At 27.4% G+C, this 71,921-nt stretch overlaps 2 protein-coding genes across 2 annotated transcripts; both read left to right on the top strand.

Annotated features, from left to right (window-relative positions):
• The first annotated feature begins 11,379 nt into the window (after positions 1-11,379).
• LOC124805799 (octopamine receptor Oamb) lies at positions 11,380-21,593 on the top strand. The gene is made up of 6 exons (XM_065794692.1): positions 11,380-11,610; positions 12,785-13,000; positions 13,131-13,909; positions 14,027-14,206; positions 18,024-18,264; positions 20,310-21,593. The coding sequence occupies exons 2-6, from the start codon at positions 12,793-12,795 to the stop codon at positions 21,101-21,103; spliced, it is 2,202 nt and encodes a 733-aa protein (XP_065650764.1). The 5' UTR covers positions 11,380-11,610; positions 12,785-12,792; the 3' UTR covers positions 21,104-21,593.
• An 18,152-nt stretch (positions 21,594-39,745) lies between these two features.
• Positions 39,746-68,788, top strand: LOC100214855 (ATP synthase subunit O, mitochondrial). The gene is made up of 8 exons (XM_065794098.1): positions 39,746-39,910; positions 54,063-54,101; positions 57,203-57,313; positions 57,483-57,555; positions 60,087-60,146; positions 64,716-64,828; positions 68,407-68,493; positions 68,595-68,788. The coding sequence occupies exons 1-8, from the start codon at positions 39,863-39,865 to the stop codon at positions 68,706-68,708; spliced, it is 645 nt and encodes a 214-aa protein (XP_065650170.1). The 5' UTR covers positions 39,746-39,862; the 3' UTR covers positions 68,709-68,788.
• The last annotated feature ends 3,133 nt before the right edge of the window (positions 68,789-71,921 follow it).

Raw genomic sequence — 71,921 nt, 5'->3', positions numbered from 1 at the left:
TATTTAAAATGAATTTAAAAATTAAACGTTTCATAAGTTCAAAGAACTTTATTACACCCTTTTTTGCATCCTAGCAAAAACAAAACATAATAAAGAGCTATGAATTATTTTTCGCAAATCAAGTTTTTTTTTTTTTTTCACCAATCAAGTCCTATGATGGTATACCTAAAGTCAATATGCATAACCCATCATAATCTTAATAAGATTTTACTTGATAAAATTTGCACGTGTTTAAGCATCAGCGAATAGCTATTCGTACTACTTGTTAAACTTCGGTACCGAATAACAAAACTGTTTGTTAAACAAGTACTATTTGTTAAACATACAGTCTTATTTGTTAAGCGAATAGTATTATTAGTTAAACGAATGTTACCATTTTTTAAACGAATATTAGTATTCGTTGAACAAATTGTATTACTCCTTAAATAGTTCTATTCGTTAAACAAATAGTTCTATTCGTTAAACGAATTGACTATTTTTTTAAGTGAATAAATTAATTGGAACGTAAAAGTTTGCTAAAATATTCTTAGTTTGGCAAGCAATTTATGTATGTTGAAAGAGGCTCTTGTTTTGTGATTATGGGAATAATTAACAATAAAAAAGGCTTCAAGAAGCGTCTATAACCATTTTTAAGATCTCATACGGGTTTAACATCATGTAACTACTCTAGAACAACTTTAAACTAACTTCGAAAACGTAAAATAGGTTTCGCTGAAAAAAACTGCAATCCAATAAATTGTCGTAAAATAGCTATCAAAAGATATTGGAGTATTGTTAAAGGAACACTAAAATTTAATGCAAAAGAAACTAAAAACATCCAAGACTTCAAAAATAAGTGAATTAGAGCGAAAGTCCAGCCGAAGACATTTTGCGTGGAGACATTGCAGTGAACAGAGGCTTCTTAACTGCTCTTCAAATGAACTAAATGCTTCTTAAGTATTTTTAAATTATTTAAAAAAAAGATAAACTACATAAAATGTCTTTTACACTTCTAAAAGTTAAAAAAATGGAAGGAATGTAGAAAAGAAATGTTTTTGGAATATAGAAAAGAACCGTAAACCGGGGTAACTTTGGCCAGCGGGGTAACTTTGGCCATTTTTAAAAATTTTAACTAAACATCTGTAACTTTTTAACAGTTAAGTAACGTTTTACTATTTTTGTTTTATTTGTAAATGCAATCTTTCTTGCTTAAATTTTGATATGAAGTTTGTTGCAAATGCTATTTACTATAAGTGAAAAAGAATGAAAACTACATCTTGGTAAAACACAATCAAAAACTGTAAAACAGAATGTTGTCTGGGCGAAGATAAAAATGATAGCAAATAACTCAGTTTTACTTCTGTTTTAAAGACAAAAGTTCAGATAAAATTAAGTGAAAAGTTTTTGGCTCAAGTAACAACATTCTGTTTTTTTTACAGGGTGGTCAAAGTTACCCCGTAGGTTTATACTCTTTTGGGGTAACTTTGGCCATGTAAATAATATTCATTTTAAAGTAGTTTGATCGTTATTTATTCTAACTATAATATTTTTTTGAAAAACAGTTTTTAGCATGAATGTATTTTAGGATTATTAAAAAAGTATATTTTCTTGTTAAACTATTTGTTGTTGTTGTTGCTAAATCATAATTTTGTTAACTTTATAAAAAAATTAAAATTTAGAGACTCTTATTTTTAAATTCAATTGCATAATTATAAAATTATATTATAGTTTAATAAATTACTACATTGCAGTTTGCTTGTGTTGTTTATATTCACTTTTGTTTAAAGCATAATGCCTTGTAAATATAACAAGCATAGTGTTGGAAAACGTGCAGACAACACTTGTTCTAATACCATTCTTTTAAAAGAGTGTATGGGTGCAATTAATGAAGGTATGTCTATTCGTCAAGCCTTAATAAGGTTTAGTATACCAAGAAGCACTATACATAATAAAATGAAGTCAAAGCATAAAAAATGCATTGGTGCACCAACCATTTTTACTTATGATGAGGAGCAGTTATTTTCATCTAGAATCAAGGTCATGTGTGATTGGGGATTTCCATTAAATAAACTTGATGTTAAAATGTTAGTAGCTGGTTATTTAAAATCGCAAAATCGTACTGTAAAAATATTTAAAAACAATATTCCTGGTGATGATTGGGTCTTAAGTTTTATGAAACGTTCACAGTTAACCCATAGAATAGCATCAAATATTAAAAGAAAACGTGCAGCTATAAACAAAGAGCAATTAAAAATTTATTTTGACAATATTAGACTTGAGCTTGAAGGAGTTCCACCTTGTAACATTTGGAATTATGATGAAACAAATTTGCGTGATGACCCTGGAAATAAAAAAGTTGTTATGAAACGTGGAACTAAGTACCCTGAGAGAATAATGAATAGCAGTAAAGCTTGTTTCTCTGTAATGTTTTGTGGAAATGGTGTTGGAGTAATTCTTCCACCATACACAGTTTTTAAAAGCACACATTTATACGATTTATGGATATAACATGGTCCAAAAAATTCTCGCTTTAATAGAACCCAATCTGGCTGGTTTGATGAATGGTTTTTTCGAACATTATTGCCATGCATTAAAAAGCAAACTGGAAAAAAAGCATTAATAGGTGACAATCTCTCCTCCCATAAGTCATAAAGTTATTCATTCTTGTGAAAAATATAACATTAGATTCATATGCCTTCTGCCCAATTCAACCCATTTACTCTTGATGTTGCATTATTTGCACCATTAAAAAAAGCCTGGAGAAGTATACTTCTGGGTTGGAAACTTACTTCTCGTATTAAAAAATTTGCAACGTTACCAAAAGAAGATTTCTCTAAGTTGCTGAATGATTTAATGACATCCATTAATGAATGTTCGAGAAAAAATTTAATCAATAGATTTAGAGCTTGTGGTTTGGTGCCATTTAATCCTAATGTTGCATATATCAAATTACCAAGTGAAAACGCCTTAAGTCCTCGTAAAGCTTTAGACCAAAGCCTTTTAGACATATTAAATGAGAAAAAAAATGAAGGTGGTGATAAGAAAGATGTTACACAAAGTAAAAATAATAAAAAAAATACATCCAAAAAAAGGCTTAAAATTGAACCAGGAAAATCTATTTCTGTAGAATACAATAGTGAAACAGAAACAGCATCTGAAGGTAAATCAGACTCTATTGAATTTATAATAGATTACTGAAGAGATGCCTAAATTTTTCTTAAAAAAACAGAGTTTATGTTACAAATTGTTTGTTTATGTTACAAATTGTTTGTGTTACAAATTGTCGCAATTTGTGTTACAAGTTGTGTTATACAAGTTTTGTTATAAATTGAAATAAGTTATGTTACAAATTGTTTGTACTCTCTTATTTTTTGCTTTTTCTGACATTTAATAAAAAAATAATTGAAAAAAAAAAGAATTATTTTAGCTAATATGTTTCTTTAATACTGTTTATATTTATTTTTATTGTCCCTTTTTTAATTTCTTGACATATTTTAGGTATCCCTTTTTGAAATAAAAGCTAATGTAAGTTTAAATTACATTAAATGTGGTTAATAACACTTAATTTACATCCGGTGCTAAAAAAACAATTTACTATGACAAAGTTACCCCATTGCCGGGTAACATTGACCACCTCATTATTTCCATAAAATCTTGGATTTGGTAAATATAATGAAAACGCCATTTTACTAATTAAATGATATTAGTAATGCACAACTTTTAGCATCAAAATAGTTTTGGGAAAAAATTCCTTTTTTTCAAAAAAATATCTTCTTTATCAAAATTGGTACAAAGTTACCCCGGTTTACGGTATATGAAAATAATTTAGCGCAAATATAAAAATAATTAACCAGAGACAAAGAAGTAGAAAACTCTAAAGACAGCAAAATAAAGTAAAAGAAATCGAAGACATAAAGTTAAGTTTAAATTTTCGCGAGGAGATTTTGATAAAAAAACCCGGCAACTATCCACGAACAAAACAACTAGCGAGTAGAAACGGAAAACAAAACGCAAAATATAAATAAAAAGAAATAATTTAAGAATAGATGGATAACCAGACAGCGTCAAAGAAACATGGCATGAAACTGAGAACAAAGCGCTATACCCACTGCGTCATGAGCAATCATGGGACAGTGGTTAGAGCGCTTGTTTTGAAAGCAAGAGATACAGGGTTCGATGAGAGCTTTAGGCTTAGTTTGCGCCATCGGTAAGAAAGAAGGTGTGAACTTCCTTGTTTAATGCTTCCACGTTGCTCTGTGACAAGACTGTTAGATCTTCTTTGGGCATCTAAAAAATAAAATAAAAAAAAAACAAAATAAAAAACAAGTTGTAATGAAGTTATTAAGATCAAGCGCAGATCCAGGACATTATAACTGTGTCGTTAAATTTTAAACAAACTTATTTTACTTTCGGTTTTCCTGCGAAAAAAAGAGCTTTTTTTTGGAGAAGAATACATTCGAGAAGGTTATTATTTTTTTTTTCATTTTGTTTGTAAACTCTCTCTTAGCCCTAAAGAAGAACAAGCGTTGTACTTCTAAAGATGTAGGGTGTTCTAGAGATGTAAAGTGGTAAGTTGTTTTAACTTTAACTCAGCCGATCTTTATTCAGCCGTCTCAGTTTTAATTAGTGTCAACACTTAATAAGTAGAATCAGATTAGACTTCGTTAATGTCGCTTGAAATGTGTTTATGGACGGGTTTAATGACTCATTTAATTTTAACTAAAAAGATTTGCAAGACTTTGACAATTGCTTTTTAAAGATAGTTTAAACATTTTTAAAGTATATAAAAACGAAACAAAAAATATAATAATATAATATAATAAATAGAAGATAGAAAAGAATAAGATGTTTTTAAGCAGACGGAAAGGAATTAAAAATGTTTAATCTCAGGTTTAAGTTAGACTCAGGTTTAAGTTATTAAAATTTTTTAACACAAAGGTTATTGATATAGAAATAACAACATTATTAATACCATAACAACATATAAACCATGTCGGAAAAAAATCGCTCGCCTCAGACACTTTTAAGTCAGCATTGCCGAATGACGACCCTAAATCCGAGGGCTGTGCTTGCTTAACACTATTTAGCTTATGAAAAACACAATGATTGGAAACAATGCTAAACGAGTTAACCTAAATAATTTCTCTTATATGTTATTTTATTTACTTGTCAAAACCTTATTTTTAAAAAAACCCTTTAAAATAACACGATCATGGTTAGTTGTAAAAACGGTTTAATTAATAATTTAATGATAGAATTACTACAAATGTTGCTTAACTATTTAGTTGACAAGTTAGACATTCCATACTTATCTTAAGTATTGCATGTCTAATTTATTAATTAAAACTACTTAACTTACAAAGTGCACCATCAAGAAGTTAAGCCACCGAACTTTGCACTTCATTTGTAAACTGTAATGTTGCCAAAAGTTATCTGGATTCTTTCCTTTTCTTGTTAGGCAATACTAATAAAGTGTTAATAATTTTATATATGGTTAACTATCTGTTTGTAAGTTTTCTCTTTTCCTTGAAAGGCACAAACATCTTTACAAATATAGTTTTTTTAATCTATTTTTAATATACACACATATAAAACAAGATATTATACAACAATAAAGTAAATAACCTGTTAATGTGAAATAAACCGTTAATGTTCACTGAAAAAGTATATGTAAGACTCATTTATAAAAATATATACAAATACAAATAACTCTGCTAATATCAGGAACTATTTCTTGATTAAGACATGCCCATTTAAACTATTTTCTAACTTAATACTCCTAGTGTAAGTTTTTATTCTACCAAGAGTAGATATCGACCTTTAACAGTCACAAGTTGTAATTGGTATAGTAACAAGTATACAAAAAACCTTAAGCTTAAATATTAGGAAAGCTCATATCCAAGAACTTTAATGTGTCTGAAATAGAAAATAATAGTTCTGTCTTTTCTTTCCGAAATTCCTCCTATTCATTCAAATTTAGTTCAGCGTGTACTGATGAGAAATGAGGATGATCAGATTCGTAAAAATTCATAAAAAATCAAATGTTTTTTCTAATTCAAAAGCAATTTTATAACAAAAGCAATATTGTATCAGTTTTATATACAATTTTATACCAAAAGCATAACAAAAGCAATTTTATATACAACTTTATAGTTTATTATGGTATGGTAATTTGAAGGGAAATTCCATAAAAATAATCTATTAACTGTTTAGATAAAATTAAAGAAACTATAAAAATAACTTCATAAAAGAAGATGCTTTTAAAAATGTTTCTTTATTATGCTCTTTAGTTTAACTATTTTTTTCCATTTCTTTAAAAGCAGAAAAAACTGTTGAATAATTTATTTTATAGTTAATTATCATTCTTTTCAATTAATAATTATTATTTTATATATGTTGATTAATTTATTATATATATTTACTTTTTAAGTATGATTTAAAAAATTATTAAAAACTATTCAGTTGTATTTTTACAACACTCAATCAACTTGTTTTGAATAGTCTTTAAATTACATGTGGTATTTTTAGGGGCTGCCAGAGTACTATTCTTTAACAAAATCACCTGCATTAACTTAAAAATTTATATATACATACATATATATATATATATATATATATATATATATATATATATATATATATATATATATATATATACATATATATATATATATATATATATATATATATATATATATATATATATATATATATATATATATATATATATATATATAAATATATATATATTTACAACTTTAAAAAGTATTCTACACAATAGAGTGCTCAATGTTCTTAAAAGAACAGAGCAATTATATATTAGTAGAAAATCACTTAACAAAAATTTTTCCAAAAATGGAAAAAATTTTTGTTAAGTGATTTTCTACTAATATATATATATATATATATATATATATATCTATATATATATATATATATATATATATATATATATATATATATATATATATATATATATATATATATATATATATATATATATATATATATATATATATATATATATATATATATATATATATATATATATATGTATATATGTATATATATATATATATATATATATATATGTATATATATATATATATATATATATATATATGTATATATATATATATATGTATATATATATATATATATATATATATATATATATATATATATATATATGTATATATATATATATATTATATATATATATATATATATATATATATATATATATATATATATTAGTAGAAAATCACTTAACAAAAATTTTTTCCATTTTTGGAAAAAATATTTGTTAAGTGATTTTCTACTAATATATAATTGCTGTGTTCTTTTAAGAACATTGAGCACTCTATTGTGTAGAATACTTTTTAAAGTTGTAAATATATATATATATATATATATATATATATATATATATATATATATATATATATATATATATATATATATATATATATATATATATATATATATATATATATATATATATATATATATATATATATATATAAGGCTCCTATATTTATTAAGCCATCTCGAGTAACTCAAAAATTACAAATAATTCTATGAAATATAAGAATCAAACCGGAATAATTCAATCTGATATAAGTAATCACTTCCAATACTTCAACTCTCCCTACTTCTCCTACTTTACTATTTCATCAACAAAAAAGAGAACAAAACAACAATTATAACAAAAAGGCAATTAGATAAACAAAATATAACAAAGTTCCGAAGCTATTTATCAAAGGAAAACTGGGATCAGATTGTTAATTGCAAAAATATAATCACAGCTTACGATCTTTTTAAACACACTTTTACAAGTTCGTTCGAAAAAGCGTTTCCGAACCTTGAATACTAAACTCAAAAACTTACTAAGTCTTTAGACGACAAAAGTATTTAATAAATCTTTTTTAAAAAAAACTATTTGAAAAGTTTTTGTAAAAAAGACATAATAACGAAAAAATGTATAAACAACACAAAATTTATTTGCAGATGCGATTCTACGAAAAAAATGATAGGATTGGTGGAGTGAATTTTTAAAAAGTACCGAGTGATCTGACTTTTTTAATAAAAAAAAAAGGTCCTTAAAACTAAAATTCACCCGACATAATTATGTCAAATACCCGACTAGCCGACTATATTCCTCGCCTTTTTTGGGGGAAAGAGGGGGTAGGGCGCACCCTCGTAAAATTTTCTTCTGTCTATTTGAAAAATTAAAAAAACATTCGATAAAAAACTTTTATTGTAATTATTAGAAAATTGTTGCGGTAACCACAAAAATCATGGTGCGTAATAAAGAGGTAACGGGAAAAGAAAAAATGCCGCTAAAGTGCGGTAGTGGTGTAGTGGTAGAATAAGAGAGAATTTTAAAAAATAATTTTTTTTTTTTTTTGCAGACAGTAAATTGATTGTTGAAACAGTTCTCGTTTTAATTTCTTAACGTGGCTTGATAAAAAATTTTGATGCCTTATATTTTTATGTTATAAAAACATGGCAAAGCATATTTTAAATGACGAAATAGATGAATAAATAAAATAAAGTATATATAAAGACCAAACTTAGTGAAATATAAGAATATTAATATATGAGTCTCTCAATGCACACTTCCATCAACTCCACTTTTTGAAAAATCTTAAATTTAAGTGTCAGCGTATTTGGTAATAACTTTTTGCATTCTTTATAAATTTCCCAAATAATAAAATTAAATTTGAATAATAAATGTTGTTAACGTGATTTTATATGCTTGTTTTTTTTTTACGGTTTAATAAAATATACTATGATTCGGCTTAATACTAATTGGTGGTACTCTATGGGTGAAACTTTAAAGTTCATTTTGAAGTACTTTGGATGAAGTAATTTCTGTGGTTTCTTAAATTTAATAAACCCGGGACAGAAAACACGTAGTGAGCTATTCTGTCCCAATCATATGACCAGATAACAAACTTATGGGTTTTTAATTTTTTTAATTATAAACGTAAAACTCATAAAGGAAAAAAAATTATAATTAAAAAAAAATTAAAAACTACTATTAGTCCCTAACTGACGGTTTTGCAAAAACTAAAAACTCTTTCAAAACATTCATTATTTTTTCCCGTCTTCCCAACATGGTTCTTTGTTTGCATTGTCAGAAATTAAAAGATCAAAACTAATCATATTTTATTTTACTAGGACCATTAGTGACCGCCGCCAAAGGTGGCTAGCCAATGACTAGTCACTATTAACATGTCGGAAAGTTATATGCTAGCCATTTGTAGCGGTTGCCACTAATGGTCCACTAAGTAACCGTTGAGCAAAACTCAATTGAACCGCTCAAAATGCCTGAATAGGTTCACTGAAAATCCGCTAAAACAGTGTTTGCTGGGAAACCATTAATACCAAAGTATCACATAATATATATTTACTTTAAGGTTGTTCTTTTTTATCATCCAAAAATTTGAAACTTTTTTTTTTCCTTTTATTCACATCTAAATATCTAAGTTATACTTTATAAAAACAAATTTACCCATGCAAATCCATTACTAAACAAATAAATGGATTAAATATTCGACAAATATATCAAAATGTATTGCTTGTGTTTAAAAATATAATGGAAATCGCTTCAATCTGCTTTAATAAAAATTTAAAAGCAAACAAATTTAACTCTAGATCAATTGGAAACTTTTTTTATAAGTAGAAAATCCCCGTTCAAACTGGGGTTTTGATCTATATAGAGTATAGAACTTGGGGTATAGATGATATAGCTTACCGTGGTCTCTACCTGTTTAACAAATTTCTAAAAATACTTAACTCTTCTTTGAAATATAAATTCTTTTAAATCTAAAATAAAAATTGTGTATATATATATATATATATATATATATATATATATATATATATATATATATATATATATACATATATATATATATATAAAATCTATAAAATAAGTAGCCTCAATTTGAAAAAGACACTTCTAAATTTGAAGTGTTCAAATCGAGACTTATTTTATAGACTTGTAATAAACAGTATAATAATAGTAATAAAATATTTATTTTAATATACAATATTATATTTATTATAACAAATAAATACTGTTAATATTTTAGTGATTCGTTTTGTTCAATTGTGCCGTAGATAAAAAATAATTATTTTTTTTGGCGACAGTAATATTTTTTAAGTAATAATATTTTTTAAGTAAAAATATTTCTTAGCAAAAAATAGTAATAACGTTTAAAAGATTTTATTTTATTCATCTTTTATAACATCATCAGGATTGTAATCAAAAAGTTGAGTATGCAAGAGGTTATTGTTTTATACTTACTAAAAAAATTGACTTATTCTTTATATTTGCTTTTTTTACTATTATTTCTTTATTATTTTTTTGTTTTTGTTTTGTTTTGTCTTGTTTCATTCAGACTTAGCAGGCCCATAGGCTGTGCGAGGGATCGTGGGTTTTGGACAAAGAAAAATTTCGAACGAAGTATGTTACCAAAAAAATTGTTACTAGTTAGGCAAACGCAAGTTTGAGCTGACTTTAAATTTTATGCCTATTTTAAAAGTATTGAATGTTGTCTACCGTAAGGATTTGTAAACAAAATAATTCGTCTGTTTATAATCTTTATAAATGATTATTATACGAAAGAATTTAAACATTTATTTAGAAACAAAAGAACCGAATTTATTTGTTTTACATTTCTTATCGTAACTTGTTGTTAATAAACCAATAAAACGTCATTATAAAGAATTAATAAAAGAGGGAAAACGTTTCAAATAAAGACAACCCGCAACCAAATAAAAATCTTCAGCCGTAATCTAATCCAAGGAGAAAAGAAAAGCCAATACTTCAACGTGTATGAATCATTACACGAGGGCTTCAATGAGTGTGATTAATACTTGAGGGTTTTACAATTAAATAAACCATCTCATCACCCCCTTCAGCCGGTCAGAAGAACTCATGTATTAGACAAAGATTTATCAAGATTAATCAGCTTTGATTAGATAAAAAAATTTTAAGTACCAAATGGAGATAAGAGACATTGCAAAGCTTTCCGACTCTTGTACCTCATTCTTTTTTTAATTTTATTTAATTTTTTTTTGTGATGGCTCCGAAAAATTTCTATCAAAATGATCTCATTAAAAATACATACGTAATACTTACATTAGAAGGAAAAAACTATTTTCATCGAATTTAAAATTACTTCTTATTAAAATTATTAAGTACAGCTCGTGAAATTATTCTTTTGCGGCAATTATAACAATTTTTAAAACTTGGGTGTTTTTTTATTGCATTTAAAAAAGATATCGTTTTTTTAGGTCATTGTTTGATTTTTGTAAACAAAGCTTTTACAAAAGATTGGAAAGGTTAAAAAATCTTTTAACTAATCCATTTACTTTGTTAGACTTAATGTTTTTTACTCGTACTTATTTCACATAGGCTCCGCGAGTAAGATTCGTTAGTTTGATGTTAATTGATGAGGCGAACAAACTAAAAGAAGTTAGCCGATTTTTGTTTGCTTTGGTACAAAAGCTTGGGAAAAAAAGGAAACAAATAAAATAAAACTGAGCTCTTCATCTGATTAAAAGCAACAAATTTTATTATTTTAAAAGACAGAAAAAATATTTTTAGTTGAATTGGTAATATGTCATTATCAAAGTTTTTTAAATCCAAAAACTAAAAGTAGAAAAAATTTTAATTCGAATATTTTTGTGTGCAGTAACTTTTGTTGTGGTTGTTGTGCTGTTGTCATTTTTTAAATATTTTTATTTTCTTGGAAGTAAAAGTAGTAAAAACTTTTTACTTTTTTTTTTCAAATTGTATTTTATTTTCTACATTTTTTTCAAAATTTAATTTAATGCATAAAACGTTTTATTAACGCACAACCTATTATTAACGCAAATGTATTGATACTGGGTACTTATGCATTTGATGTCTCAGCGGCGGAGTCGCAATTATACAAAATATATTATACAAAATATTACTCAATATATAAATAATTATACAAAATTCCATTTGCTTAATTATTTTAATTTTCGTTTAATGTAACGAAATAATTTAATTTTTAAAAAAGTATTAGTTTTCAAGAAATTATTGAGAACTAATTTTTAACAGAGTCGCTAACAACAACAGGATTATTCGGTAACAACAACAGGATTGTTTGGTAAGAACAACAGGATTGTTCGGTAAGAACAACAGGATTGTTCGGTAACCACAACAGGATTGTTTGGTATGAACAACGGGATTGTCTTAGCTATTTTTCATTTTAAGACCTTTCCGATTTAAAGTTAAAAATTTGAATATTTTTTAAATAGACAAAATAATAATAATAACAATAATAGTAATAAGAAGTTAATTCATAAACAAGCTGTAGCCTTTTAAATATTTAGATAATACAGTAACATTTTTAATTATATAATAACATTTTTAATTATATTCTAGCGTATTTAGATATATTTTATTAGAACAACGTTTTATTACCTTCATCATAATATTTTTGTAAATACATTATAACCAACATAAAATAAATAAATTAATGATATCACTACTTAAGTAAAAAAGGTATTTTGCTTTATGCGTTCTTAGGTGACCTGTATAAAATCTAAAGTGTATGGCCTGTATGTGTACCTTAAGTGTAAGGCCTGTATGTACTCTGTTAAATTGTTCTCTAGAGTTCTATGTTTGATCTTATTTGAAACTAAACCTAAAATAATCATGACACACATAAACAATTGATTGCAAATGCTTTTGAGAAAAATGCTTAAGAGTTTTTAATAATAAAAATAACTAGTGTGCATTCGTGTTCATTTTTAGGTCAAGAAATGCTCCATGCTCGTGACATTGTGGACCTAATTTATATCTTGTGCGTCGGATTTTTGATATTATCTGGGAATGCTCTTGTCATTCTTGCTTTTTGGAAAGGTCCTCGCCAAATTCGCACTTTGACTAATTACTTTGTGGTGAATCTTTCCTTTTCAGACTTGATGGTTGGATGCTTCTCCGTTCCTTTTAGAGTTTGCGTTAGACTAGGTATTACTTATTCTACTGTACATACAGTGAATAGTTTTTTTAATATACATAGAGTGAAGAGTTTTTTTAATGTACATACAGTGAAGAGTTTTTTTAATGTAGAAACATTTATGATTTCATACAATTTCAGGAAAAACAAAGGAGGGAAGCAGAAACTACGAATATTTTATTGCACTGGACGTACTTTGTGGAACAATTTCCGCCTTGTGTTTGACTGCAATTAGTATAGAAAGAACGTTTGCTGTGAAATACCCTGCAATGCATTACAACTTATCAAAAAAACCTGTATTATTTTCTATTGTTATGACGTGGATTATTGGTTTACTGTTGGCTGCATTGAAACTGATAATAGGAAGACATTCAATAAATAGTCCATACACTCTACTCATTATGGTGATTTCATTTTTTTTGCCTCTCTTTATTATAATAGTGTCATATGTAATTATTTTTTTTACTGCAATGAGCGTTAATCAGTCTCCAAACTTAAGAAAAGAAATTCGCGTGGCAAAAACAATTTCACTTATAATTGGTTTGTTTACGGTATGTTGGATGCCGTTCTTTATTGTAAACATTTTATATTATTATTGCGGAGGCAACACATCCACTAAGCTATGTAGTGTTATCAAATCTGAAAGTATAAGTACATGGATTGTTAATATTGTTGTGTCGCTACGTATCAGTAACAGCATGATGAACTTTTTCGTGTACGCCGTACGTAGCCCAATATTCCGAACCACATTTAAATCTCTTGTATTTAAAATGTTTCGTGCTGTGTGCAATATGAAAACAATTGAAGCAAAAAGCTTTTCTTTGTATAAAAATGGAAGTAAAAAAGGCTCACTGAACTTTTTTTTGAAAAAAGATAAAAAGCAAGACCAGAAAGAGACATTGTGGAAGCAAAAGGGTGTTGCCTAATTGAAAACTTTCCGAACATTATTGGAAACTATTCACTAAAGTATTTTATTAGTCTTTGTCTTTATTAATTGTATAATTAGTAATAAACTTATTTTACTTTTATTGTTACAGGGTATAGCTAAAGTTTTGTTACAGGCTAAAACTAAAGTGTTGTTAGAGGCTAAAGCTAAAGTGTTGTTAGAGGCTAAAGCTAAAGTTTTGTTACAGGCTAAAGCTAAAGTTTTGTTACAGGCTAAAGCTAAAATTTTGTTACAGGCTAAAACTAAAGTGTTGTTAGAGGCTAAAGCTAAAGTGTTGTTACAGGCTAAAGCATTCCTTTCAACTTAGTCAAAGCTTATTGAATTTTTCGCTTAGTCATGCTGAGATCCAGTGTTTAAATCTATTTTTTAATTTTTTTTTTTTTGCTAATTAGTTTCAATTATTCACTTAATCATAAATAAATGATAAGAACTTAAAATTTTTTATTATAACATCACGTTCAAATTATTACTTTTGATTTATTATTAATTTATTTCATGTTTAAAATCTTTTTCAAAATAAACATTCAAAAGTTACAATTTGTTTGCTGAGTAACAAATTAGTATCAGTTATAAAAATGATTTTAACGTTAACAATATCAGTGAATTAAAACTAAATGAAATTATAATCAAATAAAGATGATTTCAAGATAAAATCGGGATGAAGTTTATATTTAGGTGGATGAATTTTTTTACTTTCATATTTAGGGGAATGGGTTTTAACTTATACATGTCGTCAAGAAATTTAAGCAATTTATTAGCTGTTTTTTTTATTTTTTATTTTTTTTTTCGATAGTAAATTTTCGAAAAATGTGACCCTTTTTCAAATATTTATGATGTCGTCATGACTCCTTGTTTTTTTCACTTTAGAAATAGTGGTTTCAATTTTTTTCATTTCATTTATTTCAGCACATCTTAACACCCGGTGTTAGAGTTTGATTCATCTTTTAGAGTATCCCAATCACTAACCTCGTCTTCATATTTTTCAGATAATTTTATAACTAATTTCCATAAAAATTTAGATTTTTATGGAAGTTTGTTCGTGTATAACGTGGGTATAACGAGTTTTTTTGTTCAGTTGAACTAGTCTTTAAAAGTTCACCATCATGGAATCACCATTTGTTACAAAAAGATGGAGCTATTGTCATCTTTGAAAATTGTTGCATTTTTCTCTGCTACCAAAGATTTAGAGATTGTTTTAGTCTGGCCCAGTCTCCTTGTAAAATTTTTTACTTTTATTATATTATTGTTTTTAGGGTTCTCACTCACCCAGAGAGATTGAAAATTGTTTTATTTGCTTTGGACTTAAAAAGCTTTAAATGCAAAAAAAATTTTTTTTTCTTTTTAATAAATTTGAAAATAGAAAAAAAAAATGCTTTTATATACAGTTTTTTAAATATTTGTTTGCAGATTTGGACGCCCCAAATCACCATAGAAACAAGTTTTTATAAAAACTTGTCAAATAGTTAACGTTCTTTGTATATAACCCATAAAAGCATGACATAATGCAACGCCTTAATAGAAAATGTGTTTTTAAAAAAATTTCAGTTTTTAAAATTGCAGTTTAGTTTATAATTGAGCTACACAAAATATTTTTGACTTATTTTATTCTTTTTTTTTGTGTGTTAACATTTTAAACTGAAACATTAGTTGGCTGTAAAAAAATGAGGATTGTATTATGAAAGGTCAGGTTATTGTAGATTTACTACCAAACTTTCATATATTGTTAACTTTATAACGTTTATAATATGCGAAAGTTTAGAAGGGTTGGAAGAGGGTGTTTTTCTAGGTTTTAGAAAACGGGGCAATAATAAATAGATACAAACAGTAAGAATAAATAGAAGAGCACGTATCTTTGAACTGTTATGACAACAGCGCTAGAGACAGGATTATTTAATCCCACCAATTTTTATAAAAACACTGTTTTATTACTCAAACTAAATATATCAAAAATTACTTGCTTTTGCGAGCCTCATAGTCATTACCTCATAGCGAGACTCATAAGAGTAAAGTTTAGTAAAGTTAAGTTAGCTTGTAACGTTAGTTTACAAGTTTATTTAGAGTTTATTTAGATAAGAAAAACAAAATGAAAAATAATTTATATGTCTACTTTTATTTGTTTTTGTGAGCTTCTTCAATACTAACATTGATTTGTTTTTAATTAATTTTGCCGGCTTTGTTTTAATTATATGTCCTCTTTGCTTTAGTTATCTGCTTCTTTTAATTGTCATTTAACAATAGGTTTTTTTCAAATATTTTTTATGAATATAGGCGTTGGGATTTTTTCTTACTTTTTTAAATAGGCAGTTATTTAATTTTAAGTTTTTGCGCTCCCCCTTTAACCAACACCTTTTCTTCCCCTTTTTATATTTGGTTTTGATTTTCTTTATATATATAAAAAAAATTATCTGAATTAAAAAAATAAAACGTTACACAAATAATTCTTAGAATTCATAACAAATACATTTAATAATCAATAATTAAATATGTTTTTTGCTTCAAAATAAATTCAAGAAAATTTTGAGTAAACATATGTTGTCTCGAATTAGTCAGTCAATTAATAACGTCAATATACAACAGATGTAATTATTTTAAAAAAATCGACAATTAAAATATTACAAACCAATCGTTTTAGCTTATCTTATTCGAAAATTAAAAGAAAATTATTAGAAAACAAATTTGATTTGATCTAGAACAACAACAAAAAATTACAAGTAAGAATTACTAGCAAATATCAATGTTATTATATAGATTAAAAAGGTTTCATTGTTTCATAACATTCTTTGAATGTTTCTTCATATTGAATTTGAATTTATCAAATGTAGCAAAATCTTTTAGTTAGAAAATTTGTAAATAAAGGGGAGGGTCATACCCAACCGTCGTCGATTTAGCTCTGGATTGAGTACTTATTTCATTAAGTACTTCATTTTTGTCATTGTATCGAATATCGTGACTTTTATTATTACTGATGCTTTTTAACATTTTCGGACATACGGATGGACAAACAGGAGCCGCAAAATCATCGCTATCTTATTTACTTTTATTTAGATTTTTATATATTTTTAGATGTTTATATATTTTTAAGTTTTATAAGAATATACTTAGAGGACACAAGTTATAGTTTTTATATATAGTTGCAATTTTTATGTGTATTTGCAATTTTTATAAATAGATGCAATTTTTATAAATAGTTGCTAATTTTATATATAGTTGCAGTTTTTTTTAAACATTGTATAAATGTTCATTTAATAATGTTAATAATAATAAATTTTTGTTCTAAACTTAATTTTAAATATTTGCAAACATATCATTATGCTTATAAAAATTATGCTTATAAAAATTATGCTTATAAAAATGCAATTTATAGAAAAGTTGTTATAATTTTTTTTTTATTACATGAGCTTAATGTTTGTGTAATATTTATTGTTAATATCAAGTTTAACGATTAAACATAAAACCAAATAAAAAGTTACTTACTATGTTATAGTTCTTAATCCTGTTTTAAAAACTGTTAATGCTTTGATTTATATATAAAACTGTTAGTTTCAGCATAAAAAACAGTTTATCTATTTATCCTTGAGGAAAAGAAAAAATCATATATATATATATATATAAATATATATATATATATATATATATATATATATATATATATATATATATATATATATATATATATATATATATCTGTGTGTATATATTATTTTATTATATTTATGTACGTCTATGTATTATCCTATTGCGAAGTAACCTAAAATTAATGACCAAAAAGTTTTTGATTGCATATTATTTCAAATATTACATATTTGAAAAAAAACTTTTATTGTCTTTTACGATAAATAATTAAATTTGAATAAAAAACAAAACACGTCGTTTTTTTTAAGTGATAAAATCTTCTTTTTAAGACTTTGACACTAAACTTTTAATCGATTAGATTTTAATCGTTTTGCGATTTTATCAATTACGATACTTTTTTGTTGTTTTTTTCAAACTAAGAAAAGTAAGGATAAAATAAAAAGTTTAATTCATAACAAGTTTTTTTTTTGAACTTTTATTTAATTTGGTTATTCTCTTTCTAAGAAAACTAATAAATGGACAACACAAAAAATTGCAATACTTCTATGTCAACAAATAATGCTACCATGTTTGAAGTGTTATACCTAGGTCACATATCCATGCTAATCTTGGTTGGAAACATACTTGTAATATTGGCGTTTTTTAAAGGACCCAAAAGAATAAGAACTTTTACTAACTATTTTGTAGTCAACCTGGCATTGTGTGATCTCATGGTTGGTTGTGTTTCTGTACCATTTTGGATTTGTGTTCAGCTAGGTATGTAAATAATTGATTATAAAAAAAAAAATTAAAAAAAGAAAAAAAAGGTTGTTTTTTTTTATTTGAAGGTTAAATTCAGTTTTTATGCATGTTAAAATACTAACAACTTTTAAAGAAATTTAATTTAAAATATTAAATGATTTAAGTTGCATTATAAAGGTGACATCATTCAAATAGTTGCAAATAAAGGTCTCCACATTTATATGTGCAAACCTGATAAATAAATGACACTGTCAATGCTAAATATCTTTTTTAACAAGAAAAATCCATTTTTACTTGAAAATTTTTTCCGGTTCGCATTTATTCACATTTTACCGACTACTAATTGCATTTTACCGACTTATCAAATCAAAACTTCAACCCGAAACAAGCAAGTCCGGTTTGCTTTCTTCAAACAAGCTGTTCGGTTTGCTTTCTTTAAACAAGATGTCTGGTTTGCTTTCTTCAAACAAGCTGTCTGGTTTGCTTTGTTGTTTTATTACTTTTAAATATATATAATTTTTAATATAATGAAAGTATTTTTATATTAATTTTAAACTATCATTATTTATTATTTTTAATATTAATTTTAAACTTTTAATATAATGAAACTATTCCTCGTTAATATCATTAATATGATTAATTATCTAAACTATTTTTTATTTTATTTTATTTTTTATTATTTTTCTTCTTCTTCCTAAAAACTCTTTCTTTAGCTGTTCAATACTTTTTTTCATTATTTAAAATTTAGTTTAAGTAAATTTTAACAGTAAAAAGAATATTTTATTTTCATTTCATACATATTTATTTTATAAATTTATGAACTATTTAATGTAAAATACGTTATGTATTACGTTAGTGGTGATTTGAGTATTATTGTCTAATTTTTGCCCTGGTTAGGTAATATATTAGGTATCAAATGATTGGACGTTGAATCAAATATGATGCGATATTAAACAACAGGATGTTTAACAATAAGATGTTAAATGATAAAGTTTTGACCGTATAGAGTGGTAATAATTTTTAGTTCATGTTTAAAAGTTTTTGAAAAAAAGAGCAAGTTGAGTTTTCCGATAGTTTCTCCGACAGCTGTTTTTTCAATCTTTTTACCGACAGCTGTTTTTCGTTGTTGTGAAATGATAGCAAAATTTTTTTTGTTTTTTTTTTGTTTTTAACTTTTGTTATCAATTTATGTTGTTATCAAATTGAATTTGATGAAGATTTAACTTTAGTAATTGATATAAAAAATTATCTGCATATTAATTGTAATTGTTTAAAGACTGAGTGGCGTAATTTGAAATTTAAACCCCCCCCCCCTCCAAGATTTTAATAATCTCCAACCCCTCCAACATTTTAAAAATAGGTGTTTTATCCATAATTTCAGTTACCAGCAACTTGACAAACAATATTTTTGAGATTATCAAATAAGTTATTAGGATTAAATGTTGATGTTTTTAAAATTTTATATTTATTTTGCAAATTGTCATAAATGAAAATCTGGATTATTTTAAATGAACTATTTTTTTGCATTGCATTTTCACACTTGTAAACATCCATAATTTTTGTCTTTTATATTTTGATGCTAAACACGGCTAAATTAGTTAGGATTTTTTTGCCCATAAAGTTAAATGGGGTTTGAAAAGTGAACTTTTAGCTGTAATCAAAATTTTTTAACATGGTTGTGTTGAAATAAAGAAATTTATAATGGTTGCCAGATTTACTAATTATGCAACCCACATCTATTTCGTTATTATCTAGACGTGCTTTGCTTGTGAATTTTACATTAATCATCACAGTTTACTAGCTTGTTAATATTTACCAAATAAATATCTGTTATCTTCTTATATTTATGTTCAAAGTTATTAAAATTTCTTCTAAAATATTTTTCTGTTTGATCAGATGCTTAACCAGATTTTAAAATAACAGTTGAGCCAAAAAAAATTTTTTTGCAGCGATTGAATTTTAATTTCTTCTCGAGGACCAAAATTATTGTGTAAAATACTAATGAACTGAAAACAATTAGCTTAATTCACCATTTCTATTTATCTTTTTTATACTTTTAGGAGTCGGAGAACGTTCAATTTGGCAACATTTAATTTCGCTTGATGTTCTGTTTGGAACAACTTCGATTCTTTCTTTAGCTTTAATAAGTTTAGAGCGTATGGTAGCCGTAAAATATCCTACACAACACTTTAATTTACCGAACAAACCGGTAATAGTAAGCATTTTTATGACTTGGCTGATTGGAAGCATTTATACCGCCATTGTTAGCGCTTTTTTAACTAAACATGAAAAAATAGTTACAATACTTATTTTTATGTTAGCGTTTGCACTGCCTTTAATAGTGATTCTAGTATCTTATTTAATTATTTTTGCAACGGCCTATGGAATGATTAAACCTGACAACAACGAAGATTGCATTCGATTATCACGTGACATTCGAATTGCAAAAACAATATCTGTAATCATTGGTCTTTTTACTATTTGTTGGTCACCTTTTTTTATAGTGAACATTGCTTATGTTTTCACCTCTTGCATGAATTGGAATATTCCACTTCGAGTTTCTAAAATTTTGCACTATAGTAACAGTATGATGAACGTTTTTGTTTACGCCATACGAAGTCCCGATTTTCGTGAAATGTTTAAAAACTTGCTTTTAAGGTGCAACAAACGGGGATTAAATGGAAGACTGAATTCTTTTTCAATAACATCAATAGTTAGTCGGTCCAATTCTAAAAGTTTAATTCTAAGAACCGGAAGCTCAAAAATCTCTAATTCAAACACGGAATTATCTTCGAACCTTTTGTTAAACAATGACGCGATGCATCAGAGCACAACAAATAAAACTAAGCAATAGTTTAAATGTAACAGCAGCCTTACTAATAGCTAGCGTCACTAACCAATAGTTTATTCATTTTTATTTTACCGAACTAAAAAAAGTTTCAAACTATATTAGCCTTGACACTAGTTTTTATCGAAATACTTTTTTCAATCAAGTTTGCATGTGTTCATCAAGACTTGCTAACGAAACTGTGCATGGTGTATGGTGTAAGGCGTATTATTTCACCAAGTAGTATAGAGTTAAAATTGTTTACAAAAAAAAGTGAGTCCTAATTAAAAATCCATAATAATAAACAAAAATGACCTGAGTTTGTGAAGTTTTAAATAATACTGTTAACGCATAAACGGTTGAGAACTTGGATTAAAAATTATCTCGATAAAGAAATGGGTATATGGTGGAAATGGTGGCGATAAAGGAATTGGTTCGCTGAATAAATAAAATACTTTTTTTGAATGAATTTTTCAAAGTTTTCTCTTTAAAATAATAAGGTGTATCTACTATATAACCCTTAGCGCTTACTTCTTAAACATAATATTTAATTTGTTAAAAATGTTACACAAAAGCTAAAAAAAGTTATTTTTATGTAAATTCTGTCCGTTGAACTGAGTAATTTAACTCTATCTACTGCGATGCTTGCTAAAAAATTGTTGATCAATCTTGAATCTTTTTATTAGAAAATTCTCATTAATTTAAAGAGAGTTTTTATAAAAAAACGTTAAAAACTGTAAAAAAAAGAAAAAAAAGAGTAAAGTAATTATTGCGAGTTACTGCGCAACTGCAAATAAAATTGGTAATTATCAGGTAACATCAAATATTTTTACTTAATGTTATTCATAATATCTAACATAAATATTATAAAACAAAATATTATGATATTTATTGATTAAACCCCGTATTTTTTTCAATACACCCCATTGGGGAGACTTCAGACACTGTCCATATTATTTGTCAATGCTATTTTAATGATTGGCACATTGTAAATCCCTATGGACAGCTATCAAAGTTTTTTTAATTTCTATTTGAGGTAGTTGCAGGTGCAAAAATACACAAACATTTTGGTTTTCTATAGTTAAATAATTGAATTGATCATCTACAGTGGTATCAAATCTTGTTTTTTTATATTTTAACTTTTTTTTTACGGTGACAGGATTATTTAATGTTCTAAAACTTATATTATTATATATTATTTTGTTATATAGGTACGGTTTAAAATGAAGTATCGCTAGAATTTGAAATTGTTTTAGTTCTTTTAATGTTTATATCATTTACTTTTGTTAAGGCAGTATAATTGATTTTTTATTTTTTTGTTTTTTTAAAATGAAACATGATGTCCTTTTTGTATTATATTATTTTGTATATGTATTTTTATGTATTTAGTGCTAACTTAATTAATTTCTAGATATTCAAACATTCCAGTGTTGGTTCATACATTCGTAAAGGCTTTTAATTAAGTTCGAGGATTAAAAAAGTTTGTGTTGTCAGCAAACACTACTACATCACGTTTTGTCGGCAAGCGTTATTACATCATGTTTATCAAGATATTTGTAATGTCAATAATGTTCTTTCTAAGATTCTTTCGGCTCACCTTTATAACCTTTACACTGAAAGTCTTGTCGAAAATATTAAAAATCAAGGTATTGTCGGCACATCTATATACGGGCTCTTTACTGGTGTGGTAGCATATGCGGATGATATCATACTTTTAAGCTCTACTCTGGTCTCAAAAAGCTTATAAAAACATGCAACATTTACTGTAATATTATTTGTATTAAATTAAACGCCGAAAAAACTTATTTCTTGATTTCAGGTAAAGCACAAATACAAACCCATACGATAACGATTTCTGATAATAACATAAATCTTTAGAATAAACTTAGGCATTTGGGATTCACATGGTATACTGAAAATTCAACTTTTGCTTCGCTCAGTCATACAAATGTTGATGAAGAAATCTCAAACTTTTGAACTGTTGTTCAAACTCTTATTCAATCTGGAATCCGGTTTGCCCACCTAAATTCTATTTCCTATATATATTAATCACTGGCAGTTCCTATTTTAACTTATGGTATGGAGCTATGTGGAAATAGTTTTGCTTTGATGAAAAAGCTAGATATAATTGGAAGGAGTGCGCTAAAGTCGTTTTTGAATGTTTCAAAACACAGTAGGAACTATGCGGGTTCTCTATTTAGAATCCAGGAAATTTTGGAAAGTATTAGACAAAATAAATTTAACTTGTTCCTTCGTCTTCTGAATAATAGATCAACTGCAGCATTATCTGTTCACAGCTGGAACGCCCTCTGTTTCAACATTCGTTTGTTGTTGATGTCCAGGAACTATGCCGTTTTCAGTTGTTAGATTTTAAGAATTTGATTCAAAATAAAAAGAAGGTAAAAATTCCACCTTTCAAAAGTGAATTCCTTCCGATGTTGAACAAACATTGAAATATGCGATAGAGTGCTGGAATGCAAAAGTGCAAAGAGGAATTTTCAAAGATATTCTTGAAGAAAAAATTCTGAAGTAAGAATCACCGGAAATAATTTTCTTATTTTTCTTTTTATCTTGTAAATTACATTGGGTGTTAAATGAAATTAAATAATAACAATAAAATATAATAAAAAATATAGCAAAAACATTTGCTCAAAAATATAACCTTTTTTGTTCTAAAAAGTGGAAAATAAGCTTTTTAATTTAAATTTAATAGTTCAGTTTATAAACTAAAGATTGACAGGTCTGCCCAAGATTTATATAGAAACACACCTCTCAATCTTTAGTTTATGAACTATTAAATTTAAATTAAAAAATTTAGTGACTACATTGGATGTCAAAATTTCTTAAAAAAAGGTTTCGATCATGTGAACTCTTCAAATCTTTGTCGGTACGACTAACAGTTCAATTGCACCTTCTAACATCATGTGCAATTTCTGTCCGCTTTCTCTATGCTATCATTTTAACACGACTACTTCTGTCTTTCACTCTAATATACCTTCGTTCTTCCAAAACTCACTTTACTCTTGGTCCGTCGAGCAGGTAATGATGCTCCTTAATGAGCTGAACTTGTCTTTGCCGGCCTTGGTAATGTTAATTAAGAAAATCTATATTAATATTATGATAACTATTTCTCTCCAAAAGTAAAAGTTGGGTCTCAATAAAAAGGTTTCATAGAATGTTTAAAAGATTTAAAGCTTTTAGATAAAAATGAATTTTTTCAAATTTATTGTAAAAAAACATTTTTAAACAAATTATTAAAAAATGGCACTCAAAAAGACGTTTTATAAAATTTTGAGTAAAAATAAGGTTTAATTAAAATATTAATAAAAAACAAAATGTTCAACCAATCGAGTTTAATGTGTATAAAGCTTATCAAGATAAAATAATAAAATCACTAGTCAAAACAATTGATGAGTTGAAAAATTGAAATTTACTGTTAACCCAGAGACTAAATGTTCTAGAGAAAGCTAAAATTGTACCTTCCACATCTATATCGTGGGCTAGAGTCGTTAGTGAAAATACGCCACCTAAAAGGTCAACCGAACAACTTCTTTTAAGGAACGCTTTTGTTGCCGAGGCAAAAGAAAGAGAAAAATAGTAAAGTAACGCTGTAGTGTTTGGTATCGAAGCCTCTAAAGAAGCAGATTTATCAAGCACTTGAAATAAAATAAAAAGTCTATTCTCGACATAATGAACTCTATTAAAGCAAAGATCGAAATTAAACAAATAATAAAGTTAAAATCAAATCCGACAAAAAATCAAAAAAAGATTATTGTTTTTAACGATAACGATAATGATTGTTATTGTTCTTAAATCATAGAAATTTTATCCTAAAAGCGAAAAAATTTTAAAAAACTCGACCGAGTTTAATAAAGTGTTTATCAACCCTGATTTAACTGTGGCTGAGCAATACAAAGCAAAGTTATTGAGCGAGTAGTGTAAACAAAAAAATTCAGAACCCATACTTTTTTTTTGTGGTATACGAAACAAAAAAGTCATCAAAATTAGGGATATACTGTAATTTTGTTCCGACCGGAATTCCGGCAATGAAGTAATATAGTTAAACCTAGGTAAAATGTACAAAATTCTTAACAAACACAATGTAATTTTATTTGCAGTAATCAATTATGTAAGGGTTTCTAGAAGTTCAGGAATAAGGTGGTGCAAAAAAAGTTGCAATCCAGTTATGGGCAACAAACTAGCTCTTTTTTCATCATAAATGTTACCTGCCCCTGAGAATAGTCTCATTTTAAATGTTTATATATATATATATATATATATATATATATATATATATATATATATATATATATATATATATATTATAGGTTGTAAATATATATTAAGTAGCCACGGTGCTGAGGTGCAGGCTTTCAAATTCAATCTTGAAGGCAAAAAATTACATAAATATAGCTCTCGTTCCGGGCAGAATTTTATTAACAATTCTGGCAAATCCGGTTCCGGGCGGAATTCAAAGTTTCCAATCCGGTACACCCTTAATCAAAATTAACAAATAGCAATCATTTTATAATAGCAAGAATCAAAAAGATGTCAGTCACAGTTTATTAACTTCTTTAGTTATTCCAAAGTAATTGCACAAAAATCATGCCTCAAGCATTAATCAATCAATTAGAGATCAAGAACACTCACCCGCTACAATTTGAATTTAAATCTAACTCTTTAACCCTGCACGCAGAATTTCTAATTAGTGAAACTATTAAACATTACAATAGTAAAAATTCACCTGTTTATTTATGCTCCTTGGATGCAGAAAACACCTTTGATAGCTATAACTGGGAATTTCTTTTTGATAAGTTTTACTCAGTGCTGATAAACGGCGTAAACATTCTCGTTTTCACTTTTCTTCCACAACAGACGGCGGCTGCCTCCCAATTAAATTTTAGTGGGATTTTTAGTTTTCTTTATTCCGCCTACAATGGCTTCCGCCTTTCTATTGGCGGCCGCAGTCAGAATTTTTTTGGAGGAAAAATGTTTTGGAGGCAGAACCCAATTAATAGAAAGGTGGAAGCCAATAATTGCCACCTCCAGAAGAAATTTTAAAGACAAAACCATTTGGAGGTCGCCTTCAATAGCTTCTGCCTACCAGATGGCTGCGGCCGCCAAATTAGAGGCGGAAATATTTGCCTACCGTCGGCAGATGTAATGAAAAATAATTGCACGTTTGTCTTTAAGTTAACGAGCAATTAAAATATTAAATGAGAACAAATTTTTAATATATGTCAAATCAAAGTTTTGTTTTATATGATTTTTTGACTATTTAAAAACTTTAAAAAAAAAAAATATAATTCTGTCAGAGCGGTTATTTTTCTAGGACTATCGAATAAATTTTTTACTTTTAAACTTTTAAACTTTTAATCGCTTAAAACTTTAAAACGTGTAAAAGTAGATAAGTCTATATTTTTAAACGTTTTAAAAGTATAGAGTAAAATGTAAATAATATTTATAAAATATATATTTCAAGTGTATAAATTTTTGTTGTTGTTGTAATTTGGCAAAACTATTAGCGTAATACAGCGTGGTCGCAAATTTTTAATAAATATTAGCAGATATTTTTTTAATAACTTTTACAATGTCCAATTATTAAAGATATTAAACGTTATGGCAAATGATATAATAGATAGAAAATTTAGCATGTCGACTTGTTCTAAAAAACTTTGACCAAAATCAGTCAATTTAATTACTTATTATAATTTTTTTTTTATGTCAAAAAGCAAGGTTGTTATCTGTCAAATATGTCTAAGACATACTTTCTGTCGACACAAAATATGCCCCACGTATTTTCTATCGATATATTTTGACATAATTTTGTCTGAATTTTTTTCTGCTGACATAAAATATGTCAGACATATTTTCTATCGACATATTTCGACATAATTTTATGTCTGAATTTTTTTCTGCTGACATAAAATGTCAGGCATATTTTCTATCAACATACTTTGACATAATTTTATGTCTAAATTATTTTCTGCTGACATAAATTATGTTCCACATGTTTTCTATCGACATATTTTGACATAATTTTATGTCTGAATTATTTCCTGTGATATTCTTGAAGAAAAAATCAATCTTACACATTTATTGCACATTTCAGCTTAATTTACAGAGTTAAATGAAAATAGTTTAACAAATTTGTTGCTTTTTTGCAATCAATTATGCTTCATAAAACTTTTATTTTAAACCCTTTAAGCAAACATCTGTTGTTTCATAAAGGTCTTTTTCTTCCCTTTTTAGCGATGTATCATTTGATAGTATTGACTAATATTGACATTTATTGACTTATTTATTGATTATGACTTATTTATTGATTATGACTAATATTGACATTGATAGTATTGGCTAATATTGACTAGTATTGGTGCATCATTTGATAGTACTTGATAGTATTGATTAGTATGGATTAGTATAGGCGATTTCCCTTATTAGAATGTAAAAACCATCTCAAGCTGATTTTTTATTACTGAAAGTGGTTTTTATTAGTATGACTAAACTTAAAATTATTCTTTTGATTAAAATAACAATAAAAAAAAAACTTTTTCAGTTATTTTTAATTATTAGTTGATCCTGAAAAAGATTTCATTATGAAAAATTGAATTCAAAAGTTTCCATGAAAAAAACGGTTCACAGAATTTTAAAAAATTCGTGCCAAATTAAATTCATTTAAGCTGAAGAATTTGAAATATTTCACAAAAGTTATACTCAGCTCATTAAATTCATATTAAGAAAACTAACCGGTAATAATTTATAACTAATTACGAATAGTATACTTATAGTTATAATAGTTATGATTTATTTAACAATAAAATAATTGACAATTACATTATAACTGCATAGTTAACTGCCATAAACTAGCATAAAATGTTTTGAGTGAAATATATATTGGAATATTTATTTTTTTCGTTTTCCTCACAATTTAAAGTCAAAAATGGAGAATAATTTATTAAATGAATCAACTATTAATAAAAAATAACTGAAAATGTTTTTTTAATTATTGTTTTAATCAAAAGAATAATTTTAAGTTTAGTCATACTAATAAAAACCACTTTGAGTAATAAAAACTCAGCTTGAGATGGTTTTTACATTCTAATAAGAGAAATCGCCTATACTACAGTGCTTGCCAAAATGATCCGACCACGCATTGTTTATCTATGTATAAAGTATGTACATTGCAGTGTAGGCGTTTTCCTCGGAATTTCACCATCACGCTTTGCATGCGTGATTTGCTAGTTATCAGCCAATCAAAACAGTTGTACCATTGTTATATATACCATCGCATGCGTGGCTGTGAATTACTATTTGCATTTGACTATGGCGACAATATCACCAGGAAAACATGCTCAAATACAACTTTTGATGGAAGACGAGAAGTCTGAACGTGCGATTGCCGTACGTTTACAAATGCCTAAGACAGCTGTTCACGACGTCATTCAGCACATCAAGTCAACAGGCACCAGCACTGCAGGAAGATCCAGTGGCAGACCAAGATGTACCACATCAAAAACTGACGCTATGATTCGCTGAGCAACCACGAAGGACCCACTGGCATCATCTTCACAAGTTCTCAACGAACTGCCTCCAGATGTGAATGTGAGCTCTCGCACCATTCGGCGACGTCTTGTGGACAATTTCAGTCTTCGATCCTATCGCGCTGCATTAAAACCACGACTATCTCAGAAAAATAGTTGTGAAAGCCTCAAATTTTGTAAAGCACCGTGGCAATGTGGCGACATGTCATGCTCCAGACGAATTGCAGGTGAAACAATTTCCTACTCATAAAGTGAATGTTCGACGGCCACCAAACACACGCTACAATGCCCGTTATTTTGCTCCAGCGGTAAAATATTTCCCTGCAACTATGATTTGGGGAGCAATTACTGCCAGAGGTTGAGCGGGAATCCATCTCATGCCGCCAGGTGAAACTATCAAAGCTGTTAACTACTTGCAAATAATAAAGGAAAATGTTCCTATTTGGCTCAGAACTTGCAACTGTGACATCTTTATGCATGACGGCGCGCCATGTCATCAAGCAAATATCGTTAAGACAGGGTTTCAAGAGAATTTCATCAATGTTCTTGCTCCGTAGCCTGGCTCGTCACCGGATTTAAACCCGATTGAAAATTGCTGGGTAAAATTGAAAGCAGAAGTGGCAAAAGCAAACTCGACGTTGGCGACAACTTTGAAGGAGGCTATACTGGAGGCGTGGTCTCAAAAAAAAATGCCTGATCACTGTGACTCTCTTTTTGCCTTTATGCCTCAAAAAATAGAAGCTGTCCTCAAAGCCGGAGGAAGACTTTCGAGGTACTAGAAACTCTTTTCTGGTGTGAACTACTTGTTGGTTTCTTCGAACGTGTGTCATTGACTTATGTGAATGTTGTTTGTTGCGATTAATTCAATCATATTATCATTAAATTGAAATGATATTACGTTTCTGTCTAAAAACTTTAGTGGTCGGATCTTTTTGGCTAGCACTGTAACCCATACTAATCAATACTATCAAATACTATCAAATGATGCATCAATCTAGTCGATACCATCAAATGATACATCGCTAAAAATACTGAGTCAATACTATCAAATAATACATCGCTAAAAAAAGGCAGAAAAAGACCTTTATGAAACAACAGATGTTTGCTAAAGGGTTTAAAATAAAAGTTTTATGAAGCATAATTGATTGCAAAAAAGCAACAAGTTTGTTAAACTATTTTCACTTAACTCTGTAAAAAATGTGCAATAAATTTGTTAGATTGATTTTATAATTCAGAGATAAAATTATGTCAAAATATGTCGATAGAAAATATGTGGGACATATTTTATGCCGGCAGAAAATGTGTCTGAAAATATGTCGACAGATCTGCCAGACATATTATGTCGTAACAACCCTGTCAAAAAGATTTATTCGCCGATGGCATAGAAGTAAAATTTCCAACTTTTAACATTTGTTTTGAATAATAAAACTACAAAATTTATTCTACTTAATTTATTAGTTTAATAAAAGAATTAGAATTTTGTTTAAATTTTGCAAATAATAAAATGAAACTGGATGTCAAATATTTAGCATTTGTTTCTATTTAATATTTAATTGCTTTAAAGAAAACGAGCACTTATTTTTCATTACATCAGCTGGCGGGAGGCAAATATTTCTGCCTCCAACTTGGTGGCCGCAGCCAGTTGGTAGGCAGATGCCATTGGAGGCGGCCTCAAAATGATTCTGCCTCCGCAATTTTTTCTGGAGACGACCATCAATGGCTTCTGCTTCCCTAATAGCGTCGGCCTCCAAAACATTTTGCCTCTAAAATATAACTCTGGCTGCAGCCGCCAATAGAAGGGCAGAAGCATCTGGAGGCGGAAGAAAGAAAGTTTTGCCGCTAAAAATTGAATGGAAGGCCGCCGCAATCAGCTTCCGCCTTCCTAATAAATCGGCTTTTTGGCAGAGAGTTACTTTGCCGCTGAGCGGCATTATCAACTCTGGTTGTACTTCAATAAAAAACTACCTTTGCATTTAGTTTGGACAATATTTTCATTATACTAAAAAAGCAGTGCAATTGTCTCATACCAAGGTTGCAAATCAAATAAGTTTTATCACCACACCTTTATAATATTTATACCCAGGACCTTCTCAAAACCATTAAAAATGAAAGTAATGTAGCGTATGCTGATGATATTATATTTTTAAGCTCAACTTTATCTGGTCTGGAAAAATTAATAAAATCTTGTAATGTATACTGCAGTTTAAATTGCATGAAACTAAACCCTGATAAAACAGAGTTCCTCCTGACAGGTTAAAGACATGTACAAAGCTGTACAATATGTACTATCTCACGATGTAATCAAATAAATTTACACAATAGGCTAAAACACTTGGGGTTTACATAGGATACAGAGCACATTTGCTCTACTTGATCAGGTAAATATTGCTGAAAAAATATCTTACTTTCAGGCAGGTGTCCAAACTCTTGTTCAATCTGGAATTTGCTTTGGTCATCCAAAATCTATTGCACAATTATATCAAACCTTGGTAGTACCAACATTAACTTGCGGTCTGGAACTTAGTAAAACCAATGATGTAACAATGCAAAACCTAGACAGAATGGAAGGAGCGAATTAAAATTGCATTTCAACCTTTTAAAAATTGAAAAAATAATTTACATTTGTAATTTAAAATTCAAAATGCATTCACCAGAATAAACTGAACTTATCTATTTGTCTTTTGGATAACAAATTGACGAATGATATTATTGAATCTCTTAACAATCCACGGTTAAACAATCTTTTGTAGATGATGTCCAGCAGGTGTGCCATATTAGTTGACTAAGTTTTGAAAAGTTAAGTAATGAAAAAAATAGAATACGTTTTGTGGTGGTGGATAAAATCCCAGAAGATATTGAGAAAAAATTGAAATACTTAAATATTAGATTGGTGGAACGTAAAAAATAGCGAAACAAATTCAAGCAAACTCTAGAAAAAAACATTCTAAAATGATTTCTATGCTTCCTTTCAAACTTTAAACAATTTTTTACTTTTACCTTGTATTTAAAGTACAATATTTACAATAGGTGGTTAGGACAACTTTATAAACACAACCAATCATTTAACCATAAATTCATTCAACAATTTTACAGTTAACCTATTTAACGCAAGAAGTCTTGCCAATAAACTTAACGATTTTTTTTATAGGTTGATTCAAACAATTCTGCCTTAGTTTGAGTTTGTGAAACTTTTTTCAATAATAAACTCTTAAACTTCATGGTCTGTTTAAAAAATTATTGTATTTATCGTAAAGACCGGAAAAAATTAGCAGTGGTGTAGCTATTTACTGCAGAAATGAAGTTAAATCTGCCGTAGTAAGTATTACTCAAACTGATACAGATATTGATATCATTCGCGTTGATTTAATTTTCGGGTCTAGTAAACTCCGCTGTTACCGTCCACCATCCTATTCTCTTAATGATTATATCTATCTTGAATCAATGACATCAATAATTAACAATCTTTGTGATTCTGTTCCTCAATTTGTCATTGTTGGAGATTTCAATTTAACGAAAATTGATTACGTTAACTATGTTTCTTCAAATGAAAAATATCATAATTATTATTTAACTTTAGTAAACAGTCTTGGAATGCACCAATATGTAATGAAGCCCACTCAATAAAATAATATTCTTTTTCTTTCAAATATCATTTCCCTCTAAAGAAATATTTCTGTTGAGTGTCCATTTAGTACAACCTAGTGGGCATGCGTTGTCCGGGAAACGTCCATCGGACGTCTTATGGACGACCTCCAGACGACGCGTGCTTACTGGAAAGTGACCATAACTAAGTCCTTTTTCATAAAAACACCTTATCTATAAATATTATCAATCTAAAACAAACTCTGAATCTTTTTACAATTTCAAAAATAGAGATTATTATAAATTAGTATATATAAATTAGTTTTATTTCTCATTTATCAAAAATAAGTAGGGTCTGCAATTTTTCTTTTGTTTTTACAACTGAAAAGTATTGGAACATCTTTCTGATCATCTTCGTAAAGGTATTAATTGTTTTGTTCCAATCAGAACAACATACCATAAGAAAAAAAGTTGTTCTCATCCAAATTATATTTATAAAAAGCGAACTCGCAAACTATTTTTATGGAAAAGATGGCTCATCACTGATGGCTGATCACTGATGGCTATTCATCCTGCACAAATTATTATTATTTTTTTAACACTAGTCAAAAAAAAACTCTATTAAATTTTTTAGTTACGTAAATAGAAATCTATACAATCCCAATAAAATATATCCTCTAAAAACCAATAGCAACTTTACTTCTAGCAATGTTGAAATTGTTGAAATGTGTAACAAACACTTTGGAAGTGTTTTTACGGTAAATGACGGAAATTTGCCTAAAACAAATATTTTTATTAATAAATATATTAAGATGGATTTTGTAGACTTTTCAGCAAAGATAGTTTATTAAAAACTAAAAAATTGGTATACCAAATATACTTTTAAAACAGTTAGCCCATTTATGTATTCCGCTTTCGTATATATTTGAATCAAGTTTTACGTCAAGTTTTTTACCCAAACAGTGGCTTCAAGCATTCGGTTTCTCCTATTTTTATAAAAAGGATTCGCTTCAGATGCTACCAATAATAGACCTATCTCCCTCACTTGTACTAGCTGTCGTGTCATGGAAAGCATTGTTAGTTCAAGTATTACTGATTATCTTGATATAAATAATACAATAACATATAATCAACACGGCTTTTTATCTACATAAAAAGCCGTGTGTCAAAAAATCTACATGCACAAATCTTCTAGAGTCAACTAATGACTAGAATAAAGCTTTAGATAGCAATTTAATTACTGACGTGGTGCACGTAGTCTACAAAAACATCTGACTCTGTATCTCATCAATACTTTTTTTTTTTCAAAAAACTTGCAATGTACGGTATAATAGATAACCTCCTTCATTGGATATCAGCATTTCTTTCCAATCGATATTAAAAAGGATTCTAGTTGGAAATTCACTATCCAATCCAACCACCATCCTTAGAGGAGTTCCACAGTGTAGCCTTTTGGGTCCAACGTTCTTATTGTTATATATTAATGATCTACCCTCTTAGTAAAAAACCTAAATAGCTCTCTAATGTTATCTGCTTACAATATCAAGCTATATAGTTCATTTAAGGATGCCAATTACAGTCACGATTGCCATTGTCATTTATAAAGTTTTAGGGTCAAAAAATGGCAGTTTAAAGTAGCCAATAATAAGTGTTTTTCTCATAGAATAGCACCTACTTCGTTTTGTAAAGGTTTAATTTACAACTATCAAATTAAGAGATTATAGTTAAACCTGGTCTAAAAAACCCAAAAGATATTGGTGTGATCATGGATTATTACTTAAAGTACAATAATCATATTTTGAATATAGTCCGTGCATCATTTGAGGATGTTTAATCGTCAAAAAGTGTTTTAAAAATTGTGATTCACGCGTTATCGCAAAAACCTACACTACCTACATAAGACCAATTTCAGAGTATTGCTCTCCAGTTTGGTCGCCAAACCGCACTGAAATGAACAAAGCAGTAAAAAAGATGTAAAGACGTTTTACCAAGAGAGTAGCTAACTTAAATAACTTTTCATATTTTAATAGACTAGTTTGCCTAAATAAATAAATTTTCTTTTAAATAAACAACTATAATTACATTCGAGGTCACAAACTCAAATTACTCAAACTAAAGTGTTAACCAGTTGTTGTGGTCTTGTTCTAATAAATTTTAATCTAATCTAACAAGTTGTCTGATTTAAACAAAATATATATTTTTTAATTATTTTTTATACATTTTTTGTTTACAACTACAAAGTATTTATAAGTAACCAATCACAGATTGGCGGTAAAGATATACAAATATAAATATCATAAACATAAAGTCCAAAATATACGAAGTAAATAAAAATATAATTGCATAAAACTGCGAGACATGATCAAAATAAATATTAAATACAACAATATAATAATGTGAACGTAAAAAATAATCCGAGAAATATATCACTATATTCTTCCAAATTAAAATAAGGATGGCATCCCTGGATCCCAAAATCCCGGGATTCTATACAAATTGTTCATCCCAAAATCATGGGATTAGTCTCTCAAATTCCCGGGGATTTTGGGTCGTAAAAAAAGTACTTCAATACGTCGTTTTTTAAAACTTCGTACAACCTGGCGTTCTAATTTTTGGTTACACCTTCTCAAAAAAAAAATTACAACGCGTCGCGTCGACATTAGCCATTGAGTATTCGCCAACACCCATTACTTTGCATATCTCAATGTTGAAATGCAGGAGCCATAATATGTGAACATTCCACTGATCTGTCAATGTCAGCTTAGAGAGTGATGCTGTCCGACTCATTTTTAAATATGCTAATAATTTTACTATCGTAAGCACACAGTTTCATATGATAAGGGATACTTTCCGGCAGATTATTAATGAAGGTTCGAAGCGCAACGGGTCTAAGACCGAGTCTTGACATGGGAAGCTGTCAGAAGGCACGCCACTAGTATCAGCTTGCCATTTCATTTAGATGTGATACTGTTGATGACTAATTGTTAACTTAGTTGCGTAACCATGCTGAGATCCAGTCATAGAGCGCGCTTTGAATACCGTAAGCTCTAAATTTGTGAAGAAGGCGTTTATGCGGTACTTTGTCAAACTACTTCGCAAAGTCTGTGTATATGACGTCTACTGCGTGGGTGCGATGAATTGCTTCCGTCATGATGTCCCAAGTTTCTAACAGTTTCTTGTGTTCTAGACACTCTGTTTGCTTCGTACATGTGCATGTAAGCGTTTAAGGTTGCTTTCAGACTCCCTGGCAAGTTTCTCTTTGTAGCTGTGCCCGGCAGATTTTATTATTTTAGTAACGTTTCTGCATAGATTCTTTGAGTAATTTATGCGTATTGACTTGCATTAATAGAATGGCCCAGTTTAGTCTTGACCGCTCTAATAAGATCTGGTGTAACCTATAGCTCCCGTTAAGATCTGGTGTAACCTATATACTCCTTCTAAGTGAAGGGAGTAGTTGTTGATGGGATGTATAGTTTGATGGTTTCATTATATTTATTCGTTTACTAGGAGCTGGTTGTTATCATTTGCAATTAAACCAGTGAATTCTTTTTCCCAATCAACAGCTGCGAATTAAAACTGTGCATCATAAAATGTAAATATAGGCTTTGGTATTGTGACTGTTTGGTTTTTAGCTGTTTATTCTCTTTGCAATGTTCTCTTTTTATTCTCTCTCTTTCTGTATTTTATCGAAAATACAAACTAAAAACATTATTGCTGATCTGCAAAATATGTACGATTAAACATAAAAAAAAAATGTATATATAGCATAATATTAAAACTAAAATATTATTAAGATTAAATAAACTTTTAGCGCTTACTGATGGCAAGATCAAACATTTTTAATAAAAGGTTACTTTAATTTTCATTTGAGTTTTTTAATTCATTTTATTTCCAAATATGTGCGTGATTTTAGTTGCATTTTTTTAACGATTTAATATAATTCCAAACGTGTGCGTGACCTACAAAAGTTTTTTTAACATCGGTTTAATTAATGAAGTTCTCAAAAGTATATCTCCATGGCCAGGTTACTTTATAAAAAAATTTCAGAAGTTTTTGAACCAAATACAAGTACCCAAAATAAAAACATTATGGTAAACCTGATAAAGTTTTTAAACTCAGCAGATATAACAACAGGAGCAGACTTGAGTAGTGATAGTTCTTTTCAATTCAACCAGGCTATTTCAAGCCACAAATGTGATAATAATGTCAAAAAAATTAATGAACAATTGAATGAAGTATTGGAAAAAGATTGGCAGCAATACGAATACACCATATACTGGTAGAAAGTATAAATTTTAAAATTCAAGATGTGGTCACTTTGAAAAAATATGATTATATACTATCTACACAGCTAGTATGTGTGGAGTATAAACGAGCATTCTCAGCCGCCGGGTTTTTATGTTCAAAAAATCGAATTCGATAAAGCGATAAAATGATTGACGCTTCGATTTTTTAGGGTAGTACTTCAAAAATAAATATACCTATGTACTTTAATGCATGTTTATATTATTTTTCAATCCCAAAATCCCAGGGTTGAAACTTTTGGACTTTTACCATCCCTAAATTATAATAAAAAATGCAATAAATAAGAGTCTGCTAATTTTTGGAGGTGTGATAAGATGTTTCACCATATATTTATTTAACATATTTCAAAATAATATTTGTCTATAAATATGATAAAAACAAAAATTTTTATAAAATTTATTAAAAAAATTTCTTGTTTGTAGTTATAGAAAGCTCGCAGAAGATTGAAGCCAGTCTTGTCATCAAGTACCTTTTTTTAAACGTGTAATACACATAAAAAATCAATTGCATATGCATGTGTTACATATATACCTTACTATTAATATGATAATTTTTTTTTAGTAGCTTCCTGTTAAAAGTTAAGTTACTTTTTTTTTATTAAGGGTGTTTTTTATTATTTTTATTTATAAATTTTTAATTAGAATTTAAAAAAACTCCTTACAGTTATTTAATTTGAAAATTGTAAATTTTAGCTTTGTTTTCAGAGAGTGTTCGTTGTTTAAACTTGTTAGTGATTCGTTTCTGGAAATTATTTTGTTAAATAAATAGGGGCCACAATACGTAACTGAAAATTTAAAGAACCTTGTTTTTCCAAACGGTATCATAAAGTTGCCTGTTGCTCTTGTAACGTGTTTATTTATATTGTTTTTAAAAAAGTGAGCACCCGTAGCGCAGTAGTTAGTGCGCTTGTCTCAGAAGAAATCCGTAGTTCAACTCTACCTCTGAGCAAGTTTAACAACATGGGTAAAAAAGGAGGCGTGAACTTCCTTTCAAATGCTCTTCTGTCATGCTCTGTGATAAGACTGTAAGGACTTCTTAGAGCACCTAAAATAAAAAAAATTGTTCTTCAAAATGCTCTGGAACCAGGCTTAGTTTCTTATTAAACATGAAAAGTATATTGTGATAAATATTTATTTGAAATATATTTGTGCATTCATTTTGTTCCAGTAAGGGTTGAACATGACTTAATTTGTTTTTGTTGTACGCTAATCTTGAAGCGCATTTTTGACGTAAGTAAAGTGGTCCTAATTTAGATTTATGGGTACTGCCCCATGCTATATTAGCATACATAAGATAGCTATGTATGAATGAAAAGTAAACAAGTTTTACACTTTTTTGTGACAAAAATGGTCTTGCCTTTTAAATTAAACCTATGTTCTTTGATATTTTTGTGTTTATGTAATATGTGCAGAGTTTCCAGAAAATGTGTTCATCTATTAGAACCCCTGAAAACTTTGTATTCAAAGGTCTTTCGATGGTCAAATTTTCTATGTTAATTGTTGGTAGATTCAGGAATATTTTTTTATTTGTTAATTTTTCTATATTGAGTTTATTTGATTTAAACCATATACTAATTTTTTTTAGTTTAACATTTGTTTTTTTAAATAGGTCTTCCATTGTCAATGATCATTAAAATAAGTTGCATCATCAGCAGACATTATGGTTTTAAAGATATTAGAGGCATTTGGAAGATCTTTTATATAAATTTGAAACAAAAGAAGAGCAATAATGGAACCTTGGGGTACACCACATATTGTTTTTAGTAAATTTGAGTTGCTTTTTCTATCTATAATAACACACTGTTGTCTGTTATTAAGGTACTTTTTAAACTATTTTAAAGCTTGATTTTTTATACCATAGTTTTCTCATTTTTTTTAGTAAAATCTCATGGTTGACAGTGTCAAATGCCTTTGACAAATCAATAAAGATCCATAATGTGAATTTTTTTTTAACGATTCACTTAAATTTCCTTTGTCGCTTTTGGAAACCATATTGACCTTTACTAATAATTTTGTTTGTTTTTAAGTATTTATTTTATTTACTGTAGATTACTCGTACGAGAAGTTTTGAAGAAAAGAAAGGATTGAGTTTGGCCTATAATTGTTTAAAGAATAGGTTTCTCCAGATTTATAGATTAGTACAACTTTTGAGATTTTTAGTTTATCAGGTACAATTCCTGTTGTAACAGATAAATAAAGTATTTAGTAAATTAGATTAAGTATCTCCTCAAAAACATTTGACGCTACTTTGCAAGAGATGTCGTTGATCCCGGGGGACTTGAATCCAAGTGATTTCATAGCTGTTTCAAGCTCGTCTTGATTTAGTTGATTGAATATTAAGAAGCTGTGTAAGCCTGTTAAGTAACTTTTAAATGTTTTAATTGGGCATTAAATTTTTGATGCAAGATCAGCATTAATGTTGGCAAAGTAGTTGTTAAATTCGAAGGAAATATCTCGCTTTTTGTTAGATTCACGTTTATTAACTATTACTCTAGAAGACATTTTGTTAGAATTAGATTTACCTTTACCAATTATTTCTTTCATAATGTCCCATGTCTTTTTCAAGTCTTCAATAAATTTTTGTAAAATACTTAAATTTTTAAATTTAAGCATTTTACATAGAGTTTTTGTTTTTGTTTTGAGGATTTCCTTAAACAATATTAAAACATTTTGGTTGAGGCAGGCACAACATGTTTTCCAAATTAGAATAGAAACACACAAAAACGCCTCCACTATCCCTCTGGTTTAGGAAAATTAGCTTTTGAAAAGTTTTCTTTTACATTAAGTGCAATTATAGTTTACAGTTGATTTCAAGTTTCATTAAAATATATATTAGCGTTCAAAAGATACGGCTATACAATCCTTTCATTGATGATTTAATGAATTTGATCATTGATCATTTAATGAATCCTTTCATTTTTTGAATGTTTTACATTTAAAAAAAAAAGATAACAAAAAAAAAATAAATAAAAATAAAATAAAACAAAAAAAAAAAGGTTTTTTTTTAATTGTTTTCAACGGTTTCTAGCATAAATAAGATGTTCATTTTTAGAGATTTACTTTATAAATCTCTAAAAATGAACAACGAGTCATTGAACTATTTGTGTTTTTTTTTTCGATTTAAGGAGAAGTTTTTAGGTTTTTCGCAACTTTAGAATATTTTTGTATATATAGAATTTGTTAAAGAATTGTACATTTAAACATTTAAAGTTAGGACAAAGTCGCCCCAGAATTGAGTCATCGCATTAGGAGCTGTTTGATAGTTATCTTCGCTACCACCATTTTTATGCCGGAGATAAAAATTATTAAACAAACTTTATTTCCGATTCTACCGGCATTATTCCTATAAGATCAACATGGCTTTGTCAACAGTTAGGGCAGCAAACATGAGAAACTTGAATTTTGTAAGACTTTCAAATTTATTACATTTATTCAACAACGCAACGTTTTTGATATAACTCAAATTTTCCACCATAAATTGACTGATTAACATAGCATCTTGTAAAGTAGCACTATTTATCTTAAGCTTACCTTAAGGTAATGCAGCTATTAATACAAAAATTGAAAAGTATAACACTTTTTAAAATTATGGAGATTAATGCAGATTTACTATGTTACCTTTTTTTTTTTTTTACAAAGTTCAAGCAAATGGTTTTGTTTTTATATTAGCATCCAATCAGAATTCATGTTTTACCAAATATAATATAACAATTATAAAAAATGGTAAAAGCGTTATTGATTTTAATGCTCTTATTAAATAGCCTTAATTGTGAATCACAATAATTTATTTAAAAAATTATGACTTAGTTAAAAATAAAATTTTATTTTTCAAAGATTAGCAGGTCTAATTGCTACCATAGTTTCGTCTTGTTTTTAATTTGGTTAATTGTAAATAATTTTTTGCTCATTAATAATGGGGCGCTAATTTACTTTTCTACCCCCTATTTTTAATAATAATTAATGAATTTTATGCTTATCAAGATTCATATAAAAACATAGAACTGAAAAGTAAAACAAAATTATCTAATTAGATAATGAAGCGTTAAAAAAATACTCCGAAAACACAAATAATTGCCATATTTTTTAAAACACAACTTTAATTTGTAATTATGTAGTAACATGATAAAACTACAAATCAAAATTAGTCTAGTTTTTGTTTATAATTCAATGTTTCTGATCAAACATTGAAATATAAACATTTATAACTCAATTCAACTTGTTTTGTATTTCTGTTTTATTAACTTGAAGTTTATTACCTTAAAAAATTCTAATTGCAAATATGTTTTGTTTAAAAAAAAATAGGGAAAGAGAAAGAGTTAAAGGGATCCCAAACCTCGAAGGCATGTTGTGTTCACATTAAAGAGAATGATAAAAAAAAAATGTTTAGGCTAAATTTTTTTGATTAAAATAAGGCTAAATTTTTTTGATTGCACACCTAGAAAAACCAATTTTTTTATTCTAGTTGAAGCTCGACTTCTCTGTTTTGTTGTAGGCTAAAAAGTCAGGATAATATACGCCACTATCTACAGGCTTGATAATTTATTCAAGCGCGTTTTATTCCTAAGAGTTTATGTTTTTTTTTTCCTTTGTTAATTCACCTCCCCAAGGCCGAGAAGGCCACTACAGATGAGTAGGCTACTTAATTGTGGTTACAACCCTCTCTCAACTCTATAACTCCGAAACACGAACTTTGACGAACAAGGCCGCTACGTGGAGAAACAAGCTGAGCGTGGTACTACCAGGGACATAGCTTCATTGATTTTTTGTTTTGAAGACTTTTTTAATCAACAAAATTTAGTGCAAATGTTTTTTTTATCATTCTCAAAAATTCGAACACAACATGTCTCGGAGGTGCATATTCTTCCTTTTTAAGTTAGTCCATATATGTGCAAAAAATCATAAAGTACAATATGCAAGCCTTCTCGGAAAGTGTGTGCGGTCACAGGACTTGCTGGTCTGCAAATAAAGTAATTTTTTTAGACAAACTGACCATGGCAGTTGGCATCTTTTAACTTATAAGGCATTTCAATGGTTTGCAGCGAAAAGCTAAACTTTTCTACTAAGAAAAAAACAATCCTAAAAATTTGAAAAAAGTATCAAGTTAAATTAAATAAACTAGAAAACTTAATGGATAAAAAAAAAAAAAAATTTTTTTTTTTATAAAAGTTTTATACAACTTTTGTATTCTTTTTTTTAGAGTTATTGAAAAAAACAAATTTTAATAAAATGATTCAAAAATATGAATCATTTTATTAAAATTTGAATTATTTTAGATTTTAGTGAACAGAAAATAATGTTTTTTAACTAAAAACAAAAAATAGGATATTTAACAAGATTTTTCAAATATAATTTTTTTTATTAATGTTTTTTTATAAAATGATTCATATTTTTGAAATTTTTATATAATTTCGCTTCATTTGAGACCCAACATGACATACTTTTAAAACTTTTTTTTTTAATAATATTAGGGACCTATTTAATGTTCGAGGGTCGGTAGCAACCCCTTAAAATATTTTATATTCAAAAATTTTTCAAATCCAGCATTTTTTCATTATACACAACATATTCAGGGGGTGCCAGCAGTCATTTTCAAAAAAAGTTGTTTTTAGAACCACCCTATTATATATATATATATATATATATATATATATATATATATACATATATATATATATATACATATATATATATATATATACATATATATATATATATACATATATATATATATATATATACATATATATATATACATATATATATATATACATATATATATATATATATATATATATATATATATATATACATATATATATATATATATATATATACATATATATATATAAATAGACATATATATATATATATATATATATATATATTTATAAATTAGTAAAAAATACTTATCTAACTTTTTTCTTCAACTTGAAGTTTCACCATTGCTGGATATATATATATACATATATATATATATATATATATATATATATATATATATATATATATATATATATATATATATATATATATATATATATATACATATATATATATATATATATATATATATATATATATATTTACAAATATATATATATAAATATATAAATAAATATATATATATATATATTTACAAATATATATATATATAAATATATAAATATATATAAATAAATATGTGTATATATATATATATATATATATATATATATATTTACAAATATATAAGTATATATACAAATATATATATATCAGGGACGTGGTGGCACCTGAAAAGCAGGTACGAATTTCCAGAAGAAGGGCCTGGTGAAGTACTTTTAACGAGAGACAAATACGCGATCAAGGAAAATTATATTTTTACTAAAAAAAGTTTTTAATGGATACAAAGTATTGCGTAACTCATTTGGATCAGCATAGTTTTTTAGTACGTCTGAATGTGTCAAATTCCACATTTTCTCATGTTCCATTGACAAGAGAATACAATCTCCAACATGCTCTAATGTCAACCGATTTGCTGGACGAGTTTTAACAAGTTTCAGTTTGCTGAAAATTCTCTCACACTCTGCTAAATTTTTGGAATTGTACTGAATATCTTGTATAGAACTGCAACAGAGCATCTAACAACTGCAAATACAGCATCTAACCAGAGTTGTTACGACATAATATGTCTGGCAGATCTGTTGACATATTTTCAGACATATTTTCTGCCGACATAAAATATGTCCCACATATTTTCGATTGATATATTTTGACATATTTTTATGTTTGAATTATTTTCTGCTGACATAAAACATGTCAGACATATTTTCTATTGACATATTTTGACATAATTTTATGTCTGAATTATTTTCTGCTGACATAAAATATGTCAGACATATTTTCTGTCGACATATTTTGACATATTTTTATGTCTGAATTATTTTCTGCTGACATAAAATATGTCTGACATATTTTCTGTCGACATAGTTTGACATAATTTCATGTCTGAATTATTTTCTGCTGACATAAAATATGTCAGACATATTTTCTGTTGACATATTTTGACATATTTTTATGTCTGAATTATTTTCTGCTGACATAAAATTTGTCAGACATATTTTCTGTCGACATATTTTGACATATTTTTATGTCTGAATTATTTTCTGCTGACATAAAATATGTAAGACATATTTTCTATCGACATATTTTGACATATTTTTATGTCTGAATTATTTTCTGCTGACATAAAATATGTAAGATATATTTTCTATCGACATATTTTGACATAATTTTATATCTGAATTATTTGCTGTTTGATATTCTTCAAGAAAAAATCAATCTAACAATTTTATTGCGCATTTCAACTTAATTTACAGAGTTAAGTAAAAATAGTTTAACAAATTTGTTGCTTTTTTGCAATCAATTATAATTGAAGGTCAACAAAAAAAAATTTTTTTTATGGTGCCTTGCAAACAATTTGTTTTTTGGATTGCATTTCACATTTTGATTTCAAATATGCAACTCATTTTTTACCATCACGTCAAGTTGTAAAGATATTTGGGTTCAGATGATCTGAACCCAATATTAAATATTAAAGATCTGAATCAGATCTTTAATATTTGGGATAAAGTCCCTAATATTGTCAAAAAAAAAGTTGTTCAAAAGTATGTCAACTTGGGTCTCAAAAAAAGGGTATTTTATAAGATGGTATAGAGATTTTAGAAAACATAAAAATTTTTCCTAAAAATTTTTTGGCAAAAAATTATTTTAAAAAATGCTAAAGACTCTTAAAAAAATGTCAACAAAATGTTTTTCAGCAATAATACAAAAAATGCTTATTTTTATTACAAACGAATAACATCTTTAAAATCTCTATGAAAATACGCTTCTTTTGAGACTCAGGTTGACATACTTTTGAACAACTTTTTTTTCGACTATATTAGGGACTTTACCCCAAATTCTAAAGATTTGAACCCAAATATCTTTACAACTTGACGTGATGGTAAAAAATGAGTTGCATATTTGAAATCAAAATAAGAAATCCTACATATAAAAACAAATTGTTTTCTTGGCACCAGAAAAAAATTTTGTTTTTGTTGACCTGTGTTATGCATCATAAAACTTTTATTTTAAATCCTATAAGCAAATTTCTTTTGTTTCATAAAAGTCTTTTTCTGCCCTTTTTAGCGATGTATCATTTGATAGTATTGACAAAGTATTTTTAGCGATGTATCATTTGAGAGTATCGACTAGTATTGATGCATTATTTGATAGTATTTGATAGTATTTGATAGTATTGATTAGTATGGATTAGTATTGGCGATTTCCCTTATTAAAATGTAAAAACCATCTCAAGCTGAGTTTTTATTACTAAAAATGGTTTTTATTAATATGACTAAGCTTAAAATTATTCTCTTGATTAAAATAATATTAAAAAAAAAAAAACATTTTTAGTTATTTTTAACTAATAGTTGATTCATTCAATAAATTATTCTCCATTTTTGACTTTAAATCGTAAGGAAAACGAAAAAAATAATTATTCCAATATATATTTCACTCAAAACATTTTATGCAAGTTTATGGCAGTTAATTATGCTGTTATAATGCAATTGTCAATAAATTTTATTGTTAAATAAATCATAACTATTATAACTAAAAGTATATTATTCGTAATTAGTTATAAATTTTTACCGGTTAGTCTTCTTAATATGAATTTAATGAGCTGAATATATCTTTTGTGAAATATTTCAAATTCTTCAGCTTAAATGAATTTAATTTGGCACGAATTTTTTAAAATTCTGTGAACCGTTTTTTTCATAGAATCTTTTGAATTCAATTTTTCATAATGAAATCTTTTTCAGGATCAACTAATAATTAAAAATAACTGAAAAAGTTTTTTTTTATTATTATTATTTTAATCAAAGAAATAATTTTAAGTTTAGTCATACTAATAAAAACCACTTTCAGTAATAAAAACTCAGCTTGAGATTTTATATTCTAATAAGGGAAAGCGCCAAAACTAATTAATACTAATCAATACTATCAAATAATATCAAATGATGCCTCGATACCAGTCAATATTAGTCAATACTATCAAATGTCAATATTAGTCAATACTATCAATGTCAATATTAGTCATAGTCAATAAATAAGTCGTAATCAATAAATAAGTCAATAAATGCCAATATTAGTCAATACTATCAAATGATACATCGCTAAAAAGGGCACAAAAAGACCTTTATGAAACAACTGATGTTTGCTTATAGGGTTTAAAGTAAAAGTTTTATGAACATAATTGATTGCAAAAAAGCAACAAATTTGTTAAACTATTTTCACTTAACTCTGTAAATTAAGTTGAAATGCGCAATAAATTTGTTAGATTGATTTTTTCTTCAAGAATAAAAAATATGTCTGACATATTTTATGTCAGCAGAAAATAATTCAGACATAAAAATATGTCAACAGAAAATATGTCTGACATATTTTATGTCAGCAGAAAATAATTCAGACATAAAATTATGTCAAAATATGTCGACAGAAAATGTCTGACATATTTTATGTCAGCAGAAAATAATTCAGACATAAAAATATGTCAAAATATGTCGACTGAAAATATGTCTGACATAATGTCAGCAGAAAATAATTCAGACATAAAAATATGTCAAAATATGTCAACAGAAAATATGTCTGACATATTTTATGTCAACAGAAAATAATTCAGACATAAAATTATGTCAAAATATGTCGACAGAAAATATGTCTGACATATTTTATGTCAGCAGAAAATAATTCAGACATAAAAATATGTCAAAATATGTCGACAGAAAATATGTCTGACATATTTTATGTCAGCAGAAAATAATTCAGACATAAAAATATGTCAAAATATGTCAACAGAAAATATGTCTGACATATTTTATGTCAGCAGAAAATAATTCAGACATAAAATTATGTCAAAATATGTCGACAGAAAATATGTCTGACATATTTTATGTCAGCAGAAAATAATTCAGACATAAAATTATGTCAAAATATGTCGACAGAATATATGTCTGACATATTTTATGTCAGCAGAAAATAATTCAGACATAAAAATATGTCAAAATATGTCAACAGAAAATGTCTGACATATTTTATGTCAGCAGAAAATAATTCAGACATAAAAATATGTCAAAATATGTCGACAGAAAATATGTCTGACATATTTTATGTCAGCAGAAAATAATTCAGACATAAAATTATGTCAAAATATGTCGATGGAAAATATGTCTGACATATTTTATGTCAGCATAAAATATTTCAAACATAAAAATATGTCAAAATATGTCAATGGAAAATATGTCTGACATATTTTATGTCAGCAGAAAATAATTCAGACATAATATTATGTCAAAATATGTCAATAGAAAATATGTGGGACATATTTTATGTCGGCAGAAAATATGTCTCAGACATATTTGACAGATAACAACCCTGCATCTAACATAATCTTCAGCATAAAATCGTAAATGGTGAGGAAAGAAGGCAAATTTTTGTTATCCTTCTCAGCAGCCTTTCTTGTTATCACCACAAAATCAATCATTTCAGTAGCGAATTTATTTAAACTGATACCAATTTTGAATTTTTTAAGCACTGATTGAATTTTTTCTTGTGAATTAGTGTTATGAAAATTATGACTAATATCTTCAATCATATTCTTCAATAAAAATGTCTATGCTTTTTAAAAATTTCAGCTGTGAAGAAAATTGCAGTTACTGAATCCATTTCGGTATAAAACACTTCTGCTAGCCACCGATCTTTAGCCTGAGTAAGCCGTTCATCTTTGTTTCATCGAAGTTCAATCGTTTCTTTTTGCGAGTCCTTTTCTCAACAAATGTTTGCTGTTCAAGCTGAGCTTCACTTGAAATTTTAACAGTAGATAAAATAGCATTTTGGCTAGTACTGTCCCTTATTACTTGAAGCTTTTCCAGTGATACATCGACAGTCATTATAGCGATGGAAAAATCAAGTGTTTCTCCTTTAAGAATTTTATTTAGGGGACCCAAGATAGTAAGAATTTATTTGAAGAGATATAAGTCACAATTGCTTCATAGACTGAAATCGGGATAAAAGACCTTATGCTTCACTTCGAATATTCATTTTAAATTCTATGTTATTTGAAATTTGTTCAAGGCAATCGATTACTGCAGGGTATAGTGTCAGCAGTCAGTCTGTAGCATTTTGTAAGGAACTGAAACGAACATTGTGGGTAGCAGCCAGTTCAAGAGACTGATCCACATTCTCAAGAAGAGATTCGCACATCTTAAATATATTATTTTGTTTCCTTGAGTTTCTGTATAGAAAAGTCTTTCATTTCTGTACATCACCAGGCTTGTTTTCTGTTCCAAAAGGTTAACAGAAACAACAGAAGATTTTGCACAAGCTTTCATAACCAGATTTGTTCCATGAGATCCACAATAAATATTTATTGCCGTGGGAGAACACTGCATCAAGTGCGTTGCAACTCATTTGTTTATTCTTTGCATATTGCTTGCACCATCAAAAGACATACCCACACACTTTTAAATATCTACGTTATTTAATTTGAGTTCATCTTTGATTTTTTCACTTATTCCTTCACCAGTTGTTGTTTCAGTTTCAACCATTGAAATCAGATGCTCCTTTACAACGGCCACTTCTGCAGCAAGCGTAAAATAACATAATACAATAGAAGTTTGCTAACATAGTGTAATATCAGTGGTGCCATCAGCTGATAGTGAAAAGAGTACTGAATTATTTACCTCTTCTGAAATATCCTTCTTGACCATCTGTGTCATGAATTAGCTTGTTTTGTGTATAATTAGAAAGAAACATAAAAAATCAGAAATTTTTTGCATTATTTGGATTGCTTTGCAAACAATGCAAAAAACTTTGTCTAGTGATAGAGAGTAGGTTAGCCATGACCTTTTCTGCACAACTTCAATGTCATTAACTTTAACTGATTCAGTGTAATACTTAGATAACCTTGAATGTTTTGTTGGCTGATTTGGCCCTAATACAATAAATTGCATTTTATCAATCATCTTTTCAATTTTTAGTTCTGGAAATTTAGCTGGATCATTTTCATTGAAATTTACAACGTTGTCTGGTTGCTTCTGATAATCTTTTCTGCTAGAGTTAGGTCCATCGCTGCAGTTACAGGCAATTCATAATTACCAATTTCTACAGTCACTTACTTTGTTTCAGTAATGTTTCAGTTTCTGAATGTTTCTGATTATTTTAGTTCTACTCCTTTATCTGCTGCAATTATGACATCTTGATTATTGTCTGTTTCTCATACAGATGATTGGTCACTAATCTCTGTGATTGGCTCTGTTTCAATAATAGACTTACTTGTGATATTCACAATAAATGTTGATTTTAATTCTACATTCTCTGTTGCTGTAAAAGATGTCGCAGATTCTTCTCTGTATTTGTTGCACTTGCATTGACGCGAGACCTGCCGTTTACTTTAATTGTTTTGGATCATTACCAGCTGCTTTCAATTTACCAGATTTGTATTTCCATGTTGCCTCTTTCTTTTTTTCCCTTTATTTCAGCTGAAACATGAATAAACATAAAGTTAAAAAAATGTCCTATGATAGAGACCAGGGCATTGGTTTCTTTGAGTTATAACTATTATCGGTCCATGGAATTTATAAATAGTAGCACTATTTATAAGTTCCATGGACTGATAGAGAGTGGACTGGAGCATATTGAGTAGTAGTGAATGAAAGTAATAGCAAAAATTCATTAGGCACACAATTTTTTTATCAAACATATATTAACCATATTTATCAATGCAAAGCAAATGAATTCATGCATTTTATATATTTATTGTTTTGAACTTTTCAATAACAATTTTTTCTTTTTTCTGTTTATGGGATGGTTAATTTCATCAGATAAAGAGGAGAACATTGTTTAATCGTTCGTCACTACAATGCTTGTTTTCGGTATCCTTTTCGTTTAGCAATACTGCCTTTTTGTTTAATAATACTTCGTTTCGTTTCGTAATACTTCATTTCGTTTTTTTTTTCGTAGTACTTCGTTTCGTTTAATAATACTTCGTTTAGCAATACTAGCTTTTCGTTTAGCAATACCTTCTTCTGTTTCAGCCATCCTTGCGTCAACATATCATTCTCTTCGTTTTTTTAGCCGAGAAGCTCATTGTTCAGCTGATTCATTTGTTCCAGCTCGAAATTTCCGTTCTCTTTCTCGTGCAAGACAAGCTAATCGATTTATGTCAGTTTTTAGCTTTCTTTTTTATATTTAGTTATCTTTTTTTTATATTTCAACGTTTATAAGATATTTACTTTAAAAAGTTTATTATTTTTAATTACTATTTATAAGTAAAGATTAAAGTATTACTTACTTTTTTACAGTATAAAATTTATCAATTTCAGGTCAACAACGTTTTTTATTATTATTATTCCACAGCGATTTTATTTATTTACGCTAAACAAAGTTTGTTGTTTTTTGTTTGTTTCAATTACTTTTCTTAACAAACTTTTTATTTACGCTAAACTAAAGTGTAACGTATTTCTTTTATTATTACCGCTGACCTAGTGTTTGTTTTGCGAGGACACCAAACAAACAAACAAACCGACGTGAAAGCAAGTTAAATAAAATGTTGTTAAAAAATGCCCTGATAGAAACTTATAGAACTAAAATAAATTTTTTCTCTTTGAGGATTGGGGGCCCAATTTCTTTTTGGGGGCCCAGTTTCCTGAGCCAGAATCAGGGCCCAGTACAAGTCCTCGTACCCTCGTACTGGGCCACCACGTCCCTGATATATATATATATATGTATATATATATATATGTATATATATATATATATATATATATATACATATATATATATATATATCAGGGACGTTGTTTCTCTGCGCAGCGGCCTTGTTTGTCAAGGTTTGTGTTTCGAAGTTATAGAGTTAAGAGAGGGTTATAACCACAAGTAGCCTCCTCATCTGTAGTCGCCTTCTCGGCCTTGGGGTGGTGAATTATGAAAAAAAAAAAAAAAAATATATATATATATATATAAATATATATCTATCTATATATCTATCTATATATCTATATATCTATATATAGATATATATATATATCTATATATAGATATCTATATATAGATATCTATATATATATTGCTCTGTTCTTTTAAGAACATTGAGCACTATATTGTGTAGAATACATTTTAAAGTTGTTTAAATATATATATATATATATATATATATATATATATATGTATATATATATATATCTATCTATATATATATACATATATATATATATATATATATATATATATATATATATATATATATATATACATATATATATATATACATATATATATATACATATATATATATATATAGATAGATAGATAGATAGATAGATAGAGAGAGAGAGTTTCATAAATTTAGATGCACTCATATTTGAGAATAGAAGTTTTTAGTTTTTTAACGATAAAACAATAGCGAAAGAAGATTTCGCTATTGTTTTATTGTTAAGGCACTATCCTTAAAATTAATTCATTTTCATTGCGTTAATTTTAAGGGTTACTGCAAAATTAAATACAATTACATATTACTTAATGGTTAAATTTCCAAGTAAAATGAAGAAGACATGAGCACAAGTCACGCAAATACAAAATCAACGAATACATTACTGTAGTGTTATGAATAATATCATAAAATGATATCAATATCCTTTTGAAGTACGGTGTGTGAATGCAAATTAGTAAGAGGGTAAAATATTTTTGTATCATCATATATATATATATGTATATATATATATATATATATATATATATATATATATATATATATATGTATATATATATATATATATATGTATATATAACCCTTAAAATTACCGCAATGAAAATGCAACAGTGTGATAGATTTTTTCATCAAAAAACAAAAATTGGAGCTCGTTCTTTCCTAAATAGCTTAGAATGATACATGTCCATTACAATCGTAACCTATTCAACTTCAAGAAAGCAGCACATCAATAATTGATAACAGCTCTAACACTGAAAATAATCTTTCAGAATGCTGGTCTGTGCAACAATACCAGAACTTTAAAGACAAATATAATGGGTTGATAATTTCAAACAAAATAGAATATGATTTTACAAGCGAAAAAAAGTGTTCACGCTTCAAAAAAGTGTAAAAACTTTCAAATTGAGGCATCAGTTATAGAGAATTAAGGCAACATTTGTATAGAGAATTTTAAACAACTTAAGCAGGATTCCATATCAAAAACAATGAATACGATGAATACAAAATATTTAATAACTATTTGTAGAGTATTTAATACAGTTTACAGCCTGACCAGATGTAAACCATTTTCAGATATAGAAGATAATATTAAGTTACAAATGAAAAATGGACTAGACATCGGAATAGGATTATATTCGCCTTAAAGTGCTGTCAAAATATTAGGTTTCATTGCAAAGGATATTTTTAATATCATAATTTAATATAAAAATTATTGAAAAAAATTTGAAAATCTGTTTGATTATTGACAAAGCATCTTTAATATCTTGCAAATCAATCATCATACTTTATATAAAAGTTGAGGATTCAGTAGCACCACCAACATTTTTTGTCAAACTTGTTGAATTAGAAAAGCAAGATGCAGAAACAATATGCTCTTCAGTAATGGAAAGTTTAAATATTGTTGGATTTACTAGTAACTACTTGACAGAAATCAAATTTTAGAAATAAATTTGATTTAGAATAAAGTTGATTGCTTCCACTATGTAAAGAAAATGTTAGAATTAGAAAAGAAGCGTCTTTAAGATTTTGTCGTTTTTAAGATCTCATATGAATAATCTGTTATTTTGGCCCAATTTAGCATCTCTGGGACAACTTTTAACAAGCTAACAGAATATAAAGTAGATTTTGTTAAAAAACGTCGCAGTTCACCAAATTTAACCAAATTTTGTCCTATCAAAAGGTATTGGACTATTATTAATGGAAAACTAAGATTCAATGTAAAAGAAGCTAAAAACATCCAAGACATTAAAAATAAATGGATTAGAGCTACCAAGAAAGTCCTGCCGAAGACCGTGTAAAAGTTGATGTCAAGTGTAAAACGCAAATTGCGAGCGTTCTCATGTACCCAACTTCACAAACTTACTTGAGTGAAATTTTAGAATATTAATATATGTACTTTTAAAATATATAAAACATTCAATATCAAAATACAATAGTTAATAAATAAATATCCTTCAAAATATCAACGCAGATTTTCTCTGGTACATATTTTATTTATATATTATTATTAAATAAGTAATGATATAATATATCATTATTTATTTAAAAATGCAAAGCATGTTCACTTTGAATTGAAATTAGCTTAAATTATGAAGCTTCATGGTCTTTTGGGCAGTTGTAAAATATACGCTACACCCAAAATATTTATTGTGATTTATTTTGTGATCAAAAGGAACACAAAGAAGCAAAAAACAGAAAGTTTTGACATGGTTCATTTTTTTAAATTACTCTTTTTACACTAAACACACACACTCATGGTGTGTATGTAATTTCCTTATATACATATGTACCCTCAAATGTATACTTGTTGTATCCCATGTATAACATTCATCATTTTCGGCTTATCATAAGTATTACAAATCTTTACAAAGTAGAATTTTTAAGACCCTAGTTAGACCCTAGTAATTTTTAAGACCCTAGTAGACTATAGTAGTTCTATAGTAGTTTAATTACTTTGTTTGATAAAGTTTATCATATTTGTTTTTAAATTTGTTGATAGACCAAGAGTTATATGAAAAAGCTTTTGATTTCAAATTACACTATTTTAGTTGGTTTATATTTTAAATTATTAAACAAGGTAGCCTATAATCCTTAAAAGTTACAGCTTTTACATCTGCGCAAAAATGTTTTAATTATATTTTCTTTCCTAATTTTTAGGAACTTTAAATTATTTAGAAAAGTTCCTTAAATTTGTATCGATTATTTAAATTTGTTATTTTGTTGGCGAGAATAATAAATACATTTAAAAATATTTTTGTAAACAAATTTTTTTTTTTAAATTATACATTATTTATTTTATATCAATATTTTTGTTTTTCATCTATATGCAATCGTACGACACTATGATTGTATATAGGTGACTAAAGTTGTCCAGTCAGATAGAGTTGTTGAATAAAAATCTAAAAGGATAGTAGTAAAAGCTTTATAATATAAAATACAACCTGTAAACTGGTGAAACATATAACATTGCTGAATACAGTGAATACAGTGTCTATTCAAGAGATAATACAAATATAGTAGAGCACTGAAAACCTCAGGTTAAAATGTTAGTCCTGTTAAAACTAATTAGAATTAAGTTGTAGGTATATGGCGACCCTCAGGAATGCAATCATTTTAGGGAGCTCAAGATCTGCACTGACAACACTCTTATTTAAAATATAATTTTATATAATTTATTAAAACATATTAATATTAATATTAGTATTACTATGTAAGATGCTATTTAAAAATCATATTTTATATTTTAGTCATATTTTAATTAATTTTAGATTCGATCATTTAGTACAACATACGCCCGGCTAGAGAAGGTACTTTTTATATGTTTTAGTTAATTAGGTTGAAATAATTTGTTTCGATATAATAATTTTGTAAAGCTTTACGTTCTAAATTAGTTTAAGCAGACTTAGTCAGGAATGGCATGCGATTGCATGCTGTGCCTGGCCACGCTTAAAATATTTTGTTACGACAACTTGACCACGACTTGTCAGATATTTTGAGAACATCCAAATTTTTATATGTTTCCACGTATGTCTGAATAAAATAAAATTTCAAATATGTGCTAAAAGAATTAACTTTAATAGTAAGTAAACATTAATCTATTTTTTTTATATATATTAGTGAAGTGCTTTTAAACAAATATTACTTTTATTACTTGATTGCAAACATAAAAATTTCTTAAAAAATAAAGTTTTTTTTTAAGTTATCAAAGTTTTATAAAGTTTAACAATTTAAAACAACAATTTTGTTTGCAGTGAAATTTTTTAATAATCAAGTTAGTTAATAAAACTAACAATCAAATAAACACACTGGAACTTATGGGCAACTGAGCACCGTACCAGAGGAAGCAGAAAATGAGCATCCATAAATATATAATGACTTATTGGTAAACTAGCACTGTGCCAGAGGTTATTTGGGACAGAATTAAAGTTAAAAACCCACTCACAAAATACTTTTGCTTTCTTTTTATAAATTATTTTTACTATTTTAGTTTAACCATAATATTTTGCTTTCAAATTTTTTGATGCTATCAAACTTGTTTTTTTGTTTGCAAAATAAAAAACAAAATTATAATTTGTTAGAATGTAATATGCCGCCTATTTATTAATTTATGCATTATGAGGACTGATTTTTCAAAAGCCTACAACTCTCAAAAATAAATGTTTGGAGTTAATTCCATTTTTATATCACATATTTTATATACTGAAATCTATCATCTATTTTGAATCATCATCAAAGAAACATCAAAACTTTGAAACTTCAATCTTTGTAACATCAAAGATTGAAGTTTCAAAGTTATTAATCTTAAAAATAATAACTTAGTTTATTAAAGTTTATATTTTGAGCTTCGTTTTGTTTTAGTTGAGTTTTTTTTAAAGATTTTTTTTTCCATTAAGATTTCTTTTGTTTTATCTCTTGTCTGTCAAGTTGCGCATTTTTAAAATGTCCTTAAAACATCTAAAAAGCCAGTAATGACTGTAATTGTGTCTGGAAAATTGACCTAATGTTACTGAAAATATATCATTTAAAAGTTTATTTATTTAAAAATAGTATATAGACATTAAATATAATAATTCAAAAAAAGTGAAATCCAAATATTTTAGTTTGTCATGCATTCAATCTAAAGATAAGTTTAATAAACAGTTAATAAAAATTTAATTATGCAATAAAGTTCAGGAGTTATTAATATGTTTTAGTTATTATTATGAATGTATCATTAAAAATTATCAATGAATTGATTGAAATGTAATTTAATATTAAAGTTTTATTTTTAAAGATTTCATTATATTTTATATATCGTGTAAATATTTAAATATCGTGTATATATTTAAATATCGTGTATATATTTAAATATTATTTAAATATATACACGATATAGTGTATTAGGGTTTGGTGGTTTTTCAAATAAATTTGACACATTTAAAAACCAGTTTTTAAATTATGAAAATCAGTTTTTAAATTATGAAAACCGGTTTTCTATTTTTTAACAATTTTATAATATATTGTTGTTACACAATTACATTTTGTTAAGTTAGTTTAGTAATTGTTTCCTTTGTTTTTTAACACTTAACTTAAGCTTTTTCTCTATGGTAGATGTGGATTTCGAAATCTGCAAAATGTTATGTAATAATTACCCAACAAAAACAGTTGCTTGTCTAAAAATACCCGGATGTACATAAAGCTTTAGGAAAATTTTTATCAAAATGGCTTCCCAAAAAAGACATATTCTTCTCGAATAATTTGGGTTTAATATTCATTTATATGTATTTATAAAATGTGTTTATATGTAAGATTTTTAAGATTATATTATGTTTATGTATTTATAAATTAATAATTTCATACTTTTGTGTATTAAATTATGAATTAACTCTTAATGTATTTGCAAAATCCTGAAAACGTATCCAGCCCAACAAAAAAATCTAGTATATTTCCTTCTACCTGCTTTCTTTAGCTTCAAAAATTTACATTGTTAAATTGTCTGAAAAGTTATTGTCTACAATATTTCAAAATTCTATTGAGAACACCGATTCAGATCAAGAGGAAATTGAAGAAACTACTCATCATAGTAAAGCAATTTTTAAAGAGGTCATAGAAAATTTAATTAACAAGATTCTTGAAGAGCCTGCAGCTCTTCAAGAAACTTGTTAATTGAATTTTGTTAATACCTCACTAACCCCAAGACACTGAGAGCTGAGTTTTCATTATTTGAGGCAACGGATAAAAGAACCAAAAATTTTTTATGTCCAAAATGATATCAACACCTGGCCACCGTTCAGTGGGCATATTTTGTTTTTTTAAATCCTATTTCCTTAAGAAAAATTAGTATAAGTGAAATAAATATAGTATATAATATATTTAATGTATTTCTCCTTATTCAATTTTTATTTAAAAAAATTAAAAACTGGTTAAAACTGTTTTTTTTGGGAATTTGGAATTCGAAAACTAGTTTTTCAAAAATTCATTTTTTGTCCAAACCCTATCATGTATATATTTAAATATCGTGTTTATATTTAAACATACTGTTTATATTTAAATATCGTGTTTATATTTAAATATCATGTTTATATTTAAATATTGTGTATATATTTAAATATTTTGTATATATTTAAATATAGTGTATATATTTAAATATTGTGTATATATTTAAATATTGTGTATATATTTAAATATTGTGTTATTTTTTTTGATGATGATTTGTAAGATATTTTTATGATGACATAAAAAATTAAAATTGTGGTTTGAAAGGTATTAATTTCTAAGTTAAATAAAAAATTAAAAGGTAGTTGTTATCAAAGGTTTAAATTTAATACTTTTTTGTGTTGTTTTTGTTCAAAACTTTTTTATTATATGATATTGTTGTATAATCTTCAAGTCGTTGAAAATGCTTTTATATGTTTTTATTATTGTAAAGGCTCCTATTCAAGTTTTTGGTGTTGAAGGAAGATATGCTCATGCTTTATTTGGAGCAGCTAGTCAAAAAAGTTCATTGGATAAAGTTGAAGCTGAGCTCCTTAAACTTAGGGTATTGAGAAAATGTTTTATAAAAAACTTTTGTGGTTAATTAATCAACTTTCAGTATCTGAAAAAACATATAGAAACTCAAACATGTTTTTATTACTTCTGTAAGCTCATTGCAAAGTTTTTTTTAAGTTATTCAAAGACTATTTTTAATCATATAAATTATTTTTTAGGACATGTTTAAAAAAGAACCAAAACTTACAGAATATTGCAAAGATCCTTCTATTAATAAGTATGAAAAACAAGGTAACATGATTCTCAGGGTTTCTTTGTTTATTTTGTTTAACCAGTCTTATTAAACCAAGAAAGAGTTTGCTTAGAATGTAACTAAAACTGTTTGGTAACTCATTTCTGTAAAAGTTATGTTTTCAAAACAGGTAACATAAAAGCTAAAATACTGCTTTGCTATAAAAAGTTCTCAGTGTTTACTAGTTTAAGAACTATTTAAGTTGAGGATAAATTCCATGATATACATTTAGGATATACTGTTTCAAATATTTTTTATTGAACATATAATTTATTCTGCCTAAAGGTGGCATAGTTATTTTAAGGCAACTGGATAGCTTATTGTTTAGGGTATTTTAAATTTTCTAATTATTGAAAACATAATGAAGTACCTGAAAATATTTAAAAAACAAACATTTCATCAAATTATTTCAATCCTTTACAAATATAATTAGTCTTAAAATAACTTTAACAGATATAAAGTTAATAACTTTTCAACTGTTAAATCTCTCACAAAAAATTCACCAGACTTCCTCTTTGTAACTTATTTGATATTGGGTCTTGATGTTGATGGCTATTGTTTCTCAAATAGTTACATCTTCAGCTTGGGCATATACTTACAAATCACTTCAACTACTTTTTATGTAATCAAAAAAGTGTTTGAATCATCAAAAAAGTGTTTGAATCATCAAAAAGTGTTTGAATCATCAAAAAAGTGTTTGAATCATTTTTATATGTTCTTCTGCATCTCTTCACTTAATTGCCTTTTTTATTACTACTTTCCATCTAATCTTTTTTATTATTATTTATTCTCCTTCTTAAGACTGCACACTTGGATGTTGTTTCTTAACAAATTTAAGAACACCTTTTTTTTAATCTCTCAGCCAATATTGATGTTATTGATAAGTAATGCTCTTCCCATTAAATGACTTGGCTCTAATACTACTATGCAGGCTTTAAATTTTTAAAAAGGTTTCTTTAGAATTCTTTAAAAATCACAAAACAATATGACTTTTAATGTAACCATAATAGCATATGCATATGAATAAGCAAGAATTAGGTATGTAAAATACATTCAGCATAATGCTTTAAAACAATGTTTGTAATAATAAATTTAAGCTTTTTTTTTTTGTGGAAAACTTTACTTCTACTTGCATACCTTTTTTTTTCTAGTTTTCATACCTTTAGTTTACCAGCAATTATACCTTGAAAACTTATATAGTCTATACACTATTGTTTGGTAGCTTTAAAATTGTTTTGACAGTACTTTTGTCAGAAAACATAACTTTATGCTAATCTTTGGTTTTCCATGTTTTGTAGCAAGTTTCTTTTTTGCAGCTTATGAGTCTGTTTTTACATAACGTGTAAAGTACATTTTATATATTTTTAATCAAAGGTTGCTTTTTCTATATTTTGCATGTGATTTTAATCTAGTTTAAGTTATTGGATAATAGTTTTGCTTTTTCTAATCATATTTTAAATTATTAGCAAAAGTTAGATATTGATTAGTAAAAACAGTTGAGCATAACAGTTTATATTAAATTAAATTGCTATAAATGTTTTCTGATTTATTGAGGAAACAGGTGGTATATTTATAATTTAACAGTTATGAACTTTAACAACTCTATATAATATAACTACATAACTCGATATAATGGATTCCTACTCGGTGTAGTTAAGGAAATTTATAAATTATTTAAATTCTTTTATTTGGAATTAGCATGGTTTTGTCAGCATATTATGTCCAAACAAGATCTTTAAATGTTATAATTTTTTTTGTTTCAGATTTTTATAATATTTATAGAAACTTTTCTTTTTTTATATAATTATCAAAACCCTTTTACTATCCGTAATAATGAATCTGAGGAACACCATTTTAGAGTCTTAAGATCAATTCGACTCATCGGCGTTAACATGAATTTAGTTGAAATCTTTTGAAAAAGTTCCTTAATTTACTATTGATTCTAGTTCTAATTGGTTCTGAGGTATATTAACTATATATAGTTGTCAAAACACAATATTTCTATCAATTTTAACAAAAAATACAAGAATTCCGGCCAAGAAAAATTGCCAATAAACGATCAGAACAGATCATATTGTTAAACTATAATGTTTATTTTACCTAAAAAATGTATTTATTTAAAATCTTATTAAAATTTGGACAAACAATTGTGATTTCAAGAAGATTAAAAAAAAAAAATCTTCGGTCTGGGTTTTTTCCCTATAAACATTTATATTTTATGATACCGCAAAATTTATCATTTTAATTTTTTTTGTCTTTTCATAATTCACAGACCTGATCATTTAACGAAAATGTCTTCAACAAAATATCATACAGACGCTATAATATTTTAAAATTGCCTTAACTACACCGAGTAAGCAGTTCGTAGTGACATTTTTATTAAAAAAAATAATTTTTTAATTGATATTTTTACCTATTGATTGCTGCAAGTATTTTTTGTTGTTGTTTAATTTGCTCGTGTAAAATTCCTCTATCAGAAGCAATCAGACTTTAAAATTTATTTTAAAATTTCTTTATTTTAAAATTTCAGATGTTATTGTTCAAGTGATGACGTCCAAAAAATACTCAGATATTATTGTCAATTTCATGGGTTAGTCTATTTTTAGTTTTTAGTAACATAACAATAAATTTGTATTAGTTTGCATTTTATTATACTGTGTTATATTTGTACCATAGCAACTGTATTTACTATTAGTTTTAGGTGCACAATAAAAATGATTAAAAATTGAACAGACATAAAATATAAAAATTTGTTAGAACCTGCATTTTGTACATTATGTACCTTACATTTTTATATTTTACCTTAAAACCTTATACAAGTTGACCTCCATTATAGTTTTTTTTTTTCCAATCCAAATACATGATTAACAAAAGCTGTACCTAAAAGTTCATTCCAAACAAATTCCAAAGAACTGATGTTCGAGCAAAAAGACTAGACGAATAAGAGTTTTCGGAGCACTTAGGAACAGTCACAGAAAAAGGATGAGACTTACTTGAATGACAAGTAACACGAGAATGAATTTTAATACATGGCACAAGAGAGTTTAGCTCTTTAGAACAGTGCCAAGAGGAAGGGCATCATTAGAAGATCCGCCCCTATTACTGTTAGCAAATCAGCTGAGGAACGAGAAGGTTGAAATCCATATTAATGATCAGAAAGTAAGTTATTAGATTCAAGATGAGAAATTAAGTGTTTGTTAGTTAAAAATTCAAAAACCTTGCTATGATAGGAAGAAGACTAATGGAACAGTAGTTAGATGAATCAGATCACTCTCCAGAATTTTTAAAAATAGGGATAACAGATGCGGCTTTCCAGCAGGCTGGAAAACAAGACTCTGAAAAGCACTTGTTAAATAGTTTTGAAAGTATAGACGACAGCTCCGGAGAACACTTCTACTAAACTATAACAGGTATGCTATCTGGACCACAAGCTGTAGAAGAGTCTAAGCAGGAAATCACTTTAGATACAGAAACTGGAGTGATACAAATATCAAGCAATGTATCAACCTGTTTAACGGCTATATCAGTTAGAACGCAACTTGTGGAATCAAGAGATGATGTTGATGAAAAGTTCTTAGCAAACAATTCTGCTTTTTATTTAAGGTAAGGTGACAAAGTCTGAACCATACAAGAGAGTTGGAATTAAAGATTTTCCCCCTATTATTAATACTATTAAAGATTCTCCAGAAGTCACGAGAGCCTAACTTTTGTGATAAAATATGAGATTTCATGACCTTAGAATAGCGGGCTTTGGGGTTAGACAAAATCCTTTTTAATGGTTTCTAGCAGTAATGTGAGGAAAACCATGGAGAAGAGTGAGGCTTGACCTGGAATTGTTGAGAGGGAACAAAAGATTTCATGCCAGCCTGAATTCATAAAGTTATGTAAGAAGAATATTTGTTGACATGAAGAGAAAAGATATCTACCCAAGGGCCATCATGAAGACAATCACGGAAAGAATCCCAGGCAGCCTTAAGGTAGTTGCAAGAGGTATGATAATGGGGGGATTCAGGTGATGAAGAAGAATGAGATAATAGTTTTAGAGAGATCAATCTGTGATCAGAAGCACCTAAGGGTGAATGTGGAGAAACTGAGCACTGGCTAGGATCAGAAGTAAGACATAAGTCAAGCAGAGAAGGTAAATGATTCAGGTTGTCTGCAAAGCGAGTTGGAAAGTTGACTATTTGAGTTAAGAATTGAGAAAGGTTAAAGTTGTGGGCTTTAATACCTGCAGAGTCACTGACACTAGAGCTAAGCCATTCAGTGTGATGAGCATTAAAGTTACGACAACAGCAATATTGGCTGATGGATTAAGAGAGAGGGCTTGGTCAATTTGATTAGAAATAACATCAAAAAGAGTGCAGTCTTAAGATGAAGGAGAGTGATATAGAACAAAGAGAAAGGTGATAGAGTGAAGTGGTGCTAAACCAAAGCATATAAAAGAATAGTCTGTGGATTCAAACCTAGTTTCCCAACAAATGGGTAAATTCTTACGAATGTAAATTTTTGTGTTTTATTGTTTTTAGGACTTTATTCATTTTTAAATTTGTTGAAAAACTTGACTCAAAGCGTAGATAGTACTCAGAACACTGTTTAATAGCCCAAGCAATTGCCTCATTACTATTAATAAACCCTAAGCCGTAACAAAGGGCTTCAAAGGTCTTGGCAATGCACATTAAAAGTACAAACAGGGACACCATCCATGCGCAACATGGCACTGTTAATACTTTGATATTTTTCAGCTGTTGATGGAATCAGCCTTTCTAAAAGCTACCACAGAGTTCGGGAAACCTGACTACCAGCTGGCCTTAGAACTATAAAACTGAGTTTTAGAGCTGTACCCTAATTAGGAGATAATAGATAGAGTTGCCTAGTCATAAAAACAGAGACGCAAGCAAAACCCATGCGTTGAGTCATGATGATCCCGCATTCAACATCCTAAACTGGAATCAATGTATTAAAAATACATCTGCGCCAGCCTAATAGATGAAGAAGGGATGCAAGGCTGGTCAACAGATAGAATCTGTTTACCCCTAAAGTCTTTGCCTAGGAGACTTTCTACAAGACAGTAGCCGGATGCATTTAACATCTGTCCAAGATGAGTATTTTTATTGAGACACCATCTCTAGCCTTTACTCAAGCAAGAGCCCCAAGGCAGGGGGTGTTTTAAGTCGGAGTTGGCATCTCCTAGCCTTTGCCTAAAAAGGCGTATCCTACAAGGCAGCAGGACTTGAAGCAGATTATACTGGGTTACATGTTAACAGTAGCAGGATAACCTGACCTGACCTGACAATAGTTATACATATTTATTACATATTTAATTATGTATTTTCCACCTTCAAATCGATTGCATAAACTATTCAATCCAAATACCACAAAAGTTAGCTGCAGCTGCACAACCAACATTTCAAAAATCTTGCAACAATATTTTAAAAATCACTTAAATTCTTTTCTGGATTGCTCTGGAACCTTTAGTACTTCTTAGAACACCGTAGTAACTAGAAAAAAAATCAAGCTGTTAAGTTATCATTTTTTTAAAATATTATCATTAGTTTTGTTTATTAAAAAAAAACATGGCTGAATTGAAAAAGCAGATTTGCAGATTTAAAGTTTGATTTTGCTTGGAGAATGCTGGATGAACCAAGAAAATTTATACAAAGTTATATTTAAAATCTCAATAATAAATACATGATAGGTGTAATAAAGATATGATATGTATAAAAATTGCCCATAAAATTCTTAAGAATGACAAAAAGAACCCCTTTAAACTAACGCATAAAAATTAATAAAAAAAAAAGTAAAAATGGTTTTTACTTTTTTTTTATTTTTTTATTTGTTATTCACCTCCGCAATGCCGGTAAGGCCACTACAGTCGTGGAGGCTACTTTATTGTGGTTACAACCTTCTCTCAACTCTTTAACCTTATCACAAACTTTGATAAACAACGTTACCGTGCAGAGAAACAAGTTGAGCCCATCAAATTTTTTTCATTTTTGTAATGAAACATTTTTTTTTACTTCATTTTCCGCCTAAAAATCTCATTTTTACGTAATTATTGTTTTAGTCAGCATCAGCATTTTATATGTTTTATTTTATTAGTGATGCTTGTTATTGAACAATATTTTGATTGGTATTTTGATATATACAATATTTTGATATATAGCAGGCCTTGTTACGAGATTTCGCTGCGTAGCGAAAACGCGTAACGAATTTTTAAGTAACTCAACTCAGCAAATATATTTTGCATCGTTAGAAGTTATATTGCGTCACTAGCGTCTTTACAAGTACCGCATTGTAATTAAAGTTATTTTATTAACGCGTTAAAAATCATACAAACAGTTTGTTTTTCTCACTATAACAAAAGTTACAAATAAAATCAAAGTTCTTATTAAAAAAATCATTTTTATTATTTTTTTCAAATATATACTAAATTTTATTTTGAAAAAATATTTTTTTCATGAAACGTAAAATATTTGTTTATTTTCTTATGATTTTACATTTGGTTTTTGGTTATTTTATCAATTGTTAATAAATTTTTTCTTATTTAATTTGTTAACTCTTTTTAATAATGTTTTTAAACAATAGTGTTTTTTTTTTTTTATCAGTTACCGATAACATATTCGTGATCATAATTTATTTTCATAAATTAAATGAACGTCATTAAAACTTTACGTTATTGAATTAACAATAAACAAAATATGTTATTAATAAAATTTTTACATCAAAATAAATCGTGTATTTTTTAAACTATTAAGACTAAAAATAATTTTTGTATTTAAAAGGAATTTATATATTTAATTCCTTAAGATAAAACTTAAACACTTTATTTTTTTTAACTAATTTTTAATAAAAAAAAAAATGAAACAAACTGTTTCTTTAACAAAAAAATCTATTAGTTTACAATTGCGGTTAAATGCTTTTACCTACGACTTTATTTCTTCTGAATAAACGTCACGTTAACGATAGTCAAAAGATAATTTAAATATTCTAAAAGATATAAGTTTTTGCGTAGTGCAAAACTGCTGAGCGCGTAGGCAAATCGCCTTTTCGCAAGCAAAATGCGAGCTGCGTAACGCTTCTTAACAAGGCCTGTATAGTATTTTTAAAATATAAATTGACTATAAACTGTTCTTATAATTAAATGTTTTTATTTAACTAGGTTTGCTTGCAGAAAACAGTAGATTGAAACGTCTTGATGGTGTTATTAATGCTTATACTAAAATCATGAGAGCACGTCGCGGGGAAGTAGATTGCAAAATTGTAACTGCAAAGGTTGTTTTTTTTTCTTTGCACAATTTTCCTTTTTATTTACTTTTTCTTTGTGTAATAGTAATGTTGTGTAATAGTAGTGTAAAAATTGTAGTTTCGAACTTATTGATTTGAAACATTTTCTCTTAAAGTTTTACTTTATTTTTGTTTTTAAAGCTTTTTTTTGTTTAGTTTCATTATTCATTTTTTAAATGTTTATTTTGTCAAAACATGTAAACAAATTTTCAAAACAAAATATACAGGTGTAGTCATGAATGATGTGTGAGAACATGTCATTTCTGACCTGCCCTTGTGCTATATCAGCACCCCTGCATAGATTTTATGACGCTTAGATATGATCATTACTCTCACGTTTAAAAAATTAGTATTTTTTCACACTTTTTCTACAGGTTTAACTTATACTGACAAAAAAAGTTAAAAAATAAAAATATATTACCCTAAAATAAAAGTTATAAATTTATTTCTTTTTCTTATATTTAGCTTACTATTTTTTGAATATTGTATCACATTTTCAGGTATTAACAGATTTGAAATCTTTTGAAAAATACAAATTTAGTTAAAGGTAGTCATAAAAGTGTTTAAACTTATCCTTTCATGTTTTACATCAAAAGTGGGATTACTTTAATGGTTGATTAAGCCAATAAAAGTGTGGTTACTTCAAGGGTTGATTAAGCCAATAAAAGTGGGGTTACTTTTAGGGTGTTTGATTAAGCCAATAAAAAAAACAAACATCTCAATCAGAAGATAGGTAGATTTATTATTAATGGATTTATTATTAGCTTAAAGTTTAAATTTAATTTTCTGTAAAGATTGTAATAGCATGTAGGAATTTCATAGTAAAAAAAAAAGTGTTTATGTGATATATTGTATGAATATGTGATTATAAAATGTTTATGTGATATATTGTACCATGTGATATATTGTATAAATTGTTATTTTATTTGAACTTTTTAAATAGTTAAATGGTGTAATTAAGAAGAGTTTATATTAAACTTTATTAAGAAAGTTTTTATGATTCTATGTTGGGTCATTTCATGTTAAATGAAACAATTTTTCTAAAAATTTTCCAGATCTCAGATTTTTTTGTTATTTCTTGTATGTATTATAGAGAAATGGGTTTTTTCAATGTTTCCATTCATTATAATAAAGTATTCTAATGTTATAGTTAATTATATTTATAGTGCTTCAAAATAGAGGTACAAAATACAAATCTAATATCCCTGTATGAATAAAAATTTTCTGTACATTGAATACAAATGTCCCCAATAGTACTGTTGTCAACTTTTTTCTCTGCATAGCAGCTTTACATCGTAACTTTGCATTAGAAGCTTTTTCTGCCTTGATGAGGTGAAAATCTTTTTATATCTTTTTATATTCAAAAATAATTTTGAATATAAAAAGTTTAAGTAGTTTTTTTATTTGGTTGCTATACTTTTCATAACAACAACTTATTTTTGGTAATAGGTTGTTGTTTGGTGCCAAAGCCTCAGTTGGAGTCATTAATTTATATTTTTTTTCTAAAATTTTATGATAATACTACTTTTGCCTTTCCTTTTATTAATATTTGTTTTAAGTTTAACAGCTGGCTATTTAATTTTAATAATATTTGGTTAGTTGTATAATTATCTGTTATTTATTTTTTCAAAATCTACAATTTACCAGTAGATTGTTTAATGATGTAATAGTATTTTTCAGCCAGTAGTATTGTTTAATGATGTAGTAGTATTGTTTAATGATGTATTTTTTGAAGTGGAATTTTTAGTCATTTTTCTAAAATCAATTTCTCTCTTGTCAAACCTTTCAATTTTTTAAAGCAATTCAACTGCATTGAATTCAATTTTTTTTAATATTTTGAAAATTTCATCAATTTTTTATTTGCATCCTCAAATTTCTCTTGTTCAATGTGATTAATCAAATCAGATATAATTTGACAACACAAGTGGAATGCTCTACATGCATTGAGAATTAGTTACCCATTTGTATATTTGACGCTATTTCATTATACAGCTAAACAAATGGATACAAATATAATTTTAAATTTTTTAAAATGAGTACCCCCTAGCTTTAGTTACAACTAACTTAAGTTGTTTCTATATGGGTGGGGGAGGGGGAAATGTTAAAGATAATCGATACTCAAATTTAAGAATAATTTTTTTAATATCCTCATTTCATTAAAATGAATAAATATATTTTGAATTTCATTAACAAATATTTTAGCATTTTAATGTTAGAGTAATATCAGATATTAAAAGGGGTTGTACAAAATGTATTCAGGTCTAAAACTTAACTGTGCTTAAAGTCATAAAATGTTGCAGCCTAAACTAATTTTACCTCATAGTAAACATGTAAGTTATTTATTTTATATAAACACAAATATACTTGCTAATGCTCGCAAATTAGCTTATATATAAACCGCTCTGATTATTGTCACAAAGAGTTTTGACATCATTAAAAACAATTAAAAAAAAGGTAGTTTACATCCATATTTTTTTAAAAGGTTACAATCTTTTTAAACTCTTTTTTTTTAAAAAGTTATACCTTCTTTTTACATTCATATTTATTTAAAAGGTATACATTCTTTTTACATTCATATTTTGCTAGTGATAAGATATTTAAAATATTTCAAAAAAAAATGTCACAAATAAAAAGGATTTTAAATTTGTGAAAAAATAAAGTTGATCATATTTTTTAAATTTTTATTATTTCTTAAAAAGAGGCTTATATAATTTGTTATTGTAGGTGCAGTTTTTCAGTTATGGAAAAAATAGTTTACCGCGAAAAATAATTATACTCATATCTAAAAAAAAAATTTTTTTTTTAAATATGAAAGTTTCGACTTTCGTTGCGTCCGCTGGCCCGCTGAGATAAGGGTGGTAGGAATCATTTCTGAATTTCGTTGCACCTTGATCACTGTGATGAAGGTAGTAGCAATCATTTTTGACTTTCGTTGCATCCCCCCTCTCTCTCTGCTTAAAAGTTATATTCTAGTATTTAAGCAAGTATATAGTTAGTTTACATTATATTCATAAGTTGAGGTGTATTAAACCATTGCATTAAACTGCTAAAGTGTTTTGAGTAAAAGGTGTTTTTTATCTTCGCTTTATGAACTTAAAACTTTTTTTAAAAAGGTTCTGTAAAAGCTAGAATAACTTGAGATTAAAAAATGTGGTAACTTTTCATAGATTAAAATATGTGGTAACTTTTCATAGATTAAAATATGGGGTAACTTTTCATAGATTAAAATATGGGGTAACTTTTTAGGTTATTGGAGAAATTGTTTCACTCTAATACCTAAAAAGATGTGCTGTTCTTAAAAAAAATTATAGGTGCGGTGACATGGAAAGGGTACTCTAGTGTAGAATGACCCAGAATATAATATGTGAATGATTATCAAGTGAAATATTATCTGCGGAGGCTTCATTACGTATGTGCTGAAGCCCCTGTATTGCATGTTGATTTGCAGATAAATAAATGCGGTACTACCATCAAATTCGGTGCATCTTACTTACAAAGCGCTCTACCTAACCATATTTTATTTGTGTATAAATATATAAACTTTATTTGTATTTATCTCATTGTAGCCATTGGATGCCTCTACGATGAAAACTCTGAGCGAGACATTAAAGAAGTTTATTAAACCCACTGAAACGCTTAAAATAGAATCATTAGTAAGTTTTAAAATAATAAGAGTTAATTTTTAATTTTTTGATAATAACTTTAAATTATTGCTTTACGAGTTTAAAAATTGTTTTTCATTTTTATTTTTCAGAGCGATCCTTCTATTATTGGAGGTATGGTGATTAATTTGGGAGATTACTTTATTGATATGTCAACTGCAACTAAAGTCAAAAAACTTTCTCGTGCTCTTAAAGGAATTGAGTGAATAAGGAATTAACATTTAAACTGATATTAAGAATTTTCTGTATTTTAGTTTATATTTGAAAATATAAATTATGAATATAAGATTTTTTGTTGTTGTTGCATATTTTATGAATACACCACATAGACGAGTGTATGTTTAAAAAACTTCTCGATAAATATTTGTCTGTGTGTATTATGTATATACGTATGTATACATATATGTATGTATGTATGTATGCATATACAACCCTCGGAATTAGGGTCGACCTAACTGCCAACATGAAAGTGTTTAAGGTCGGCAAAAAATTGCCGACCTCGTTTCTATGTTTTATGGTAAGACCTTTGTATCAGATAGTTTTTGCCGACCTGATGCCGACCTCTAAAAGATTGTGGTCGGCAAATTATTGCCGACCTCATTTTTCCTGATTCCAAGGGTTGCATATACGTATGTATGTATATATACATATATGTATGTATACATATATGTATGTATGTATACATACGTATGTATGTATACATATATGTATGTATGTATGGTACAAAAGTATGGAAAAAAAGTTGCAGTCAAACAGTTCTTAGATGTTGAAAAAAATTGTATTGAGAATGTTGCCGCTGAATGTCAAAGATATTTTTTTTTTCACTTTTTTTTTTGTCTGAACTGCAGCAGAACTGTTTGGAAAATTATGTTATTTTATTTTTTGCGGAAGAAATTTTTAAGGGTTATGGAGTTGATTGTGTGATTCTTTTTATGCAAGGTAAAGAATCTAAACACTCATCCATTAAACAAAAATTAAAAATAGATCTACGAAAGACAAATGGAATCGAATGATGCAGTCTAGCTACGCACAACTATTTTACATGCCTTATCATTTTCTGATATCAATGTATAATTACGTTGATATCAGAAAATGATATCAACGTAATGATACGTTGATATCATTTTCTGATAGTCACAAATGATATTACAATTTTTGACCTTGTAAACCTATTACAAACAAATAATGCTGTCACTGTTTGTGTTTCTTACAAATTGAGCTATTATATTAGGTTTGCATGAAGTCTGTTCCTATTCTAGACAGTGTTTAAAAGAAATATCTGATATTTTATTTATGTAAATATGTTGCAAAATTATTTTTTGGTACCTATTTACATAAATAAAATTTAGGTTAACGGATGCATAATAATCTTTGAATCTTTATATAAACACAAAGCAAAAAATAAATGCAATCCAGTTATAACGTAACTTATTCCACACGCATTAACTATATACTAATTAAGAAATTGAGCTTCGTAAGAACGGTTATTTTGATAGTCAAGGATATTATGATATTAGAACATTTAACCAGTTTAAGAGAAAAAGAATCTTAAAATGAATGCATTTAATTCTTAAAAATTGGATTACGTATATTTTTATCTTATTTCTATCAAATCAAAATTTATTTAATAATCATCAAAATAAACAGAAAAAATTTCTTCTCACATAAAAAAATATTTACCTTGATATTCCACATTCTTATACAAACAAACTGATATAATTATTTTCATATTATAATTTATTTTATCCTAATATATAACAATGCTTTTAAAAGGTTGTGTGGCTATACAAATAGCCGAGTTTTTTTATACCATTCGGGTATTATTAAACTCTTTGTTGACAAGATATTGAACAGAAGTAACAACATCAAAATCTTCAGCAGTGTACCTTTTAGTAAATAACTTCTGATCAGTTGGGAGAGCATTACAATCCTAATTTCTTTTAAATAGCCATCAAAATCAATCCAATTGTAACCAGACGATTTCCAAAATTTTGCTCAACTTCTAAGTCTATTTTACTATTCCCATTGATACTTTCTCTCTACTTTGGAGGAAACCATTTTGACGGAAATGATATATAAATGCAGAACAATGTTTAACACAAATTGCTAATACGTATATCCTGGCTAAATTTATGAGCTGGATAAACGACAATCGGTTATTTTTAAAAAAATATTCGCTGATGAGAGAAAATACATAGTATACTAACCACCTTGGTTCTTTTTAAAGCATTACATTGGGATAAGACTGAGATATAATTCTTTTTTTCTGCCTCGAATGCAAATTTATCAGCAAATTTATCTTTTTTAAGCTTTGTAACAGTTTTTTTTAAAGAGGCAACTATTTTTTGAATTTTAAAAGCAATTATTTCTCCCTTTTTTATTCTCGTTTCTCGATTTTCTTTTAAATTAATTAACAAGTGATTGTTAATATTTTTGAAGAGAAGATTTGACAAAGATAAAAAATTCTATGTCATTGAATAACTGTGAGATTTATAGTTTTTTCGTTTTATGCATTTGCCTACTAATCGTAGGGAAATAAGAGTCGTCGAGATTTTTAGCAGAAAGCATTTTGTTTTCAGTAAACCCTCGTTCAAAAACGGTCTGCATACGACCGTGGGATAGAAATAAAACTATTAGGGCAACAGAATGAAGAGATTTATATATATATATATATATATATATATATATATATATATATATATATATATATATATATGTTTATATAATCTAAAAAAATTTTCTTTCGCAGATGTGACTCCAATTGATCTTTGGGTACTTCAAATTTTTTGAATAGCTCTGTGTTAGCCTTAACAACATATGAAAAATATTTTGATTAATTTTGTTTGGTATTTCTTAAAATACTTTTTTTCTGTGAAATGCGTACATAAACTGGACAACTTTCCTAAACATATATTATATTATTTTTGCTGATGACACAAATGTTTTCTTTTGTGACTCAAATTTAAAAAATATTTTTTATATTGTAAACACAGAAATAATATATCTTAATGAGTGGTTTGAAGCAAATAAACTTTCATTAAATATTGAAAAAACGAAATATATTTTGTTTGCTAAGTCAATTAAATCCAAGAACCTTCCACTCAAATTACCTGAACTAACAATTAACAATATTAAAATAAAAAGAGTTTTTTCAATGAAAATACTACGAATAATTCTCGATGAGAATTTAAATTGGAAAAGCCAAATAAAGCTAGTCGAGAACAAAGTTTCAAAGACCCTGGGGATTATGTACAAGACAAAACATCTTTTAAATAATTTATGTTTAAAAAATTTATATTTTTCATTTATACATAGTCATATTAACTATTGTAATATTGCCTGGGCAAACAATCATTTATCTTTCCTAAAAATTATTTATACAAAACAAAAGCAAGCTAGTAGATTAGTTTTGGGCGCAA

This window comes from Hydra vulgaris, chromosome 03 (assembly GCF_038396675.1).
Source record: "Hydra vulgaris chromosome 03, alternate assembly HydraT2T_AEP".
In the NCBI taxonomy this organism is placed as follows: Eukaryota; Metazoa; Cnidaria; class Hydrozoa; order Anthoathecata; family Hydridae; genus Hydra; species Hydra vulgaris.
This window is presented reverse-complemented; position numbering and strand designations above follow the sequence as displayed.

What these genes read in the sequence shown, in the direction of transcription:
- LOC124805799 (XM_065794692.1), top strand. Translation starts at nt 12,793, where the DNA reads ATGCTCCATGCTCGTGACATTGTGGACCTAATTTATATCTTGTGCGTC. An exon ending in TAGAGTTTGCGTTAGACTAG is followed by an intron (nt 13,001 to 13,130) that starts GTATTACTTATT and finishes ATACAATTTCAG; the next exon opens with GAAAAACAAAGGAGGGAAGC. An exon ending in TTGGATTTGTGTTCAGCTAG is followed by an intron (nt 18,265 to 20,309) that starts GTATGTAAATAA and finishes TTATACTTTTAG; the next exon opens with GAGTCGGAGAACGTTCAATT.
- LOC100214855 (XM_065794098.1), top strand. Translation starts at nt 39,863, where the DNA reads ATGGCTTTGTCAACAGTTAGGGCAGCAAACATGAGAAACTTGAATTTT. An exon ending in TAATAAGTATGAAAAACAAG is followed by an intron (nt 57,556 to 60,086) that starts GTAACATGATTC and finishes TTAAAATTTCAG; the next exon opens with ATGTTATTGTTCAAGTGATG. An exon ending in GCAAAATTGTAACTGCAAAG is followed by an intron (nt 64,829 to 68,406) that starts GTTGTTTTTTTT and finishes ATCTCATTGTAG; the next exon opens with CCATTGGATGCCTCTACGAT.